Source organism: Spermophilus citellus (assembly GCF_964194105.1).
Source record: "Spermophilus citellus genome assembly, chromosome: 2".
In the NCBI taxonomy this organism is placed as follows: Eukaryota; Metazoa; Chordata; class Mammalia; order Rodentia; family Sciuridae; genus Spermophilus; species Spermophilus citellus.
The window spans coordinates 198,676,423-198,748,511 of NC_138183.1; the positions used below are offsets into that span (position 1 = coordinate 198,676,423).

The window sequence follows — 72,089 nt, forward strand, 5'->3', positions numbered from 1 at the left end:
TCTATCATAGCAAGATTTATTCCTAAATGAGAATCATGGCCATTATCATTCTTGTTATCAGTATCATTGTTATTAGAAGAAAGAGAAGAATTATTAAAACTATGATGCTATATAAACAATTGTTATTTACTTTACAAGAAAGCTTTAGACATATTTAATCACTTATTAGTCACATCAGCCACAGGAGGAAAACAGGACAGATTTTAACTTCTGTATCAATGTATTTTTTTAATGTCTGGATCACAGATGTATACTTCAATCCTTAAAATGAAAATGCTTTGTCACAGTCACCCAGCTTTCTGACCTCTTTAGCATTGCCAGGGCTCTTCTCAACTGCATTTATTCCTTGGATTTTGTTTAGGCTCAAGCATTTAGTCCTTTATTCAATTTTTTTGGACTATATTTATCACCATGATCAGCACCCTAGGGTCTCTTTCCAGTGTACTCTTTCTTCCTTATTGCTTATTTTACTTATGCAATTGGTCCAAATTCATATTTCTAAAAAAAGAAGGAGATAAGAGTGAGTGGGTTCTTCATAATATCCATAAGAAATAGGCCTTTGAAGGATCTGAGATACTGTTAATGATGGGAAACATGACGTCTTCCTAGGTAACAAGTCAGAATGTTACAGGAAGCATGTGAGCTTGAGATTTTAGGAAACTGAATAGATGACTTTAAGAATAAGAGAGCAAGGGCTTGTGAGAGAAAAGAGGAGGATAGAACTCTAACTATGGAACCGTGCCTGTGGGAGGGAGGCCAAGACAGGTGTGAGGAACAGACAAAGGGAGTCAGCATCCTGCCCCTGTCAGTCCTCCAGCTGCACCTTAGCTACTCATTCCCAGAAAAGCCTTCACCAAACTCAGTGCATTGGCTTGTAATGTTCTCTCTCCACCACCTTATTCTAGTATGTATCACTTCATGTGACTACCTGTTGAAGGTCTCAGTTCCCTTCTAATTGTAAACTTCATGCAAAAATCGAGAGGGAGGGGAAGGAGTGATTTTGTTCACCATTATTTCTCTTATCACAGCATCTAGAATACAGTTGTTCCTCCCCCCACCCAAAAAAAAGAGTTGTTAGTGAATATGAAATATGCAGATAATTATTAATTTTAGCACTTGATCAAGTCCTCATATAAGATGGACAGAATCACAAAAAAAAAAATTATCTGGCAGCTAAGGACAGAGAAAGGAGAAGGAACACTGTAATCTATCCTCATAAGTGGGTCCCTATGGGTATATGAGGTCAGTGAATCTAGCCGAGGCTTTTATGACAATAGGGCCATTAGTAGAGGGAGACTACCAGGCAGATATTCTAGGAAGATGTTAGTGATCATGAAACAGGTGATCATGACAATCAATCACAGAGGGAATGTAAAATATGATGGATGGACTCATTCATGCATACCTTAGTATCTTTATGTAAATTCTTGTGTGCTGTACTCTATGGCATCAAGGAAATGTCAGTTTTAAAAGTTTACTAGCAATGCCTTTTTGAAAATCTGAGATATTCACCTTTTACAATGTCAACTTGTTTTCAGCATATATCATTATCTCTCCACATTAAAGTGTTAAAGCAAATGTTTGTACAAGGGACAAAAGGATAAACCAGGGACTTTTGAAATCTATAATCAGAGAATTAGACTGGGGGGGGGCATTCAGGAGACTTATCCACAGCACAGAAATAAACTGGGAGAGGAAGGAGGGAAGAAATGCTGTAAAGCAGCCTCATCTATTGAGGAGAACTTCACTTTAGGTGGCAGATCCTTATCCCTACACAAAATGAACAACAAAAGCTCAGGAGCTGTGTTAAAGCCAGAATCATGTTACATCAAGTATCCTGCAGTGTACCTTTTTTTTTTTTTTTTCATCAAATACTATGCAGAATGTTACAGGCTTTCCTCTCTCTGAGACTAGACAGTTTTGAGTGCCTGTTCTATTTTGAAGCAACTGTTTACTTCTCAAGAATCTGCTGTGTTTGGGGAAAATTTAGAGACAACATCCAAGGTATACACTGCTCAAAAATGCTTTTGTTGTAAGAACTACATGCCAAATCTAAATCAATAAAGATAAGATACCCTCCTCCAACCCAGATAAAATAGATAGGAGGATAGTTAAATAACTACTGTTGAAAGGGTTGGGAATGTAGAGTGAAGCACTTACCTACCATGTGCAAAGCTTTGAATTTGATCCCCAGCACTATAACAACAACAACAACAACAGCACATTTTAATGATCTGGGACAGAGAAAGAGGATCCCAGATCAGGAGTAAGTGAATAAGTTTTGCCAGTTACCATCTTTATGGAAAAAGAAAGTTGAAGTTATAAACACTCTTTCCCCCCTACAGGTTATATATTTAATGTTAAAATGGCTTCATCATATGGGAGACAAAGAAGAAAGTTTGAATATTCATGTAAACAGGAAGCCATATACACACAGAGCAGAATGGAAGAAATTCAGCATATGCTTTGCAGATACTAAAACAACTATTTGGAATTTGAAGGTGTTAAGTTATTGCTTTTCTTTGCCATAGTGACAATGAATTAAAGATAGAAAATGTATTTATTTGGGAAATTTTTGAGAGCATCAATTTTTGGATATGAAACAAATAAATTCTGAAATTACCAGTACCATGATAAAGTTCAAAAAAAATTAGGCTAAAAGGAAGCACTAGCAAAAAGGAGGGGGGGGGCAATAAAAGGAAAGGGAAAGAGAGAGAGAAAAAGAACAAAACACAGAAGAGAGAAGATAGAATATTATAGGCTCTAAGCCTCCTCAGTCTATGTGATCAAACATGAATGGCAGTCAAGCTTGTAGCAACTCACCAACCTCAGATACAGTCAAGAAAAAGCCTCCAGCCAACTTAATAACTGCTCCAATGTGCTTCAGCTCCAAACTTAGGTTCAAGGAGAAAAAATCATAGTGGGATTGAAAATCCTCTCTCTGACCAGGAATAGATGCTCCTCCAGGGTTCCGTGGGACTAGAGCAGGAATAGATGCTCCTCTGGGGTTCCATGGGACAGCAACATGAAAGACAAACAATTCATAAATTCTCACCACTGGTTTATTGAGCATGAAAGGCACATGGGTATAGGAATCCCTTGAGACTTTCATGTTTCTCCCCTTAGGTTCTCAACTTGTAAAAATTTCTTCTTTTCCAACCTCTGTTTTCTAATTATTCTGTACCATCAGTCCAACAGAGAGAATATATACCGTGTCTAATCCACATAAGTGTAGAATCATGGTAGATAGGTTAAGCAGTTTAAACAACTGTCATCTGATATCAGGCCTGGCACTGTTAACTTGACAGTGATGTCATCCACTTAAAAATTTCAAAAAAACATCAGTTACTTCATGTCTATGATAATGGAGTGAAATAAAAACCATATACCCTTCCATACCATGTCTGAATATACACAAACACAATAATGCTTTAAAAAAAGGTATACTCCTAGCGAATACAAGTAATTATAGTCATCTTATCAAATAAAGCTTTGGCCCTACTCCTTTCCCCAATTCTTGTATAAAAATTATTAAGATACCTAATAATAGATTTAGCTTCTCTTCTTGAAACCATCTATTTCTGAAAGCCACCCCCAAAACAAGCTAAAATTCGATATCAAGCTCTTCCTCACACACTCTTACTAAGGCACCACCATTTCACCACAGTGTGTGGAGTCTCCCTTGTCCCAGCAAGTAATATAACCCCTCTTTTTAATTTTTTTTCATTATCAGTTCCTGGTGGTTGTTGACAGGACTGGTATTGCTCTGTGTGGGAATATCAGTTGCTCCACGTCATCACCAACACTTGGCACTCTGTCTCATTGTGTTTTTAGTTTGCATTTTCCTGAACTTTAGAGGTGGCTATGCATGGTTTCAAGTGTTTATTTGCCTTATGGATCATTTACATATAATTTGTTCTAGTGAAATGCCTATTTAAATATTTTGCTTGTTTTCATTGGGTTATTTGTTTCCATATTGAGTTATGAGAATTCTCTTTTTTTATTTTATTTTACTGTTAATTGACAAAGAGTAATTGAAAATATGTTCTGGAAAAATGTCTTCAGTCACATATGTACTTCATAACTACTGTCTCACAGGTTATGATTTGTCTTTTCCTTCCCTGAACAGTGTCTTTTAAATAGCATAAATTCTTATTTTTGTAATGAAGTTTAATTTTTTTCTATCTAGAAGAGTGCCTTTGGTGACATGTCTAAGAAAACTTTAAGTTAGCCAAAGTCACAAAGATTTTTTTCTTATGCAGTTTTCTAAAAAATTTGATGTTACATTTAAATTTTAAATTAATTATTTCTTTCTAAAATTTTTACTAGTACTTACAATTATACAGAATGGTGAAATGCATTGTGGCATATTCTTACATGCATATATAAAATTTGGTCAATTCATACCACAGAACCTCCTTTCACCCACCCTTTTTCCTTTTCCCCCATCTCCTTCCTCTGCCTCTAATGGTCTCCCTTCTACTTTCATGAAATCCCCCCATTTTTTCCTTTTTTCCTCTCTGGCTTCTACAGATGAAGGAAAAGATAAGGCATTATCTTTTTGAGTCTGTCTTATTTTGCATAACATAATGCTTTCCATTTCTATACATTTTCAAACAAATGAAATAATTTCATTCTTCTTTATTTACGAATAAATCTCCCTCATGTATATATGAAACATTTTCTTTTTTTCTTCTGCTGACAGATACTTAGGCTGGTTCCATACAATCCAGCTAGACTATCCTTTACTATCTACCAAAAAAATAAAAAAAAAATAAAGACAGCATACTTAAGATATACATACATTCCTCTGCTAATAGCAGCCCAATTCACAATAACCTAGTTATGGAACCAGCCTATGGAAATGCATGAAATGTTAAGTGTAGGGGCGTAGTTTTCTCTCAGTGGTAGAGCACTTGCCTAGTACATGTGAGGCACTGGAATCCAACTCAGCACCAGGTAAAAATAAATAAATACAATAAAGGTATTATATCCATCTATAATTAAATTTTTTTAAATATTAAGTGTAGGGTTGATGAATTTTCACAAAGCATTAGCATCAAACAGATCAAGAAATGAAATTCATTTGCAATTCGGAAGCCACCATACTAGCCCCCAGTTACTACTGCTCCCCCACAATAGTCACAAACCTGACTTTTAACACCACACTATGTTTGCTTACAAGGAAACAAAGAACCACAGCAGTCAGGAAACCATTTTTTTTTTCTGCTTAGAAGACCCAGAAATAGCAACTACCCCAGTTAATCATCTTGTAAACTAGTAACCAGTCATCCTAATGAGCTCACTAACTCTACTTACCAGTAGAAAGGTAATATAAATATTATAATAATAGTATTTATGGTTCAGACAAGTAACTTATCATAAAAATTTAGATTTGATGGATTTATGAGAGCTGAGCTTGATGGAGAATTGCTATTATAAGTAATGAGATATAAGATGGAGATAGACCATAAACAAAACAGCTCACCTTGTGTAATCAATTTCTACACATTCATGCCTGAAAACCTGCCTCATGTTAAATAAAAACCATAAGCCTTGGGTTAGTTATCTATGTGCAAAAGAATAAAACTACTCTTTTATCTTACACCATAAAATTAAATTAAAGATGGATCAGAAACCTAAATGTAAAATTTGAAACTAAAAACTTCTAGAAGAAAACTTAGGGTAAAACTTCATGGCATAGATCCTGGGAATGATATTTTTTGACATAACAATGAAAGCACAAACCACCAAAATAAAAAACACTCAAGTGGGATTACAGCAAACTAAAAAAGCTTTTGATTTTAACAATGAAATGAAAGGTGACCTCTGAGATAGAAAAATATATTTATTAAATATATATCTGATAAAGAATTAGTCTGCAAAATATATAAAACTCCCACATCTCTATACCAAAAAACAACCTGATTTTAAAATGGGTTAAAGACTTAAATAAATATTTCTTCATGAAAAAGTGTGAACAGATTTAAGAAAAGGTACTTAATATCACTAATCTTCAGAGAAAAGTATATCAAAAGTATAGTGAGATATCACTTAAAACTATCAGGAAAGCTATTATTTAAAACAAACAAAAAAAGATGTGCAGGTGAGAATGAGGGAATGCAAAATGGTACATCCTCTGGAAAATAGTATGGAAGATGGACTTCTAAGAATTAAAAATAGAAATAGCATATGGTCTAGTTATTCCACTTCTGAGTATTTATCCAAAAGACTTAAAATTAGATCTCAAGGAAATATTCACACTCCCATGTTCATCACAACACCATTCACAACAGCCAAGATATGGAAACAACTTAAATGTCCACCAAAAGAAATACGAATAAGGAAAATTTGGGTTACACACACAATAGAACACTATTCAGTCTTTAAAGGGAGGGAAATTAGCTCGGTGTGGTGGCAAGGCCTATAATCCCAGCTACTTAGGAGGCTGAGGCAGGATCACAAGTTCAAAGCCAGCTGGGCAACTTAGTGAGAGCCCATCTCAAAATAAAATTAAAAGGTCTAGGAATGTAGCTAAGTGATAAAGTCCTCCTGAGTTCAATCCTCAGTAACAAAAAAAAAAAAAAAAAAAAAAGAGGGAAATTATGCAACATATGACAGTAAGAATGAACTTTGAGGATATTGTGCCAAATGAAATAAGCCAGTCACAGATACTATGTGATTGGATTTATGGGCAGTATCTAGAATAGTCAAATTAGTAGAATCAAAGGGGGAAATAAGGCTTACCCGGGGCTGGGGTTTGAGAGACATGGGGAATTACTCTTCCAGGTGAAGTTTCACTTTTGGAAGATATGTAAGCTCTAGAAGTCAGTTGTACAACACTGTGCCTGTAATTGACAACATCTTGTACACTAAAATTTTGGTACAATAACATCTCATATGAAAGATTTTTACCACAATAGTATAAATTTTAAAAAATGAAAAATATATGTTACATAAATATCAAATTTTTTATTACAATGCATCTGGAGAAGGAGGTAGAATTGGACAGAGGTCACAGGAAAAGAGAAATTTTCATTTATTATCTACTTCTATGTTGTTTGAAGGTTTTTGCAATAATATTTTATTATTAAAAAGAAAACATTATGATTTTCCTTATTTGTTAAACCACTGAAAACTTTTGTACTAGTCTGTATGAAGCTGATTTGACAATTAAGCCCTTTTGTTATCATCCTGTTCTTGAACTTTAAACAAATGTGGTAGCATACATTATATAACAACATTTATGTAATATACATAACAAAACTTATTCTATCTGACCCATTTCATTCAATGTGTTTATTGTTGTTACAGTTTGCTCATTCTCTTTGGTACTTAGTATTTATATATTCTATTCAATATATATTTGAGCAGTATTGATTCATATCATGCATCTGTGATAATTGATGCACACATTTCCAGGAAAAAATGTAAAAAACTCCCAATGGATATATTCCTAGGAAAGAAATTTGGAGGTCCTAGGGTGTGTATATGATTAGCTTTTGAAAATACTGCTAATTTTCAAAAAATGATTCTACCAATTTACTTTCTCATATCAATATGTAAGCATTCCAGTTACTTCACATTCTTTCTTACCATTCAATATTTTTTCATTTTAGCCATCCTGGCCAGTAGATAATGAAGCTGCTCAGTGTTTTTAAATGTACTTCCCTTATGACTAAGGAAGTAGAGCTTTACTTCCTATTCACTAGAAATTTGGATGTCCTCCTTGGAGAAATCCCCATACATGTTCTTCACTCATTTTTCTATGTGGTTGTGATCCTTTTATTTGCTGATTTTTAGGAGTACTCTTCATATTCCATATGCAAGCCTTTTGTCTTGCCTGTTTTCTTTGTAATTGTTTGCTGAGAGTTTTTACTTTTAATATGCACTGGCTAATTGATATGTCTCCAATATTGTTAGCAAATATGCAGCATGTATATGCTCATGTATTTGTGTTCTGTTTTAGAATCTATCCTTATTCCAAGGTCATGGGGATACTTTTTTCCCAGAAGCTGTATTGTTTTTGCTTTCAACTATATACCCACAATCCTACAATTGGAAACATATTTTGCATGGCACAAGGTAACCATTTAGATTCATTTTTTTTTCATATGGGTCTCCATTTGACTCAGTATCTTTCATTGAAAATAACATCTTTTCTCATTGTGCTGCAATATTATCAAAGCCTTAATTCAGGGAAAAACATATCTTTGGATCTGCTTCTAGACTCTATTTAGTTTGATTTGACTGATGTTCTATATTTACACTAAAACTATAATGTCCTAATTACTACAGCTTTATAATATATCTCTACTATAGCTCAAGAATAGATCTTGTCTACAAATCAAGATAGGCTATATTGTGCTGAGCTCACACCACTCCCTTCCCAAATTTCAGTTGTTAAATAATAATCTATGATCTTATTTATATGTGGAACTTAAAAAAGTTGAATGATAGAAACAAAGAGTAGAACAGTGTTACCAGGAGCTGAGAGAAGGGGCAATGGGAAGACATTGGTCAAAGGGCTAAAACTTCAAGTCATAAAGTGAACAAGTTCTGAATCAGTGCACAAAACGGGCATTGATAGCTATGTTAATTTTTTTATGGTAATCAGAACACAATGCATATATATCTCAAGTCATGACATTGCCCACATTGAATATATGATTTTATTTTACAATTAAATATCTTAAAACATAAAATAAATAAATAAATAATGATTGATTAACTAAAAAGCAAGACAACTAATTTCAATGTGGTATTTTTAGGAATCTGTCTTATCATTTCCTTAAAAAGATGTCTATGTGGTTTGCTGTTGAATTTTGTCTTCAGTGGGTGCATGGCAGACAAGGCAGGAAAAAGGGCACACATTCAAAGCTTCTTCCTAAATTCTTCTTTCTCCCAAACCTTTCTGAGTCCTTTATGAATGAATTTACTGGTAATCACATGCCCTCCAAATCCTCAGAAATATTTGTTTATCTCCACTATTGTAGAACTAGCTTACTATTTCTTCTTTCCCAAAGTGCTTAGACAAAAGTATGTGACTATATATATTTCTATTGATTAAAAACTGAGAATGTAGAACATGTTAAATGTTTGTGTGTGGGCTGGGGATGTGGCTCAAGCGGTAGCGTACTCGCCTGGCATGCGTGCGGCCCGGGTTCGATCCTCAGCACCACATACCAACAAAGATGTTGTGTCCGCCGAGAACTAAAAAATAAATATTAAAAATTCTCTCTCTCTCTCTCTCTCTCTCTCTCTCTCTCCTCACTCTCTCTTTAAAAAAATGTTTGTGTGTGTATAGATATATGGATATATAGTGATACTGTCATTCATATATATATATATATATATATATATATATATATATATATATATATACAGTATATGTGAATATTATTTAAGTAAACTATTTATAAATGAATATTTCATGAAATGCTGAGACTCCATTTTTCCCTTTAATTTCTAATTTCTTTTCTAATTTTATTAATATATATGCTTCTTTCTATGCTTGGGGAAATTAAACACAATATGGGTAATGGGTATATGTGTGTATAGTAGCCATATCAATCTCTATGAGATGTATGTATATGTGTGTGTGTGTGTGTGTGTGTATAAAATATATACATATATATTACATTATAGACTTATAGTAGATTGATATGACATGTTAGGGTAAGCTACTATTATTTTAAGAATTCTGGAAGCTACTTAATCTTTTCATGATTGCTCTGAAATTAATACTTTCATTCTGTATTGTCTTAAATTATGAGACTCCCTGGAATGAATAAAACAAATTATTACAATTTGGAGAAACTTACTTGGGTTAAGTTACTACTTCTTACTAAACACAAAATTTGAATAAATTACTTGGCTTTCTAAAACAATAATATATTCATTGAAAAAGTGTAGAAAATAGTATATGATTTATAGGAGTGTCTTGAGGATGCAACAATATTAATGAAAGTACTTGTAAAAGTAGATTTTTTTATAAATTCCAATGTTCTCACTATTACTCTCAAAATAAAAAGCTTCAATTCACAGACAAATAACATGGTCGATTACAACATTCTCCTCCCTCTTCTTCCTTTCTACTGGGTCATATATAAAATAACTCTACTTTGAATAATAGAGGAAACAAATTCTAAAACAAACCCGCCAACCTCCAATTGGCTAGTGATCTGTCTTGAGAAAAACCCTCATCACTCGTTCCCGAATCTGCTTGGTCCTGACCCCATAGATTACAGGATTGAGGGCAGGTGGAACAACCACGTATAGGTTGGCCAAGAAAATGTGAATATACTGGGGGAAATTATGGCCAAAACTATGTGTCAAGAAAGAGAAAAATGCTGGTGTAATAAAGGATAAGATAACACCAATGTGGGAGCCACAGGTACTGAGAGCTTTGAACCGGGCCTCCCAGGAAGGCAGGCAGAAGACAGCACGGAGGATCCTAGCATAGGAGAGAATAATAAGAAACACGTCCAATAATAAGAGACAGATGTTGCTAAGACCAAACATAATGTTGACTTTGATGCTGGCACAAGCCAGACGGGCAATACCCATGTGCTCACAGTAGGTATGAGGGATGATATGGTGCCCACAGAAGGGCAGCCTCAGGAGGAGAAATAACAGTGGAACCACCATGTACAGGCTTCTCAAGATAGCAATGCCTGCAATGAGGCTGATGATTTTGGTGGTGAGGATCATGGTGTATCGAAGGGGTTTGCAAATGGCAATGTAACGGTCAAAGGCCATGGCCACCAACACGATGCTCTCCATGACAGTGAAAAAGTGGATGAAGAACATCTGAGAAAGGCGGCCTCCAAAAGATATTTCCCCAAGATTGAACCAGAAGATGCCCAGCATTTTAGGGATAGTGGATTTAGACAAGCCCAAGTCAACAGAATCCAACATGGTCAAGAAGTAGTACATGGGCTCATGAAGACTGTGCTCAGTCTGGATCACAAATAAGACAGCAGCATTCCCCAGGAATGCAACAAGATACACAAAGAAAAAGGGTAGTCCAATACAGATGTGCACATCTTCTAGTCCTGGGATGCCCACCAGTAGGAATGAAGAAGGATGGAATTGGGTGTCATTATGCATAGACATTTTTTCTGTCTTAAATAGCCTTTTGTGTATGCCAGAGATAATTACTGATTTTCTGTTAGTGATTCTTGCTCCACTTCTTGCTTTGTCTAGATACCTAGTCAAATGCAAAAGGACATTTTAATCTTACTTTATTCATATTTATAAATAAAATAATTCTCAGTCTCTGCTTATGTCTCATGAAAATTATATGGGACAAGTAATTGAATTTTCCTTACTCCACTGCTGCTCTATCTGATGACAAAGACCAATTAAAGAAGAGAGGGCAGAGGGATGCCTGCTGAACACTCTGGAGTGTAATCAGAATTAACGAGGAATATTAAGTGTCAGGTCTGTGCACCTCACAGTATTATATAGGTATATATATTTTTTAATGTGCTTGCTGATTCTCTTGTTATTTCTTATCTCACATGGAAGTTCTCACTTAAGATTTTCAGAAACATACAAATTGATTAAAAAGAGACAGAACTTCAGGTAATTTCAATGTTATGTTTCAGAAAATAAATAATTCCTTTCTCATCATAACTTGCTTTTGAAAAAATATTACTCATCAGATTTAGAAAATAGACAAAGACAAGGAGAGAGAAATGTGCGGCAAAGAGTATCTTGCAACTAGTATGAAATATGAATTAAGAGGTTATTTTAATAAAGAAAAATCTACCATTTGGTCAGTGTATGAAATACATCATAAATAGACAGACCAAATAAAGGCCAGCTGTTGGAAGGGAGACTAAATATTTTTGCTATACCATTTCCAAATATATCTTAGCCTTCTATTAATGAGGAAGAAGCAGCTCTGTACAAACCTACAGGTTGTTTTCTGCATAGATTCTATCACAGCTCTTGTGTCATTATAGATATCTGTATTGTAATAAATTCTGCACATACAGTAAATTAAAAAATTGAAGCAAGAAAGGAATATGTTCTTTCCTGTGAACTTATTTGAGGAAAGCTAGTTGTCCTAATAATGTGCAAATGATTGAATGTGATGTGTACAATTGCACAGAAAGATTTGATTCAATTTAAGAATACACAAATGTTAGGGGAAGTCAAAACACCCATCAAAAATATGAATTTCAGTACATCCAACTTTAAATCTATTACAGAACAAATCCTTGCTGAAAGTGCCCATTTGAAGTTTATGTAGAGTAACCAAAATGATACATAACCTGAAATTTTGGAAATTCTGTTAGGAATAGTGGTGTGTGTGTGTGTGTGTGTGTGTGTGTGTGTGTGTGTGTGTGTAAGACAGAGAGCGTGCACATGAGTAGGGTGGTGTGGAAGGACTTGGGCTACTAGTGCTGGGAGGGGGAAGATAAGTCCTCAATTTTATAATTTGAAGCTGCAAGAGATAAGATTATAATTATTGTGTTTTCATTAATTGAGAATACACAAGGTAGATGGAGAAGTATCTTTCATAATTTATTCCATCAAATATGTCAGAAGCTCTCTGAGTATCAGCATTGATCCAGCAATTTGAATAAAATTGGTCACATACCCTCAAGGAGCACCACTGTGTAGTAGTATAAATTTTTAAAAATATGCTGAAAGATCTACAGTAGAAAAATGCACAGAGGTTATTAAGTTTATAGGTGGGACAAAGTGGACAAAAAAGAAGCACAGTGTCCCATCAGGTCATAAAACGGAATCTGTCAGCCTCCCAATGTCTTATCCAGAGATTTCTTAGACTGATGACCAGAATCAACTCTCTGGTGTCTTGGTCACTCACAGGGGCTCCCTAGAGCTGAAACTGAGAAAATAAAATGTGACTAAATCCCATGAAAACTAACTTGTCATACTTATCTATGAGGATTTTCCAGGAGAGTTTAAAAATTGGTCCTTCTATCTTCCCTGGAACAACATCCTTTCCAAGTCTATAAACATTTATCAAAGCAGCTGATCATTTAATTTTACTATAAATGTATACTGACTTTTCCCCTTGTTTTGTTGGAATATTATAGTTGTACATAATCATGAAATTTATCGTTACATATTCATATGTGCACACAATATAACAAAGTAATTTGACCAATATAGTCCCCAGTATTTTCCCTTTTCACCTCCTCCTCTCTACTCCAGGTTCCTTTCTTCTACTGTATAGATCTTCTTTGGATTTTTCTGAAATCCCCACCACCTTTCTTTCCCATTTTCTTCTCTTATCCTCCACGTAAGAGAAAATATGTGACACTTGACCTTCTAAGTTTGAATTATTTTGAATTATTGAAATTAATTATTTTGAATTATTCAAATTACATTCATTTTCCTGCAAATGACATAATTTCATTTTTACAGTTGAATAAAAACTCCATTGTGTGTGTATATCACATCTTCTTTATCCACTCATCTAATGATGTCTGGTTCCATAGTTTGGCTATTGTGGATTATGCTGCTATAAACATGGGTATGTATGTGTCACTGTAGTATGGACAACTTTAATTCTTTAAGAGAAACACCCAGGAGTGGAATAACTGATCTATTATTTCAACATATATTCATATATTCTCCTATCTATCCTGAGTTCAAATATAACATGGCCCACGCCTGTTATTTGACCCACTCACGCTAGAGTGCCATGTGGGATTCTATCCAGTAGTCTATCAACATTTTGTGAATGCATCACCTTATGAGGCCACTGTATTCCCCTGGCTTTCAGAAATCCACATAGCCACATGTTCTAGAACTGTTAGCATAAAGAGCAGAGCTAATGCCACCTTGTTTCTCACCTTCACTCACCTTACAGACTCATGGCCACCTTGCAATCAAATTCTCCCTCTTTCTTAGTCTAACCCTGGGTCCTATTTCACAACAGTCTATTCCTCAGAGCTAAATATTTGTTTTCATTGCCTTAAAAACATGACTTGGATCATCTTTGTTATACCTGCTACAGTTCTTGGAACAGTCCTTGACTATTTTGTTTGTGCATTGTAATTTCACATAATAGTGGGATCCATTTTGCCATATTGACACATGCAGATAATTTGACCAATCTCATTCCCCAGTACCTTTCCTTTCCCTCCCGTCTTTCCTTCCCAAATCTGCTTGTTCTGCTTCACTGGTTTCCCTTCTATTGTTATTTCACTTAGTGCATTAAAATAATAGATATTATGCATGTGATTCATTGCAGTATATTCACACAGCTTAGATGACTGTCAGTAGATGAATAGAAAAATAAAATGTGATATATACACACAATGGGGTTTATTCAACCATAAAGAAGAATAAAATTATGACTTTAGCTAGGAAGTGAATGGAACTGGACATTATGCTAAGTTAAATAAGCCAGACTTAGAAAGTCAAGGGTCAAATGTTTCTTTTTCCTATGCAGAAAGTAAGAAGAGAGAGAAAAAAAATGGGGGAGAGGAATCTCATGAAAAAAAGAAGGGAAACTAATAGAGTAGAGGAAGGGGGTAGAGAGAGAAGAAGGAGAGAGGGCATGTGGAGGTACCGGGAAAAGAAATCTTGTCCTTGGCTCTTGTTTATTCTCTGTGTGCATATGTTTACAGAGTCAGAAGCAATAGTTAAACTGATGTGATATATATTGGCCCAAGTCCTTCTTCATCAGGTTTCTTCCTTTAGTTTTACATGTAGACTTTACATGGTCATACATATCAGTATGGTTAGATGCCTAGGTATAAGTGTGAGTGTGGATTTTCATTCCCTCTTCATCTTGTTTTTATACTTTCACCTTTCCTCTTCTCTCCCTAGTAGCTTAGCTGAAGCTTTCTCCATCTCTTTTGCCATTTTTCACAGTCTAACCATGATATAACTTACCTTGATCTCCAAATTGCTAAGAAACAACCCTCGGCATATTCTTGGGGAACACCACTTAATATGCTGAATAGGAGGTATTTATGTTTTTCTTCTAGCCCTGTTTCCCCTGAAATGGGAGGCATAGTACCTTTGGAACCTTGATAGAGTTCAGTTAATAAACTCTGGAGAATTATGCTCAATCTCTTTCTACTTATACTGAAACAAAAAGGCAAGAGTTTATTACTGTTCTTTTGCTTCAATTCCTCTATCAACATGGATAGGGTATGTCTGATTTCTCATTTCCATATCAAATAGCTAAGCTCCTGGGAAACAGTCGGATATTTGTCCTCATCTTCCTATCCAAACCTTGGCTTTCTCTCTCTCACACTTTCTCTCTCCCATACCCTAACCCCCATCTATATGTGCCCGCCTTGGCCCAGGTCCTAATAGAATATTTAATTTTCCATTTAAAAACTTCTTTGATATGGTTTTTTTGTGGATTTGGTCTCTGGTCATCTATTCATTCCTTTCCCTTCATTCCCCGCCCCCTATATTTTCTGAATTATTCAATCTAAACCCCTTAAGATGACCCACATATTCTTTGATGTTGTTTACGTAGACATCACCTAGGACTCATTCTGTCCTCTCCACTGTAGGCACATGAAACTTCATGCTCTTCCTCAGATACTCTAAGTGCATTCTTTGATCAGGGATTCTGTGTGACCCTGAAGCACTCTTTTCTAAGGTGCTCAGGGGCATTGCTTCATGCAGTCTCTACTCAGGGGTCTCCTCTCAGTCTTTCCTGAGCACTCAACAAAACTCACCTTCCTCCCAACTGTGTGTGTCTGTTTACCTTGCTTGCTTTAGTTTACTCAAAACATTTTCACTATCTAAAATTATGTATTCTTAATTTTTTTCCATATTCCAACTAAAACATTAGCTTTATGAAAAAGATACAATATTTATGCTTCCCATGAGTTTATCCTCAGTTACTATGAATGTCTGAAATAAAGTGGTCATTTAATTAATTCTTTAAAAGTTATAAATTAATCCAGAGAAATTTAAAAAAGAGGTATCTACATTCACTGGAGTACATATTTTAGTCTTTGAATTTCCAAAGTGACATCTACTAGGCCACCTTCTCTCACTCAATGTACACTGTCCATTCAAAGAACTGTTTTTACTCTCTTGTGATTTCTCTTGCATAGATAACCACTTACCTCTTCCTGACATGGTGATCAGATTTCTATAATAATAAAGCCTGGTATTTCTCCCTCTATTTCACTGACAGCAGACATTTACCCATTAGATATTGAAAAAGTATCTGTTCCATAAAAACCAGTGTGATGTGCATGGAGTGATGTGCACAGTGCACAAAGAGTAAAGAGTGTCCTTTAAATGCATACAAGTGGCAAGAAGAAATGCTGAAATTAAGTTATGTAAGTATCCATTGTAAGTAAACAAAAATGGCAATATCAAACACAACAAAAGGAGAAGGGATTGAACAACAAAGAATAAACTCTTGAAGTACAATACAAAATAGCTCAAAAAAGAAAGAAAGAGTGGTTTTTCTGAAAGAGTATTGATATTAAAAAGCTTTAGCAACAGCGATTTTTTTTAAAAAAATGAGACCAAAAATAGCAACATCGAACATTATAAAGGATAATAAGAAGTTGCTATGAAAAATTTTGATTAAACTAATTTATTTTGTTTTACTTTTATCAGTTTAAAATTTGAGTATGTCAAATAGAAGTAGTGTCCCAGGGATGCTTTGATGTATGTATACATTGCAAAATAATTAAATCAAGCTAATTAACCTGTCACCTGTAAGACCTACTCTCAAGGATTTTCACATATGCCACATTAGTAACCATGCTGTAAAACAGATCTCCAGAACTTTTTTATACTGTCTAACTGAAACTTCATGATCTTTGAACATTATTTCCTCATCATCACCCTACAGCTTCTAGCAACTGTTGTTCTACTTTTTGCTTCTATGAAAAAGACATTTTTATGCATACAAGATCATGCATGCCTTTCTGTGATTGACTTATTTTACTTGGAATGATTTTCTCCATGCTCATCTATGTTGTCATGAATGATTTTATTCTCTTGTAAGATAGAGTAATATTATATTGCATATAAAGAACACATCTTTACCAATTCGTCCATCCATGGACAGTCAAGATAGGTTGATTCCATGTCTTGGCTAATGTGACTTTGCAGTGAGCATGAGTGAACAGAGATCTTTGTCTTATTCTAAAATAAGATTGCTAGATTAATTATATGTGGTACTTCAATTTTAATTTTTGAGGACCCCAACACTGCTTTTCATAACAGCTGTATAAATTTGTATTCCTACCAACAGTGTAGAAGAGTTTGTTTTTCCCCACATGCTACCCAACACTCATATTTTTTTTCTTTTTGATAATAGCCACTCCACCAAGTGTGAGGTACTATATCAATTTTGTTTTAATCTGCATTACCCTGATGATTAATGATGGTAGTTTTTTTTTTCACTTACTCATTGTTAACCTACATTTTCCTTTGAGAAATGTTTATTCAGGTCCTTGTCTATTTTTAAGCAAGTTGTCTGATTTCTTGGTACAGAGTTGTTTGAATTACTTATATATTTTGTACCTTAACCCCTTATAAGATGTTTGGTTTACAAATACTTTCTCCCATGGCAAAGGTTGTCTCTTCATTCTGTTGATTTTTTCCTTTGATGCACAGAAGTTTTCTTTTCTTTGATGCAATCCCTTGTTTCTGTTTTTGCTTTTGTTGCCAGGATTTTGAGATCTATCAAAAAAATGCAAAATTAATGTCAAGAAACATCTTCTCTGTTTTCTTTTGGGATTTTTACAGTTTCAAGTCTTTTGTTAAAGTCTTTGAGTTGAATATTTTTAAAAGACATTAGGCGCAGCTCCAATTTTGATATTCTGCATGTGAATATTCAGTTTTCCCAACACCATAAATTAGATTGTCCTCTCTCCACTACGTGTTCTTGGAAACTTCCCTGAAGATAAATTGACTGTACATACATACATTTCTCTGCAGGCTCTCCATTCTATTTCTGTGGTCTATATGTCTCTGTTTATACTGGTAACATGCTGTTTTATTTTTTTCAATTTGTAACATATTTTGAAATCAGGTAGCAAGTTGCCCACAGCTTTGTTTGTTTGTTTTGTTTTGTTTACAGGTGTTGTCTTGTTTTGTTTTGTTTCATTTGGTTTGGTTTGATTTTGCTCAAGATTATTTTGGTTATTCGGGATCTTTATTCAATTCATGCAAATTTTTTGAATATTTTTTCCTATTTCTGTGACAAATAACATTGAAATTTTGAAAGGGTGTGCATTGATTCTGTAGATAATTTGGGGAAATGTGGACATTTTTAAAATATTAAGGCTTCCAATTAATATACACAGTATCACACAGTATATCTTTTCATTTAGTTGTCTTCTTCAAATTCATTCTCTCTCTTTCTCAAACACACACACACACACACACACACACACACACATGCACACACAGAGATATAGATACAAACTTAGTGGATTTTATTATTACATCTCAGAATGTCCATATTCTTTTAATAACAAAAATGAACAATACTTCTTATGAATATTGATGCAAACTCCTCAAGAAAAAACTAGCTACTAGCAAAACAAACCAATTGCATATTTTAGGATTATACAAATACAAGAGGCATTCAACATAGAAAAATCAATCAACACTATACACTATGTTGATAGAACAAAGGAAAAATTATTATCTCGGTGGATGCAGAAAAAGCATTTGACAAAATTCAACAACTTTTCATGATAAAAATACTCAACAAAATCAGAATCTAAGAAAAGTTCCTCATATAAAGGTTATGAAAAACTCAAAGCTCATGTTATAGTAAATGGATAATACTCAGGAAGAATACAAATATATTTGCTTTCTCCACTGCTATTTAACATTGTACTAGATTTTTTTTCTTTCTTTCTTTTAACCAGGGATTTCACCCAGGGGTATTTAACCACTGAGCCATATCTCCAGCCTTTTTAATATTTTATTTTGAGACAGGGTCTTGCTAAGTTGCTGATTGCCTCATTAAATTGCTGAAGCTAATTTTGAACTGGCAATCCTCCTGCCTCAGCCTCCCAAGCATTAGGATTACAGGCATGGACCAACTGCACCCAGCTGTACTGAATTTTCTAGCCAGACAAATTCGACAAGAAAAAGAAATGAGTCATTCAAATTGTAAAGAAAGGAGTAAAATGTCTCTATTTGCAGGTGGCATAATCTTAGAAAATTAGAGCCAGGCTCTGTGGCACACACCTGTAATCCCAACAGCTCAAGAGACTGAGACAGGATGATCCCGAGTTCAAAGCAAGCCTCAGCAAAAGCAAGGTGCTAAGCAACTTAGTGAAATCTTGTCTCTAATAAAATACAAAATTGGGCTGAGTATGTGGTTCGTGGTTGAGAGACCCTTAGTTCTATCCCTGATATGCCCCTCCCCCCAAAAAAAGAAAATTATAAAAATATATTCAAGTTAATTAATTTAAAAATTCAAGAAAGTTATACAATACAATATTAACATGCAGAAATCAGTTGTATTTCTATGCATTAGTAATGAAAATTTCAAAATTGAAATTAAGAAAACATTTCCAAGTACAATGACATCAAACATTGTAAAACAATTAAAAACAAGTTTAACCAAGAAAGTGTAAAACTTGTTCACTGAAAACTACAAAACATCACTGGAAAGACATTTTGTATTCATACATCAGGTGATAATACTGTTAATATGGCAATTCTCCCCAAAGGGATTCTATATAAAATGTACAATCATTCCCCAAATATCAAAGTTGTTTCATTTTTATTTTTGCAGAAATGGGAAAGCTGATCCTAAAATTTACATTAAACAGCAAAGACTTTTAACAGCTAAAATAATCTGAAAACTAAAACAATTTTATAGGAATCACAGTTTTGAAACATCCTCCAAAGCTACAGCACTCAAAAAAGTGTGGTGTTGGCAATAAATAATAGCCAAGCTATGGGAACAACCAGGGTGCCCTTCAACAGATGAGTGGATAAAGAGAATGCAGTATGTATATATACACAATGGAGAATTACTCAGCCATAAAGAAGAATGAAATTATGATATTTACTGGTAAATGTATGGAACTGGAGATTTTGATTCTAGGTGAAATAAGCCTGTCCCAAAAAATCAAAAGTAGAATATTTTCTATGGCATGCAGAGCCTAGTCTAAAATAAGAAAAGAGAAGAGATAGAGAGAGGAAAAGAGAGAGAAAGGGAAAAAAGGGGCATCTAATCAAGATAGAAAAGAGATCAGTGGAGTAGAAAAAGGAGATTGAGGGGGAGGTAGGAGGGATGTGATAAGGGAAGAACAGTGGAATGAATCTGACCTAAATTTCTATGTACATACACAAATATACTACAATGAATCTCACCATCAAGTATATCCACAAGGCACCAATTAAAAAAATATATAAGTAAATAGCAGAAAGATCAGTAGAGGGAAGAGAACAGGGGAAAGAGAAAGGGAGGAAAAAGGAAAAGTACTGGGGAATGAATTAGCGCAAATTATATTCCAGGCTTTTATAATTATGTCAAAATGAATCCTAATATTTTCTATAACAAAAAAATAAGAAAACTGAAATTAAGTTAAAAATTGTGGTGTCAGTATAGAAACAGATACATAAATCAATGGAATAAAATTGTGAACGTTGAAATGAACTCATATATTTATGACAATGCTTCCATAATCATTCCCTGGAAGAAATAATAATCTCTTCAATAAATGATACAAACACAACTGGATATCCCACACTATATACAAAAATTAAGTTAAACTAGATCAAAACCTAAACATAATATAATAATAAAACTCTTAGGACAAATTATAGGAATAAATCTTCTTGACTTCAGATTTGGCTTCTTAAGCAGGACTACAGAAATGAAGCAATTAAATAAATAAGTTGCATTTCACCAGGATCAAACAGATAATGCTATCAAAAGAGTGAAAATAAAATCTATAGAATAAGCTAAATTATTGAAAAGTCATATATATTATAAAATCTAACAGCTAGAATATATAAAGACTTCTTTCAATTCAGGAATGTAAAATAAAAAACTTAAGCAATGCTAAAATAAACAATAAAATATGAGCAAATGTCTTCCATACACATTTCTTTAAAGAAGATATAAAAATGTTCAAGTGCCTTTTAAAAGATGCCCAATATCGTTAGTCATTAGGGAAATGCACATCTGAAACACGGTGAGATAGCACTAGGAAACCATTAGGATTGCTGCGATTTTAAAAGTTGAAAAATAACAAATCTTAGGGAGGATATGAAAAGTGGAAACCCTCACACATTGTGAGAATGTAAATTTTGCAGTCATTATGGAAAACAATGTGGTGTTTCCTCAGAAAGCCAAGTAGAATTATAAGTCCCCAAATTTCATTTTTGTGTATATATGCAAAAGATTTAGAAACAGATATTCAAATAAAAACTTGTGTAAAACATGTTTACAGAAACATTATTTATTATAGCCAAAATTTGGAAACAACGCAAATATACATCCACTGATGAATGTATAAATAGAATATGATATATCCACACAATGAATACTACCTAGTCATTAAAAGGGAAAAGATATTGCTTCATGCTGTAATATGTATGCAATCTGAAACTATTAGGTGAAGTGAAAGAAGACACACACAAAAGGCTACATATTGCATGACTCCATTTATAAACCATCCACAACAAGCTAAACCAGAAAATTCATAGAAGCAGAATTCAGAAGTAGTAGTTCTCAGAAGATGAAAGGAAGGAAGAAAGGTAGTGACTGCTTAGTGGATATAGCATTTACTCTTAGAGTAATGAAAGCTTTCTCAAACTAAATAGCAGTGATAATTGTAAAACACACAAAAATTCACTAAATTGCAAATTTTTAAATAGTAAATTGTATATCATATGCCTTTTGTGAAAATAAACAGAAAACAGTTACTGATTATATAAAGGTCCAATAGTTCCCAAAGGATTATTCGAAGTAGTTCATAGAATAACAGAGGTTCAGAAAGGAGAGCAAAAGATAAAATGGGTCTTGTCATAAATATCATGTGCAATAACAAGAACTGACAACTGACTGAGTCAGAGTCAGAATCTTCAGAGATTTCCCTAAAGGTTCTCTTTAGCTGATGTACTAACAAGGGGGAATTACTATTCACTTGAACAGGAGATTCTCTGGCACATAGAGACTTCATTACTAACCCCCTACCCCAATTTTACTAACACTTTGAAGGTAACTGATGATTTTTTTCCAACCATATATATACACGAACTGAAGGCACAGTGGTTACATGACTCCCTGAGACAGAGGAGGAAATTTTGGCAAGTGTTTGCAGTGTATGTTTAGACTTGTAATTTGGACTCAAAAAAATTGAGTCGAGCATACTGGGTTAGGGAGTGAAATGTCACATATTTGTGATCTAGGAAGAGAGAGGGAAGAATAAGTTGGGAAGAAGTAAGGGGAAAACATCCTTTCTGGGCACCTATAATATTTAAGACATGTATGACCTCATTTACCCCACCCAATAATATGGTGGATAGTACTTATATATGAATCCAAAATTCAGAAGATGATATAACTTACCTAAAGTCAGAAAACTAAGAACGGAGTCAAGACTCTATCCCATGCCTTGGTGCCACACATAAATAGCCTGTGTTTTGCTCATTCTTTCTGCACATATTGCCTTTATGGACATAGAGTGAATAATACACAAATTGATTTTTGAAAACCATAGTAAGCAAAGGCTAAAGTGATGAACTTGAAGTCTTTGCAGTTAGATGGCTACCATACACCCTGCTAAAGAAAAGGGTGCAACCTGGTGATCAGCGGCTAGAGTCTCTTCACACTTCATGCTTCAAAGAGATTAGACTGAACCCAAAATTGATTATTGGGAGATCTAAATTTATGACTGAGTCCAGGACCCCACATAAGGCATGAGGTAAAATTATTAGATACAGCAGTGAAAAATGATAGCTTTGTAACCAAATATGCAAATGTATAGTAAAGAATGTGGCTTTGCCCCCAAGAGAGTTCTGACCTTTGCTCTTGGTTCCTGGGCTGTAATCTACACCACACCTGGTAGGAGTGTCTTTTTTTTAAGTGGGGATTGGAAATACCAAGTCTTAGGATAGGGGCTGGCCATGCCAGAAAGACCAAGAGTAGGATTTTGGGTGGAGGCTTTTGATCATGTGATATCAGGTAACCTCGATATATGCAACAACATGCATAATATAATGCCCTCCTCCACTCACCCTCCTCCCCTACCATGTATCTCTATTTCTCAACAGTACTGGGGATTGAACCCAGGATTGTTCTAACACTGAGATACATCCAGCCTTTCTTATTTTTGATTCTGAAACAGGGCTTCACTAAGTTGTTCAGGTTGGCCTTGAACTTGTAATCCTCCTGCCTCAGCCTCTTAAATTTTGTGGATTACCAGCATGAGCCACCACACTCAGAAATATTTAGTTAATACTTGAGTGCTAATGTGTGATTTTTTTGTTCCACTTTCTTTTCTACTTTTTTTTTTTTTTTTGGAAGTAGGTACATTAACACAGCTTCATAGAAAGTCTCAAAACCCAGTAGTGTAAATCTTACAGACTTACTCTCCTGTGAGGAAGTTTTGTCTATTTTAGATCATTTTACTCTCCTCAGGCCTTATCTTTCTATCACTACTTCCATTAGCAAGTATTGCACAGACAGATGCAAATCAATGGCACATAGCCTAGTTTCAAACTCTTTCAAAATCTTGGACTCTTCTGCTTATTAACTTCCAAACAAATGGGAATTTAATGAATTTATTGAAAGCTTTCTTTTCCATAAAATCAGATACTAGTAGTATTTTGTGTCAGGGAATCGTGGGGGAGAACTAAACAAGATGATACATGTAAATGACATCAGACACAATGAAAAATAGCATATGTCAAATTAATCATAGCTGATATATTGTGGTAGTGATCATTATCATCAATTTTCTTATCCTTAGTTCTTTTCTTGAATAGGAGAAGAGTACATTTTCTACTCTGAACCCATAATTTCACAAGAGGTATGGTGTTAACTTCTAATCAGCTGCTCATCCTTTCCCACTTCCAGTACAAATAAAAAGTGTCACTAGGATTATTTATGGAGAGTCAAAGAAAAGAAAAATAATCAAAGGCCTTTAGAGAAACATATTCCAATTATCAATCCTCTGTTCATGGCCTTTTATTGTTTTGAATTTTGTAGAGTTGAATGAAATCTGCAGGCACTGCCCAATGGGAACTGGTAGCAATCTTTAAAGCCATGACTGCCCTCAGCCTGCAGGAGAATGTCTCTGCCAATGCCTCTGAGTCCCACCCTTCCTCATTCCTGCTCTTGGGAATTCCAGGATTGGAGGCTGCACAGATCTGGCTTGGTTTTCCTTTCTGTGTCGTGTACCTGACTGCTCTTGTGGGAAACCTTGTCATTCTGTTTGTGATATGGAATGATCCTAGACTCCACCAACCCATGTTCTACTTCCTGGCCATGCTGTCCGTGATCCACGTGAGTCTCTCTACCTCTACCATCCCCAAGATGCTGGACATCTTCTGGTTCAACATTCAGGAGCTGTGTTTTGGGTGCTGTGTTGCTCAAGTGTTTTTTGTGCACTTTTTCCCAGTCATGGAGAGCATTGTACTTCTGGCTGTGGGCTTCAATCGTTATGTGGCTATTTGTAACCCTCTCAGGTACACCACAATCCTCACCAACAGAATCATTGGGGTGATTGCTGTGGCTGTGGTTCTGCGAAGCTTGTGCATGATTGCACCTATCATTTTTCTCCTCCTGAGGCTGCCTTACTGTGGGCATAGAATCATCCCTCATACCTACTGTGAGCACATGGAAGTGGCACGTCTGGCTTGTGCCAGCATCCATGCCAATGTCTATTATGGTCTAGGGAATATTTCTATCTTGTTCCTGGATGTGCTTCTAATCATCATCTCCTATGCTAAAATTTTATGCACTATCTTCCACCTCCCTTCCCAAGATGCGTGCTTGAAGGCTCTCAACACCTGCAGTTCCCATATCTGTGTCATCTTAGCCTTCTTTGGCCCAGCTTTTTTCTCCTTCCTCACTCATTGTTTTGGTCATCACATCCCCCAGTATATCCATATCCTCCTGGCTAATCTCTAGGTAGTCATCCCCCCTGCCCTCAACCCAGTCATTTATGGGATAAGAACCAAGCAGATCCAGGAGCAGGTGAAAAATCTCTTTGCTACAAAAGATTGAATGAGAGTAACTTATTTAGGTTATGGAAGCCTAAGACCTAAAAGACTGAAATTTATGATAAAAAAATTAATAAAGAAATTTCTTTTGTCAAATTGACCTTCAATTGTAATACATATTAGGTATACATAAATACATATACATCTGAAATATTGACCACAGTTATTGGAGACGTGTGTTTGTGTGTGAGTGCATATTCTCTATTGAATTCTTACTCAGAATATGCCATGTAAGTGTAAGTTTCAAGGAGGAGAACTTGAATTCATTGAGGGAAGAACTTAGTATTAGAACTGTCTGGCTATCGACCTCTTTTAGGTAGTAACAAAATTTCCTTCACAGAGATATTAAATTGGAGGTTAAGTTAAGAGTTAAATTAATAAGGATGGAATTTGTGAATATTTAGTAAAACTTTGATACCATGCTGACTTACAATGTAATTCTAGGAATATAATGTAAATTGTACTCACTGACAGGAGAACTGGAATTTGGGTAGTGAAAATTCACATACGGATGAGGTACCAGGTATGAGATATGGGGGAGTTTAATCACACATTGCAGAGAGAGAAAGAATGTATATTTATTTATTTGTGTACTGGTTTTTAACTGGATGACTTTGAACATCAAAGTGTGTAAGAAAAAAGAAAACTATTCACTAACTTCAAGAAATGCGGGAAAGTGGAGAGTAACATAAATCAAATTGTAAAGAATCTTAAAAATTTTGCAGTATGGAAATTTTAATACAATAAGATGTATAAAATGAACAAAGTAAATAAATAATAAGTTCATGGCTTTCAAAAATGGCAACAGAAAAGATAATGTTAATTTACAATAACGAGCATTTTAAAGGAGTGAATAATGTAAGTAGAATAGTGCTCAAGAAACCAAAAGATCAAATTGGACTTTGGAAGTCACTATTAACAGCATTTCACTCACTTCTATGACAATCATAGTGATTTCTATTAACTTAACATAAGACAAATATTTTTTTAAATGTTATTAATGAGAATCATCCAATTTCAGTGAGAAGAGTTAATATTGAGGTAATTGTTAAAAATACTGTGTCCAAAAGATTTTATAATCACCAAGGACAATAATTACCAACCAAAAATCAAATAAAAATACAACATTAAAATTTTCAAAAAGAAAATCAGTGGGGGGGCTGGGGATGTGGCTCAAGCGGTAGCGCGCTTGCCTGGCATGCGTGCGGCCCGGTTCGATCCCCAGCACCACATACAAACAAAGATGTTGTATCTGCCAAAAACTGAAAAATAAATATCAAAAGTTCTCTCTCTATCTCTCTCTCTCAAAAAAAAAAATCAGTGGGATTATAAAAGAACTAATATCATTATACACAATAAATTGGATGGTAAGATGAAATTTTTCAGCCATTAACTGGAAATTAATAATAAGAAGTTAGGAATTCTATTTTTTGAAATTGAATTAATTTAAAATACATATTCAATAGATGAGCTAATAGCATATCATACCTAGTTGAAGAGATAATGAACTGAGAGTTATCAAAATAACATCTATAATAATTCCTAGAAAAATAAGTTGGTAGAAAATATGAAAAACAATATAGGTTTAGAAAATATCAACTTATATATACATATACTTGAGTCATAAAAGGGTTAAAATATAGGTTAGAAGCGATATTTTAAAATGAAGATTATAAAATTTATTAAAGAAATCAAGCCAAAAATTTAAAACATGATTTATTAAAAAAAAACTCACCTAAGAGGGTCAAAGTAAAACCATTGGGAAATAGAAATAAAGAGAAAAATTTCAAAACAGTCAAAGGGGGTAGGGGGAATATCTTCAATGAGCAATAAGAAAACTAACAGCAAATATCTTTTTAAAAAACTATGAAATCAAGAAAATGGTAAAATAATATTTCCAAAACTATACTGGAAAAATGAACTGCCAACCTAAATTTCTATGCCCAAGAAAATATCTTCTTTAAGGTATGGAAATCCACATTGGCAGTTTATTTTTCTAATATATTTTTCAATAGCACTATGAAACATCATAAATCCAACAAATGATGTTTTGGACATTTCGACTCAAAGTATAAATTTAAGATAAACCAGGTAAATAATGTGGGACAATCAATATTTTTTAAATCCTCTTGAATTATGTATTTAATATAATAAATATTTCTGAGAGTTTATTTGCCCACTTGTTTTTATTTACAAATTATAACATAGATTCAAAAGATAAGAGCCAGACCATCTTAAAGAACATTTTAGGGTTTATACTATTACAGTCCAAAATCCATCCAATAGCTTCACTAACCAGAGTTGTGGGATATGTGTACAAGAACAGGCAAACTGGTGGAACAGTTTAGTACAGAACAAACACAACCACATACAGACATGATTTAGGACAGACAGCACCGCAGAACACCCAAGAATGCATAGTGTTTTTATAGATGGGGCAGAGCCAAATGAGAAACCAACTTAGATCCATGGGATAGTGACTTGCCCCTGCCTCACTGCCCTTTCAACATGATGTTTACCATTTTCCCATCAAGAGATCAGCTTATTTCCTTACTCCTGAGTTTGGGCAGGAATATAACTTCTTTTGAAATCAGTAAATGTGATGCAAATAAACAAAGACTTTAAAAGAGCTTGTGAATTGGAGTTTCTTGCTGTAGACTTGAAACCCCAAAATTGTCATGAGTGAGTCCTAGTTGACTTGCTGACCTGTAAAGGGCAATGAGGAAGAGCCCAGCATTCAGCTCTCTAATCTCTGGGGAAATTACAATGAAACTGTTTTCCACCATCCAGCCAGACTATGATTTGACTTATAGAAAATGCTGGAAGAGATAGAGTGAGAGAGTCTACACTGAAATAATTTCTCATCCAACCCTAAGAATCTTGAACCAAGATTTTTTCTCATACGTGGAAGACTGAAGAAAAGAAAGGAGGTCTCATGAAAATGGAAGGAGATGAAGGGTATCAGGAGAAAGAAGATAAAGGGAAAGGAATGTTCTCGAAAATAAAATTGATTAAATTATATTATGTGTATTATGAATATGTCACAATGAATCCCACTATTATGTATAATTATGATACACCAATAAAAAATAAAAATAGTTTTTTTAAAAAACAAAAGAAGAAAATATGTCTGGAAAAAAAGAATTACTCTTTTGAAGCAACTAACTTTACAGAAGTTTTTTGTTTTGTTTTGTTTGGTTTTTCTGTTTTTGTTTTTTTATATAACTAAAGTTAAATGATGTAACAGAATGCAAAATGCAAACACCATGAGGCAAAAGGTTGGTTCATTGATCACATTACATAATCATCCCTGATGGTACCCAACCAAGGAGATATGAAGGTTTCCTATACAGGACACCAGTAAGATGGAGATGGTGATGAAAACAGTTATCATCCTTGTGTAAACCATAGTAAGCCTGCATAGCTGCCTAAAAGATGGGGTACAGCAAGAGTTTAATTAACCAGGATGTAATTTGTCAATACTTAGTAAAAATGTGGTACCATGCTGACTTATAATGTAATTCTAGGAATACAATATAAATTTTACTCATGTATATAAGAAGTCCTAACAAACACAAAATTTTCATTATAGTTTAAAGTAAAACTAACAAGAGTTATATTGGTAAAATATTCAACAAAGCAGCAGTGCTTTGTACTTCAAAATCTTCAAGGCAGTAGGAGTATTGACTGTATTATGTCATGAGTATCAAAGTAGATTTGATTTTTAGAGATGAGGAGTGGATATGATTCCAGTGGTATCCATGAGAATAAATGAAGAGAAGCCTTCCTCCAGGCTTTTCAGTGTGAGGAGTTATAGTGTAAAAACATCCAATCACTAAAAAGTTTTCAGAGAAGCAATGTCCTCAGGGAATACCCGGCTTTATGTCTCACAAGTAAAATCAATAGAACATCAAAATGATTTAAGGCAAAAATAATACTGCTATTCATGAAAATTTGATCCCATAAGACATAGTGGAATAATTTTTGGCATAGGACCAAATTACAATATATACAATTATATGGTGTTATGACCCTCAGATCTGGAATTTTCATATTCTAAGAATAATGTAATTCAATAATGCCTGAGACTTCTAACATTTAAGGTACTATGCTAGATAAGTCGAGTTAAACAGCACTGTAATAAAAGTCCATTAAAAGAATGAGAAAGATAGAAAACTCAATAGGGGAAAACAAATGGGGATACATTAGGGAAGATGGACTCAATGAGGGGAGGTCAGGAAAATAGAACATAATCTCATTAATTAAAATAAAGGAAATGAACAAGAGAATATAGGTTAAACCAGAATCTCTTCTGGACCACAGATATTTCCTTCTCTGTGGTAACAACTCAAAAAAGACTAAACTTACAAGAAAAAAAAAAAAACACCCAGCTGAATAATTCCATTGTCCATCAGTCCCTTTCATGCTCTAGTTGGGAAAATCAGAATCTGTGGCCTGCCCTGGTGGCACCATCAGGACCACTTCACCACGTCTAGGAAGGGAGACCCTCAGGACACACTTCTGTGCTCTGGCTTGAAAAGACAATATCATGGTTTTCTTAGGAAAATGCAGATTTTTTTTTCCACCATCAACCGAAAGAGCTAAACATACATTTTCCCAGAGACTTCATGTTCACCATAGTTATAATCTGGGAAGGAGACTCGCTGGCTTGAAAGAAGCTGAAGCCATTATCTGAAGGCATGCCCTCTGCCAATAAACAGAGCTATCCCCACTGGGTCTCTGTGCTGCCACAGAGTCTACGGGGTCTGTTTCAGAGTTCTACTCCTTCTTCATCCTTTGAATCCTCAATTGTGACAGTAGCCAAACTAAATCTGAATATATAAATTTTCATTAAACAAAACAGAAGAGTTGCCAAGGACAGTTTCCTAAGATGTCACACTTTGAAGACATTATAGTATGAATTTAATATTTTCAGGGTTCCTGAGAGAGGCTGACTCAACATCATACCCCAAACAGACTCCCCCATTCAGAATATTTCCATTCCTGACATTCCATGCACATCTCCTGCCCTGCACTTAGGGGTTATATGTGGTACAGTGTTTCTCCGCAGATACAGTAGTGTGGGGACAAAGAGTTAGAGAGACTTAATGACCCTTGTCCATGTTTATACCCAGAGGAGTCTGAAGACTAAGCTCAGGGATTCTGGGACATGCTTAGATTCACTATAAATTTTTCCTCTCTGTGACCAGGTAGGCTGGGGGCCCAGAGGCTTGAAGAGGCTCCCAAGCACCATCTTTAAGAACCTGGGTCATGTTGCAAATATGCTCCAAGTGAGAGCTGAGAAAAGGAATGTGAGAGGTAAGAATGCTTGAACAGGGCAGGCGAGATGCTACAGAGAGGAGAAGGAAAGGACAAAATAAAGAAAAGGACAGGAGCCTCCCTTTTGGCAAACAGTTATCCCAATTGCCATTATCATCACAGACAAATGCATTAGAGCATGGAGGATTGTACAGTGTCCACAGCTGAGGACTGTGGCATACCAATGAGTAATACGCATATGCAGAATTTCTTTTATTCTTTTTTGTCTCTTTGCCCTTTATCTCCATTTCTATCTCTTTCCCTCTCTTTCTTTCTATTATACACCACCCACTGGCCAACATACACACAAATACTCAGGTACCCAGCACACTTGCTGTAGACCAAATGCCACAAATATAATCATATTGACACCAACTGTCAAAAAAAATGAAAATTGCTCAGACTAGCAAATTTACATATTATAGGAGGAAAGGCCAGCAGCTAAACTCACTCTGGTTTATATAAGACAGAAAGACACCCCTATAGGACACTGTCATATATTTGAGTTGGGGGTGGAATGGTGATTAATGTCAATTTCCAAATGGAATGACAAATATTTGGTCTGCACTGTGTTCTTCATGTTTTATCAACTTTATGAAACCAATTCAAAGCCTTTATCTGTATAAATCGATACCACTGCTACAGCAGCCAAACTGAGCCTGCCTCCCTAACCTATTTCCTGACTCAGTCTTGAGAGTGCAGAAATAAACCATGCACTATACACCTGTAATCCCAGTAGCTCAGGAGGCTGAGGCAGGAGGATCATGAGTTAAAAGCCATCCACAGCAACTTAGTGAAGCTCTAAGCAACTTATCAAGACCTTGTCTCAAAATAAAATATAAAATGATCTGGGGATGTGGCTCAGTGTTTAAGCACCCCTGGATTCAATCCCCAGTACCAAAAAATGAAAAAATGCTTAAATAGAGATTATTACCCACTCTCCTCAACTGCCTTGGTCCCACAGAGTTTGGGAGATTAAAGAAAGAACACAGTTCCCCTCAAAGTGAGCACAGTTGGGTTATATTAGTATTAATAGAGATTTAAAGATAAGTATAAATGCCTGGCCCAACCACACTCTCTCTTTGGTCTCATCTGTGACAATCATCATTCCCATCTCCTTCATACATACCATCTGAGAGTCAAAGATGACTTAATTATGAATAAAGGCCTTTTAAAAAGAAGCCTGTTATTTTTGCTACCACATGATTTACTGTGTTAATATTGGGGCTAAAAGAAAATACAATATTGGCAGGCATTGATAATATGAATCCTATTTTGGAATACTCTGTGAGCTAGTTCCTTGATTTACATTGATCTTATCAGCCAATAAAAAAATGAACAATGTTAAGTAGATTTATTGTTTCCAATGTTATGGGAGCAGAAATGAATCTAGAAGGTGAAAGGAATTTGCCTAAAACTTCCCAGAAAGCAAGTGGTACAGCAAGATTTAAGCCATTTTAAGTTTGAATGGGTTCAAAGTATCAATACTCTTGATAGCATACTAGAGTCAGAGAAATAGACTAGTCAGCAGAGAAAAAGACACCACGGGCTCAGTGATCTTAGCATTGGTGGACAGTAGAAGGGAGAGTTCTTCAACTATTATAAATCTGGATTTTGAAATGGACTGTAGGGCTTGGATCTTTGTACCCACCTAAAGCAGGATGTGATAGACTCAACCTGATCTTTTATTAAAATTGGGAGCCATCTTGCCACAAAGCCATGAAAAGATAATTTCGGCTTTACTATAAATTACTGCAGATTCTGAACCTGCTTGGAATGCCTGCCTGTGCCTTGAACTCACCCATGCCTGGCTGTCTGGCCAGATCGCAGCCCTCTCTGAAACTTTAGTGACACCTCACAAATCTTGGCCTTCCCTGGCCAGACAACAACCCTCTCTGAGGCTCTAATAGTCCTCATAAATTCTGATGTTGGGGCCAGCAAAAAAATGTAAACTACCATTAGTGTGATGCTTGTCAGAGTTCTGTTAATTTGTGTAACTTTCTGGGCTATAAAGCTGGGCTGTAGGAAAGGTGGGGGTGCTGTCTTGTTCCCACGGTTTTGGGAGGGAGAGGCAGCCTGGCCGGTCAAAATAATAAGCTTGCTTTAATTTGCTTTTAATTGGAGTCAGTGGTCTTTTCTTGCGTCCTGGTCTAACAGATGAATGTGTCACTTTGACTTCCAGAAATAATCTTCTGGATCACATTGTCTGCCATTGTTTGTGGCTCACAGCTGCATCAGGAAGGAGGCAAGCACCCTGGTCTAAACTGCCACAGGGTAAGTGTCCGGATATGCGGTGAAAGTTTGGTCTCCTATGCCACACCCCTGGAAACTTCTTCCTCTGCTAGTGAAGGGTCATACTGAAAATCTCCACCCTGAAGATAGGACTGACTCTGAACTTAAATTCCATGACCTATCACCCTAGCTATTTCCTCAGACTATTCCAAGTTTCACAAGCAGCTTCTCTCTGATTTCTCAGCCTGGCATTTTCCCCTCAACACTGGAAAATATTGTGCCCTCCCTCAAACATGTACAATACTCTCCAGTTTCTCTGGGGTTAAAAAACACTCGTTTCCTTCTCATATAGAACAGGGGATTATTAACTCCCTTGCCTAGACATTTCTAACTACCTGGCAAAGTTACAGGACAACTGTTGTATGCAACATGCAGGATATAATATATTCCTCCACTCACCCAGCTCAATCTCTCTCTCTCTCTCTCTCTCTCTCTCTCTCTCTCTCTCTCTCTCTCTCTGTGTGTGTGTTTGTGTGTGTGTGTCTCTCTCTCTCACTGTATCTATCTCTCATACACACACACACACACACACATACACACACACACACATGTACTGATTTAAACTAGGAGCCAAATTCTTTTATTTAAATGTTAGATATATTAAAATGAATATTTCCTTGTTCCTTTACCTGAGTAGTAGCTATTTAGTAGGCAAAGAATCATGGAATCAGGTTTGTTAGGTGCTTCAGAGTTACACAGTATCCTGGGGCTACAAAGGATTAAAAGAAGATACTTTCCTTTGTTATATTTAAGGGACCAAGGAAGATTCCTTAACAATGGTTTAATTTTAGTATCAACAAAACTTGTTAGATATTTGATATGTTTATATCTAAAAGAAGGCATGATTTTAGGACATATCATAATGTTAGATATTATACATTGATGTATATGTTATAAGGATGTCTGATAGGTTACTGTAGAAAAAATGAGACCAGGGATATGGAATTGAAAACTAAGCAATCCAATAAGATGAGGAAAAATTTTGAAAAAGAAAAAAAAGCAGTGCTCTCATAGAATAAACAGACTAGTCAGGGAAGCACAATTTAAATGAAGAAAATTGTAAGACAGACATCTGATTCATCTTCCTTTTGTCATGTGATTACATTAGATACTTGAGGCAAATCCTTAGATTTATATCAAATCAAAACACTGATGATGGTATACAGCAGCAATTCTTACTGTAATTTAGGACTTTTATTTTATTTTTCACCTGTTGTAGACTTTTAAAAAATTTTACTTGTTTTCCTTATACTGGTACATTATAAATTTAGTAACAGTGGGATTCTTTGTTACATATTTGTATGTGTACCCAATATAACTGTATAATTTAGTCCATTTTATTCCCAAGTACCACCCCTCTCTCTTCATGGCTCATTCTTTCCCCTGGTCCCTTTCTCTACCCTACTGATTGGACTTTTTAATTCTAGACAATTCAAGAAACATTGGATATGGTGATTTCCTCAAGGTAATGGGTGGAAGGGAATGCCATAAAATGTGAACATACACTACATTGTAAAATATTTCCTCAAAGAACTCATGAATTAGGAAAAAATAAAACCATGGACAATATTACCTGGGATAGATCTCAGAACAATATCCATATTGAGTGACGTTCAATTACCTTTGAAAGGAACAAATCCCAGATGTGTGTAAATTAACACATCTGTAAATTAACACATATTATTCCATCCAGCACACTGATTGATGTTTTCCTGTCTCTCCAGGACCTTGAAAAGAGAAGATTCTAATGAAAGCAAGGATGCTTTTACTTGATAGGAATTCGTTGACAGTTGCTATGATAAAGCCATCCATCAATAATACCCAGTTCCATCCTCCTTTTTTTATCCTGCTAGGAATACCAGGACTGGAAACTATACACATCTGGATTGCTTTCCCCTTCTGCATTGTGTACCTGACCTCCCTTGTGGGGAACATCACCATTCTCTTTGTGATCAAGACTGAGCACAGTTTTCATCAGCCTATGTTCTACTTCCTGGCCATGTTGTCCATGATTGATCTGGGTCTGTCTACATCCACCATCCCCAAAATGCTGGGCATCTTCTGGTTCAGTCTCCAAGAGATCAGTTTTGGGGGTTGCCTTGCTCAGATGTTCTTCATCCACATGTTCACTGGCATGGAGACTGTTTTGCTGGTGGTCATGGCTTATGACCGCTTTGTTGCCATCTGCAATCCTCTCCACTACACGGCGATCCTCACCAATAAAACCATCATCATTCTAGCCTCTGTTGTGATTGGAAGAAATTTAATTCTTGTAACCCCATTTGTATTTCTCATTCTGCGACTGCCCTTCTGTGGGAATCACATCATGCCTCATACATACTGTGAGCACATGGGTCTTGCCCGACTGGCCTGTGCCCCCATCAAGGTCAACATAATCTATGGGCTTATGGTGATTTCTAATATTATTGTGGATGTGATCCTGATTGCCTCTTCCTATGTGCTTATCCTCCGAGCTGTCTTCCGACTTCCCTCTCAAGATGCACGACTAAAGGCTCTCAATACTTGTGGTTCCCATGTCTGTGTCATGCTGTGCTTTTACACACCAGCCTTTTTTTCTTTTATGACTCATCGCTTTGGCCATAACATTCCCCAGTACATCCATATTCTTTTGGCTAATCTATATGTGGTCATCCCGCCTGCCCTTAACCCTGTCATTTATGGTGTTAGGACCAAGCATATCCGAGAGCATGTTGTAAAGATATTTGTACAAAAAGAATAATTCTATATAGAATTTGGGTAAACATATCTATATGCAATTCAAGTTATACTAATATAGCTCCATTTTAAATATTTTATACCACCCGCTTTTACATCTTTCATTCTGATTGGAAGGGGTTTAGTATTGACAGCAAAACTTCTTTTGCTGCCCGTTCTCATCTCCTTCCTATATCTGGACAAAAGTAAAAAAGACTAATAGAGAAGATGCTGGAGGTGTCAGTAGCCTTGAAGTAGGACTCTCTCCATCTCTCCAAATATTTTCTCATGCGGTAAACTTGGATCCTAGAGGAGAACAGATCTAATATATTTTAGATGAAGAAATAAGGTTCAGTCCATGGGATAATGGCAATATCTGGATGAAAATTAATGCTCCAAATTTCTACCCTTTACAGAGATACCAAATTTTATCCTCATCTCTAAAGTCTTTGATTTATTTTTATTTTAGTATTCTGTCTTATTCTTACTCTGATTTCCAATATTCAGTCCTTTTTCCATACTCTAGAATTAAGGATGGTGTCTTTGCTTTAAAATAAGTCAAAGGAGCGCTGAACTGAAATTTGTGACTGACTACAGAACTCTCACTTAAAACTCAGAAGTGTCCTTCATGTCTGGTACTTTGGAAACATTTTCTATGGCTGCATGACAATATGTAAAATACCCCAAAACTTACCAGAAAAGATTATTAGGAAATAGGGCAGGTATAACCAGAAGATAGAAGAGGAACACTATTCAGTTCCCGTGGACTTGGGCAACTCTTGGCATTAAATTTGACCCCAGCTAATACAATTCCTGTAGCCCTTAGCCCTTGTGAGATTTCCGTCTCTGTGCATGGGTTATAATTTGGTTTGACGGGTTTTTTTTTGTTTTTGTTTTTTTGTTTTGTTTTCCATATGTTATCATAGATTTACTACCTCCACTTCAAATTTCTAAAATTTTAAAAGGAACATCAATTTTTAAAGATGGAAATACATTTAACCTTATCCATCCCCATTATCTTATGAGTAAAAAGGCTGAGGTCCAAAGAAACGCAAGCGCTAATGTACATAAACTAGATAATATCACACTCATTTTTAATATCATTTTCACATACAAGAGAAGGAATATCATTCAGATAAATTCTTTAGTCAAGAAATTCTTAACTCTTATAGAAGATTTGAGTAAAAAATATTCTATGTAACTATGTGAGATCACACCATGGGCCTCAGGTGGAGATATCTAGAAAAATGGGAAACAGAAAGTAGCCTAGAGTTAGTGTTGATAATGAAGAGCAAGACTCCAGAATTTCTGTGTGGGAGCAACAGATCACAAATAAACAGTGACTGAACTTGATCTTGTCTTTCTCACTGTGGTCCACAATACTGAGTGGTAAGTATCCTCATCGATATCTGTAACACACACAAACATGCTAAATAAAAGGGTTTCTTCTTTCAATGATATTAAGAAGTCTGTAGCATGTGTAAGGCAATTTTCCAGTTAAATGTATTCATGGAAATGGGAAAAGCTTAAACATAATAGTACATACAGTGTGGATTGAAGCACATAGTAATTCTGGCTCTGAAGTGGTTCACAGTCAAACTGCAATACCAAATTTACACCTGAGGATATAGCAGAGGATAGAGAATCTGTCTAGCATAAGCAAAGCATTGAAGTTAATTCATACTATACCAGGGGGGAAAGAAAGAAAATGCTTAGACCAGGCTAAGCAGAGTCCCTGATCTGAGTTTCCTTATCAGGAAAACTTTTTGTGCTTTGGAGTAGTTTCCTCAAAATTTTAGAAGTCCACATCTGGTGCATGATAACAACAAGGCTCTCTGGGTTGTATTTCCTGACCCTGAATCAAACATAGAAGTCCAATTCTCCTCTGCAGAGAACTCTGTTACTATCTTCTTCCTAAAACCACCAGCTTGTGGAGTTACCCATTTTCCCCAAGAAGCACTGTGATTTGTACCTATTGGGCTGTCCTGGGGCCTCATGGCTGGGACTTGGTTTCAAGAGAGTGGTTTGGTCAACAGATGAGATTCCCTCTAAATAGTATAGTTTTCATTCATGAAATCACACAAGATTAGGCCACCATAAGGATGTTGATGCGCTAATATGGTGTGGATGGTGGAATGTGATTCTTCGATCAGACCTAAGATGTAGTCAGGATTCTGGTTTACCAAAGTTTCATGGTTGAAATTTGGGCTCAAGCTATATGTTAGGGCTGTATGTTGTATCTCACCCATCTGTTGTCCAAAAGCAAACACTGCCTTCTATCTTTATTGCTCAGGGTGTCAGAGAGAACAGAAGACATTACCATCCCACAACCCTGGCACCAGGACTCAGAGTGGTCATTCCAAACCCACAGCAGTTTCCACATAACCTGTCAGACATTGGCACAGAAGTGACTGCATTAGCCTTTTCTTTTCTTTTCTTTTCTTTTCTTTTCTTTTTTTTTTTTTTTGAATGTACCAAGGATTGAACCCAGGGATGCCATGCTACTGCAAAGTCTTTGAGATCATTACTCTGCAATGCCATCATGTACTTTCAATCTATGTCCTGATTGACTCTCTGTGTATGGATGAGGATGTTAATCCCACCCTGCCCCACAGCACATCTCCCCCTACTCCAGCTGGTGGCACGATTTGAACAGAAGCATTATTGTCAACCTTAAAAGAGATCACCTAGAAATGAAAAAAACAGGGTCTAAATAGTTCAAGTGGTTGAAAGATGTTTTTCTACAGTTATGCTATAAAGTTCCTAACAAAAAATTAACATGAACAGTAAAAATTATCATTCAATTTGACAGGGAGCATGGGAGGAATAGACAAACTCTAGATGGGGCAGAGAGGTGAGAGGAGAAGGGAGGGGGCAGGGGTTAGAAATGATGGTGGAACGTGATGATCATTATTATCCACAGTACAGGTATGAAGACACAAATTGGTGTGAATATACTATGTATACAACCAGAGATATGAAAAATTGTGCTCTATATGTGTACTAAGAATTGTAATGCATTCTGCTGTCATATATAAATAATTAAAAAAAAAGAATGCTATGGTTAAGCCTGGTATTTGTGGCCAACACCAATGAAGCACTAAAAGAAACTTTGAGCCAGGCATGATGGCATGTGCCTGTAACCCTAGTGGCTTGTGAAACTCAGGCAGGACTATCCCAAGTTCAAAGCCAGCCTCAGCAACTTAGTGAGACGAAACCAAATTATTGAGACCCTGTATCATAATAAAAAATAAAAAGGGACTAGAGATATGGCGCAATGGCTAAGCATCACTTTAATTAGCACCAAAATTTAATTAATTGATTGATTGATTAAGTTTAAATATAGGAATCTACAGGAAAAGGTTAATATTATTATTATTATTATTATTTTATTTAACATCTAATTATTATTTGTCAGTATTAATCAAGTCTCCTGGAAAGAAAAAGTTGACAAATTCAAGTTGAGCCCTTTAAACTTGCCCAAGTATGTGAGCATTTTAGGGAAACCACAAGAGACATTAGGGACAGTAATTGTAGGATAATAACAGCTCCTCACTGGAAGAGGGGCAGGGGTTCCTGGAATCTAGAGCCCAAGAGCACATTATGGAAAAACCTAAATGTCAGGAATCGAGATTGATTGTGAGGCCCGTGGGGACACTAAGGACATCATCAGTGAGGGAGCAGGCAGAACCAGAACAAATATCTTAACCACAGTCTCTCACTGCCCTCCTGTTGGCATGTTCCCTTTTCTGAATCCAACCTGATGCCGTCAATCAAAGGAAACTATCACTGAAGTACGTAGTCCTGAGTCCTCAGCAGAGTACAGTGTATACCTGGAGAGACAAAGGAGGTCACAGACAGCACACTGGCCCAAATACATGAAGAGCTGAAGGAAAACAGACTTGAAGGCCAGAGTTTTTACAGATTCCCTTTTCAATTATTTATTTGCTCTTTATTTCAGGATTTTTATCTCTAATACTAGATACTGTGTCCCTTTTTGTTCTGAGTTATTAGAATAGTTTTGCATTATTTTAGATAATCCAAGAGTTAACTAAAGTGATGTTGATTTAAAAAAATCATTTACACTAATACACTTTGAAATCAAATCTAGTATGTTTGCACTGAGGTTGACATGGGAAAAACGAAACAAACCTTGTAATCACCACACATATTACCTGCTTATACTCCTAGATTTTTCACACAATTTTGTAGAATTAATTATACAAGGTCCAAAGTGGCATGAAGAAACAATTGACATGTTAAGAGTATCCTTTCCTGTTAGAATATTCACAGATATTGAAGGAAACATTGCACTTTCTCAGCTTTGATGAATGTTGTAATTTAAACAAATGAACATAATAATGTATTGTGATATTATCAAACTTTATAAATAATATCTAAATTATCAGGAAAAGTTACCTATGTCTTTTATATTTGTTTGTTCATCATAGTTATTCAAAGTAGTGGTGTTCATTTTGACAGATTCATAAAAGCATATAACATAGTTTAATCCATTGCAATTCCCGGTACTTCCTCTTTCCTGCTTTATGTTACTGTATTGCAAAAGAAATAAGTGCTTCCTCAGGATAAGATTGTTTTAACCTTGGAGATATTCAAGCAAAGATATGCCTAAAATACCTTCAAAGTTCGCAGGAGCTCATAGAAAATTTCACATTATTTGTTTAAAAACTATAGTTGATTTGATGATTACATATCCATATTCCTCAAAAGACAAAAAAGATTTTGTTAATTTAGCTTTAATTTATTGTCTATTTATTATTATTATTATTAATTTTATTTAACATCTAATTATTATATTGTCTAAGCATAAATTCAACAAATGTAGACTCAATTAATTAAGGAACTTCAGTTTGACATATGAGAATTACTGACATCTAGTGGTCTAACTAAATACATTTCTTGAACAAATAAATGAGGGTCCTTTACATGAGCAATCTAGTGAACTTAAAAGGTAACTGCTATTGGTCCATCTGATATTTAATCTGGTTTTGAACACCAATAAATTCTATTTCAATTAAGTAATGAGAATGATGCTCATTTCAATAAAAGTATGGATCTGTTTTCAAACACACTGCTACTCTAGCCACATGTATTCTTTCACTTTGTTAGAAAAATTATATAAAATGTATATTTTATGACTCCTGGGTGTTTCATAGAGAAGCATGAGTTGCAGAGACGTTAAGAAATGTTTTATCAACTATCAAATTACAGAAAATAGGTCTAAAGTTAAAGTAACCATAAACTGTCTCTGACTTCCAAGTGTTAACTTCAAAGATAAGATTGTTAAAAATTATAAAAATTGCCAGTGTTTGTTTATCAATAAGTGCCTAGTAGTTTCTGAGAACTTTGTAAGAATTACATTATTATATCATTACATAAATCCTACAAGTTGACATAATATTTTATCATTTTCCATATGAGAAAACCAAAAGTAGGACTTAGAATGTCACATGAAGTAGATCAAAATCGTAGAACAAATTAAGTGGATCAGAAGTCATGTTTTTAATCTGTACACTAAAATTATTCCCTTTGTATAAATATGTATTTATTTTAGTGTTTCTTTAAATTAATAACAGAGAGTTAGAGTCACTAAATGCTCACGGAAATCATGTAAGATAATTCTTACAGTTATAATCCTATATATATATATATATATATATATATATATATATATATTCAAGGTGTGGAAACAAGTTAGAATCATATCTCTGCCACTTATGCATGTTTCTGAGTTGACTTTGAGGAGCTTCTGGGTTTTCCTACAGTGCTCTGTTTTTGCCTGTGCTGCCTCTCTGCCAAAAGTAACTGTTCATTGAGTGACACATTGGGATTTAAGGTGTTGGTGTGAGGCCACTATTCCACCATTTCTGACTAGACTTATGGGACCTGTTCAGGAGAGAATACTCACTAGAGGTTGCACAGATAGCAAGTGACTGGGAACCAGAAGTCTCTGACTAGAAAACAGAGCTCTGTCCTCGGGGATATGAAAACCCTCTATCCTAGGTCCAGAGACACCACCTCTTTCTGAAGGCTTTTCCCAGGGGACTAGAGTGGCTGTCAAATTTCTTGGCCCTGGTTTGTGAGAACTCAGTCACGTTTAGTTTGCAGTCTGTGGCATCCAGTCCTTGAGGAATGACTTCTCAGATGCTGGGCAGAGGTAGGTGAGTCAGCTCCCCTGGTTTTGTTGAAAGGGGGCTCCAGTGACAATAACCAAAGTGATCCCAGGGGTGGTAGAGCTCCAGTGAATCAGCCAGTGCTTCTGTAGAGGGCCATTTCCAAGGTCTGCAGGAAGAGAGAGAGGAGTCATGTTGAGGATAATCTGGATCAATTGCCACAAAGCAGACACTACACAGAAGCACACAGCAAAACATGCATAGTGACAAACAAGCAATCCAGTTTTAGCAAATGCAGGAGCATATGCGTAGACACAAACATATGAACAAATGTTATTATATGAGAACACTCATGGTAACCTACCAGTTGGCCTGATTGAAGTTTTTTCTCTCTAAATCCTTTCATTTTGTCACTCAGAAGAGAAGTTCTTAATAGTCAGTCATTCCAGGAGGAGAAGGTTTATCGACTATCCAAAAATGGAGAACAGATGGGTTGTGGGATGGGAAGCCTGTGAGCCTGGGTAGAGAGGTTATTAAATATTCTGCCTCTGAGGATGGAAGGCAGTCACTAGGAAGAGTTCAACATAGCTGAAGTGGGGAATTGAGTATCTGAAAGGGGAAGAGAGGTTCAGAAAGGGAAAGGAAGAGAGAGCCTCAGAAAGTTATGGTGGAGAAAACCTTAGACAACATGCATGAAAGTGCGTATTAAACAGAAAAAAGTACAAAGTATATAAAAGGTGAAAATTATTGCATTAGTAGAGGTCACAATGATGGCAGCAGTTTTCAGAGAAGTAGTGACATAGTAGAACTTTGTTTTATTTTATTTTATTCTGCTGTTGCTAAGCTTATTAAACATTCTGAATTTGTCATTTATTTAGAATTTCAAAGGAACTTTTAGAAAGAATATTAATAAATAAGTGGATTCTAATAACAGCAGAAATCTTGTTTGAGACCAGGAAGCAAAATACTGCAATGCTAGGATTTAAGCCCCATGAATTTGAGGACTTTGACTAAATGGCTGGTGTACACCTGCATTTGGAACAGCACCTGCCACAGCATGCTATAAACATTTCTCATATGGGAACTTCTGTAATATATCTGATGGGGTCAGAAAATGGTAGTAGTGGTTAAGTTTGCAGATAATTCTGAATATAGAATGTGGGAGACTTAAGTGACTAGAAGCAGGTAGAACATGTCACAATCTATAAGGTATTAGGATGTTGACACAAGAGCTATATTGTATATTAAAAATAATATAATAAATAAATCCATGTGAAATTAACATCTACCCCCACCCACTCATTCTAAGTGCTGTCACAAGGAGTCAATGGGATTTCTAAAATATATATACATATAAATATATATAATATATATATATATATACATATGTAAATTTTTGAGGATGTATCTATACGTATCCTCAAACCCTTTCCCTTAGCCCCACACAGAGTCCTTCTCCCTGCTCCCTTCTCATAGCATGTGAACCACTGCTTCACAATCTCATTAATTAATCTCATTAATAATTAAGGTGAATATATTGATCCTTCAGATGTTTTTCAAAACAAAAAAATATGAAGGACTTTTGGTGAAAAGAAATGAATTAGGGGGGAGTTATGGTAAAAGATATCTTGTTAACTCAGTATCAGTGAGAGGAAAGAAAAACTGATTGAACAGCAGTTTCTGAAGATTAAGCCTACTAAATTATTTTTAAATTGACCTGCTCCAGACAAACCCCATCACTAGCAGCAGGGTACAATATAATGTCATCTTCAATCCGATGTCAGTGATAAACTTGTAACTGATTTGGCTACATGTATGCATGCTGACTTTAATACACTTTTGACAGTGCAAGCAGATTATGGTTTTTGAATTGCAGTTGAATCATGTTACACTGAAACTTAAAGCTTACATTCTTTTCCATTGTTCCTAACAAGATAAAACTTCTTGGATAACCACAAGAGCCTACATTCTGGTTTTCTACCCCCTCTCATCTCATATATTCTGTGCCTTCTTTCTCAGCCAGGTTCACGCTGACCTTCCATTCCTTCATCTTTGCCTTGTCATTCCTCACCACTCAAATCTTTTCCCATTCTTTTCCATAAACTAGAATATTTTTTCTCCCTGACTTACCCTTCCATGTATCCATTCTCATCCTTCTGCTGTCAATTTAGCCAAAGCTCTTCAAGAAATCATTCCCCAAAAGTAATGACCAGTTTAGTTAAGCCTCTAGTGTACAGCAACTCCTCTTTGTAATCCAGTTGCCACTTTACTTAAATGATCTGATCAGTGTTGGTCCTCCTCACTAACCTATTTGACCCACAAGAGCAAGACCAGTCTGTCTAGCACCTTGAGCATTGATCCTGTGTACCCAGTGATTATCTAGTATTTAAGTGGACTCGAATGAAGAGATGAGTGTTTAGAACTGAAGAGTGAGGGAATGTAGAGAAGAGGAAAGTACTGAGGATGTCTCCAGGGTTTCTTTCATGGGACAATGTGTGTATCACACCATTAAATAGGGTTGAGGAAAATGGAAGAGGAATGGTTTCAAAGTGGAGATGATCAACTTGAAATGACGTTTATTAAATAAGATGTTACATATGTGGAAGTTATTTTGTAAGCAGCTGATGAAGCTCAGGGCCATAGTTTGCAACCCCAGAAGATGAAGATTTCACTTGCTTCTGTAATGAATTTGATTTAAAAAGAAAAAAAAACTATTTCAACATCCAACAAAGGAGAAAGGCTACCTTAGACATTAAACCTAGAAATATTTTTTTTCATTGATAAGAGAATTACTAGAAATTTTTCATTTGCCGAATTTAACTATGAAAGGTTACTGAGGTTATTGGGAGTTAATTCACTGTGACGGTGTTAGTGAGCAAATTGAAATTCTAACACCAAAACCAGTTTAACAACTTACGGAAACAATGCAATTTTCCAATGCGATTTTTTTTTTTTTAGGTTTTTAAGAGGTTCCTACTGAATAACATTAGGATTTATTTTGACAGAATTATAAATGCATGGTGTACAGTTTGCTCCAATTCAGTGGCCAGTACTTACCTTTGCCCTCTGCCTCCTGTTCCCTACTGATCTTTCCATTTATCTACATTCTTTTTATTAGTATCTTGTGGCATAATGGTAAAAATTCACTGTAATATATTCATATGGGTATATTGGAAAGTTAGGTCAGATTCATTCCATTCTTTTCCCCTTACCCCTACTATCCATTCTCCATCTCAATTTCCTTTTTCCAAAGCTAATATTTTTAGTAAATATAGTTCTTGTAATAAGTATAACCTAAAAGTTAAAAAAAAGCCATTTGATTTAATGTAGCATATTTCAGAAGAGGACATAAATTTAAAGTCATGAAGAGCTGTGAAAGTATAAAATGAAATTTAAACCTTGCTGCTTTTGCTATTTTAGCCCATTGTGTTCTAATCCAGACAAATTTAGGTATTCTTTGTACATTCTTCTTTTGCTGATAAGAAAAAATTATTTAGCTCTAGATTTTAAGTTTTTTTCTGCTAAGTTCTTTCTGCAGCTTCTTCATTGATAAAACTAATATTATTGGGATGTATAATCTCTATTTTTATTTAATCTTTATAATTAGCAGAGAAAAATTAAACATGTGGTTGATCTTTCTAGAAGGTTAGATTGGAGGAAGTATGAAGACTGAAAAATCACCTAGGACCATGTGGAAATAGCTCAGAAGAACACAGGTGGTCAGCTGTTTCATATCAGTAAAAATAAAAATAGGTAGAAAAATAAAAAGTTGAACATGAATATAAATAGAACTTTCAAAAATTGAGCCAATGGGACATAGTAACTATACATGGAACTTCTCAAGATATGTCACTGCCTCAATACAGCTAGCCCGGTCTCTATCTGAATCCCACCTACAACCCTATCACAGAACATACTATGTCAAGTTTCTAATAATGTCCTACCTAGAATCATGCGCACCTAAGCACCACATCATTTTACAGCTTGCCTTCATGACACAAAGGAAATTACAACATAAATAGAGCACAAGGCACCAGACATCTTCAATTATGATAGTAAATTATCCTGCAGCCAACTTAGACATATTATTTCCCATCCCTATATCAGAAACTAGCTACAGAATTAATACAAACTAGACTGTTCTCAGGTTGAGGCAAGTATTTAGCCTTGGTCTTGCTCTAACTTTTAAAAAGACAGAGACATTGCCACTGTCACTTCCCTGGTAGTATGAAGGGATTGTCCATTTACATAACATGACATGAAAAAGAATAAAGTATAAAGGCTCTGAAAACTATCTGGGTGAATCCAGCGTTTTTTTGTGCAGCTAAGGAATGTAATGTGGTGAAGGACACAATTTTTTTTAGTTCTAGGAAGGAGCATTGTTTTCTTGAAATTATATAATAACCCCCAGTTGCATCTAAATGTTGTAATTCCATCCCAAGTTCAGATCTAAGTATCACTTATCCAATCCTCCACTTTTTCTGGATTTTCTCCCAGATAGCATCTTCTTAATTTCTCAGGAATACTTTGCCAGAAAATATCATTGCTCAAACCACCAGACAGGTTGGGTTATCATCTCCCCCTAAATCACAGTATCACAATCTGATAATATTTTACACACACATACACACACACAATATCAATTATTCTTTACATCCTCATTAGTAATTATAATCAACAGTGAGTATTTGCTTATTTAATGTAATTATAATCAACAGTGAGTATTTGCTTATTTAATATCATATGCAGTGTCTTCCTTAGGGACTGAAGGGACAAAAGAGATGGAAAGTTCAGGATTGTTGTTATATTTACAAAATTTACACATGGATTCTCTACAGATGAGGTGAATATTTCAAAGCAAATGTGTCTGTTAACTGTCCCTGATATTCCCTCTCTAGGTCTCCTCTGCTGTGTTATGGAATTAAAGAATGGACGTCCCATTTCTCCAAGAAATAGGCAACATGCTATGACAGATGTCAGGGTCTGTCACTGGAAGCAAGAAATCTTCTGTCAGAAATGTGCCTATAACCAATTCCCACCAACATGCTCCAGATCAACAGCACACAGTTCCACCCATACTCCTTTCTTCTGATAGGTATCCCAGGGTTGGAAGATGTGCACATGTGGATCGGCTTTCCTTTCTTTGCAGTATATCTGATAGCCCTGCTGGGGAACATCATTATCTTGTTTGTGATTCAGACTGAACGCAGCCTCCATCAACCAATGTTTTACTTTCTGGCCATGTTGGCCTGCACTGATCTGGGCTTGTCCACAGCCACCATCCCCAAGATGCTAGGCATTTTCTGGTTCAATCTCAGAGAGATTGTGTTTGGTGCCTGCATCACACAGATGTACACCATTCATATATGCACTGGCCTGGAATCTGTGGTGCTGACAGTCATGGCCATAGATCGCTATATTGCCATCTGCAACCCCCTAAGATACACCATGATCCTTACCAACAAGGTGATAGCCATTCTGGGCATAGTCATCATAGTTAGGACTCTGGTGTTTGTGACTCCTTTCATATTTCTTATCCTGAGATTGCCTTTCTGTGGTGTCCGGATTATCCCCCATACCTACTGTGAACACATGGGTTTGGCAAAATTGGCTTGTGCCAGTATTAGAATCAATGTTATTTATGGCTTCATTGCTTTCTCAGTGGGATTCATTGACCTTTCAGTGATTGGATTTTCTTATATTCAAATTCTCCAAGCAGTCTTCCATCTCCCATCCTGGGATACCCGGATGAAGGCACTCAGCACCTGTGGCTCCCATGTCTGTGTCATGTTGGCCTTCTACCTGCCAGCCCTCTTTTCTTTCATGACACATCGCTTTGGCCACAATGTCCCTCACTATATCCACATACTTTTGGCAAATCTGTATGTGGTTGTTCCCCCTGCCCTTAACCCTGTTATCTATGGGGTCAGGACAAAACAGATAAGAGAGCGAGTACTAATGATGCTTCATCCTAAAAGCCATTGACATTTAGTCCCAGGAGTATCTTCCACAGTAGTCCAATAAGGAAATAATGAGATCACACCAGAAGTAGACACTGGAAATATTTGTGTTAAACTTCCCCAGTAAGTCAATAATGAGATCATAAATAGCAGGAACATTTTTGTTTAATTCCTCTGACATTCCCACACAAGCCAATCACATTATGTGTCCCTCCATTGCCCATAACTCCAGTACACCCATTGAAAGGCATAGCATAGAGATTCCACAACAATCTCTCTACTATGATCCATGAAGAGACCAAAATAATGTTCATGTTTAAACCTACTGGTATCTCAAAATTCCTGAAGGGAGTAAGAGGTTTTGCAAAAACTTGTTGCAGCAACAAGTACCTTGAACAACTTCCTCCTACCTGGAGATTCTCTCCATTCACATTCACAAGGTCAAGATTATGAGTAGGAAAACAATATGGGATTTCTTGTAAACCCACTAGAATCCAGTGGCCAGAGAAATTAACTGACAGTCTTAAATTTTACATGTACATTCGAGTCCTGGACTTATCTAGAAGTTTGACCAGAGAATTACAGTGAAAACTCTTTGAACATCAATATTCCTGTCCATAAAATGTTATAAAATAATATCAATTCATTTCTAGGAACTTGAAAATGGTGTAGTTAAAATCTTCCAGCTTGTAAAACATTAAAAGATTTGGAAAAAAGAGTACATGCTAAAGTAGTGTTGTTGTGCCTTCTAGCATTGCTTCTAGATTTAGCTTACTAAATCCAGTTCCAGTGTATAGTCCCTAGCCCCGCAATTGGTCCTCTTTGTGGTCCTCTCAACCCTTACCTTCAGAGACACTCTCAGTCAGGAGGACTAAAAGCCTGATTAGTTTAACAGCCTCTATCTGGGCTTGAGGGATCAGAGAAAACCTTTGCCTCACAGTCCTCCTTGAGATGAGCTTTGAGAGAGACTGCAATGGTGGCTTCTGCAAGAGCATAAAGTTATTCTCACTAGGGTGTGGAAGCTAAATAAGAGCATTGATTCTTTGGGTATTCTAGGAGCTGCAAAAACATGAAACTGACTTCTTATTGGAAATAAGACCCTGGTTGAAACTCAGGGTGCATTGAGCAGAAATACACAGAGAATGGGGCTAAGGTGACAATAATGTAAACTGAAAGAGGATAAAGTAAAATTTGAAGAAATGAAACAAAGATACAAAGAAAAAAACGATCAGGAAATTTTTATTTCCCCCAGTGCTGGGGATCCAACCCAGGACTTCCCATACTTCAGGCAAGCACTCATCCTTAGCCCTTAATTTTCTAAATAGAAAGTTTGAAATACCAGAAAGAAGAGCTCAAAAGTCTAAAATGATAACATAACAAAAAATGAAGATGACAAAAGAGTTATTTCAGATTGTCTTCCAAATAAATATAGCTTTTTTAAATTTTTTTTATTGTTACATATGAATTACTCTGAATAGTGGGTTTCATCATGGCATATTCATACATGTACATATCATAAATTGAGTTTCCTATACTATATTAACTGTTCCACAGAACTAAAAATTTCAAAAACTTGCAAACTCAGTTTCAAAAATTGAATTATCCTTGTGTCAAAATCAGAAAATAAACAAGAAAAAAACCAGAAGAACTTAAATAGAGAAAAATTTTTCAAGAGAAAATGATACATAGGTTAACCCCACATATGAATATAGATAAAATTATAAATTGGACATCAATTTGCTTGTATATATTTTAATTAACTTTTAAATTAATTACCACCTTATAATTATAGATATTTTTGGAGTACAGTATGATATCTAATACATGTGAAGATTTTCTAATGATCAGATCAGAATGATACATCCATAATCCTATTTATCATTTATTTGTGTTGGGAACATTCAATACCCTCTCTACTAGCTATTTTGAAATATACAATTAAATTCTGTCAGCCATAGTTACTTACTGTGCTAGAGATCATTAGACATTATACCTTCTGCAAAATTGAACACCTGTACCTTTTAATTATCCTCTATCTCCCCCTATCCTCCACCCTTCCCAGACTCTGCTAACCATCATTCTACTCTCTATATCTATTAGGTCAACATTTTTATCTTCACATTTAAGGAGGAGTATATGGTATTTGTCTTTCTGCACCTGGTTTATTTCATTTAATGGGTGTCCTCAAATTGCTGCCAATGACAGGATGTCATGATTTCAATGGCTGAATAACATTCCTTTGTGTATTTATACCACCTTTGCTCTGTCCATCCATTCACCAATGAACACTTCGGTTTATTCATACCTTGGATATTGTGAATACTACTGCAATAAACACATGAGTGCAAATATGTCTTCAACATACACATTTCCTCACCTTTGGATATGTACCCAGTGGTGGAATTACTGTATCCAGTGGTAATTTTCTGAGGGATTTCCATACTGTTTTCTATAATGGCTCTACTAATGTATGTTCCCATCAAATGAGTTATCAGATTTTCCTTCTCTGCATTCTTGACTGGCTTTTTTACTTTTTTATTTTTTATAAGTGATTCCAATTGGAGTGAGATAATATTTCATGGTGGTTTTGATTTGTATATAAATTGTTTAAAATTAAGTTTATCCCTATTACAAAACCAAATGAAAACAGCTGGACAGACTGTGGAATGTCTGACTTTAAAAGTTAGCTACCCAATATGTGCAGAGTTGACTTTGAGGGGAATTAGGGGATAATTTCAAGAAGCTAGCCAATAGTCCACAGGAAATGAGCCTAGGTTATAGAGGCCCATAGGCAACACTTTTTTAAGATTCTCTGAGCCAAGGAAATTATGTTTTTATAAAATTAACACAAAACCAGCAATTATATGTACATGTGTTCCAAAGACTGGGCACTGATTTGAGATTAAGATCCATGGGCAGTTTTGTATAATAGGTTCCAAGTTGAGTAGCAGCAAACATTTAGTTATTGCTCATTAGCATTTTCCCCCAAAACATACTGAGAAGCCTATTTTTAGGAATTAGTAATAATAATAATAATAATAATAATAATAATAACACTGAACCACCACAAGAACCTCTAAGTGCTTTACAAAAATGCTCACATTTATTTCTTCCAGTAAATAAACAAATTAGAAATATAATATTTTAATAATTTATGCAATTTTTCAAGTGGCAGACATGGAAGCAAAATCCTGTCCTACCCAAATTCTATCCTTGGATCCTTGGTTACAAGGAAGGGGACAAGTCAGAAAAAAGAAATCATTACCACAATTTCAGCCATATATTTTACCTGCAGGTACCAATGGAGTAAATTATGATAAAGTTAAGAATAAGCAATCTTTCTGAATGCACACACAAGTGGTGATCCAATAAAATGACTTAAGATACACATGTGAATATGAGGGATAATGAGGGGAGTGGGAAGAGGGAAGGGTTTAAAAAGGGAGGAAAACCCAAGGTCCATAAAAAGAACAAGTTTACAACTTCCTACTAAAATTCTGTTACTTTGTTACTTTTGCTCTTGCAATAAATTTTTTAGTTTACTTTAAAAAAAAGAATGTGTCAAAAGAACAAGAATAGGACTCCCTGAAACTTTCACTGAAGTGGTTTTTTTCCTAGATACAGAAAAATTAAGAAGCTTCTTGGAGTGTATTATAACTACTATGAGCTATCAGTGTAAGAGGACACATGGTTGCATTTGTATGCAGTGTGCCTACTCTTTATCAGTACCTTTCTGGAAAATTGGAACTTGGTGCCCACAGGCATTTGCACTAGAACCTTATTGACTTCAGGTTTTCCTTGTGTGTAAACAATCACATACTTTTATTTCCTAAGTATCACGTCTTCCTCATTCAACTGGTGCAAGGTGATCAGCTCAGACTCTCCCTAACACCTTCAGTGGCAATAGTAACTCTACCTTGTGAAGGATAAGACATCAAGAGCTAAGAGCATAGAGGTGAGATTTCTCCCCTGAGAATAATAAAATGCTGGACTCCTGATTCTTCAGCCTCTTCAGGGCCAGCAAGGCTACCTTTCTCTGGAGAAACAGAAGCAGCTGAATTTAAACATCAGTTCTCCTCTCTGAGAAGCAGAGTATAGAATATTGAATCATATTCAGGAACATTTTTTTCAGTTGCAATCTTTTTAAATTTGTTTTAATTAGTTACACATGACAGTACAATGATCTTGACATATCATACATTTGAATCAAATGGGATATAATTTCTCATTTTTCTGAGTGTACAGGTTGCAGAATTACATTGGTCATGCAGTCATGTATATACCCACGGCAATAATAATGTCTATTTTATTCTACTGTCCTTCCATTCCCCCCTTCCCCTCCCTACATTCAGGAACATTTTTGCCTGACAGAGTTTGGCAACATGGGGATACGAAGGCATCAAGTCACCACTATGATGTTAGACACCTGCCTAGAACAGGGGTTGTAGTGTAATGAGACCTGGGCTTGCAACTGGGAAAGCTTTGTGGTTGAAGGCTGAGTATCAGGGTTGAAAACAAGTAGAGAAGAGCCCTTGACCAGAAAATTGTCTAACTACCCTGAGGCAGCTCTGCTATGAGGAAGCCCAAGTTAGTCATATGGAGAAGGCTCAGAGAAAGGCCTGTGCCTAGCAATTCTGCTGTGTTTGAGCCATTTCAACCCAGGAGCCAGACCTATAAGTTAAGAAGCCATATTGGGCACTCCATCTACAGTAGATGCCCTTGGGTCCTAGAATGTAACTCAGGGTTACATGGTGCAAGGTGATCAACTCAGACTCTTCCTAACACCTTGTTTTAAAAAATGTGGAAAAACTGAAGAAACAGAAGAAGGTGATAGAATGTGACTGGGAGAAAGTAAGCAACTAGGATAAAGAGTATTATAAAGGCAAAAGATGGAGAGGAAAGGACATGAGGATGAAATGGGGTAGAAGTTCACCATAAGCTCCTGGTCCCCACCTCACCACAGAAACAGCAGAAGCTGAAAGAAGGAGGAGCTTTGGATGCCCAAACCATAGTCCTTGTTTCTCTGGAGGAGGCTCAATGGTATAGAACCAGATTGTCTTGGGAGAATATGTACAGAGCAGAAGGCTGGTGTCAGAGCAGGGATTCCACTCACTGAACCAGTTACAATAAACCCATTTCTAGATTCAAGATAATGAAATCACACAAGATATGGCATCCTGACTGGCTTGCTACTATGGGAGATCATCTTTTTAGATCAGCCACAACAAGTGGTGATAAAAGGTAAAGTTTAAAATTCCCATAGACTTCAGCTTCTAGCCAAGATGGAGTAAAAGGAACTGAATTCACATTAATAAGTAGAAAAAAAGAGCTATCAAAACTGAGTGAGATATATTAAGTAATGGTTCTAATACAGCAGACATCATGCAAGTGAGAACAGGGACCCCTGCAATATGGGAAACAAGTGAGGCAGTTGCTGCAGTTTGCTGCCTTGACCCAGTTCTCAGGCTACCATGAGGGAGGACAGATGGACCCCAGGTAGAATTCAGTGGAGTCCCTGAATGAAGAGATCTAGTTGGAAGTATTTAAAGAAGAATAAAGCTAAAGTTAACAGGACAGAGTTCTGTGGAAGAAAGAGCTGCACACATAGAGAATGGTCACAATCTTCAAAGAATCCTCAAGTAATGAGTGTAACAAATGAGGAAGCTACATGAGGTAGGGGGAGAAACTACTGTACCCTAAGATTAAAAAAGAGAGTATCCAGCTCTCACATGGACCTAAAGAATAGCCATTCTACCAGTCAGAAAAAAAAAACATAATTCATGAGGCTTCAATCAGAATACTCAAAGGAATATTTCTTCAGTTGTGAATCAAAACTAGTTCTAGACCAAAATTTGTTCTGGTTTGTGCTAACAGAATCCCAAAATGTCAAATTGTTTCCAAGTAACTTACATGCATTCAGAGAAAAGATTAAGAATATTTGCAGAATTAAAACTAAATTAAATATAGTATCAAGCAAAATCCAAAATGTGTGATATACAATACAAATTTTCTAGAAATGAATATAAGTAGAAAATATAACCACAAGTAGGATGAGAAAGGAAATTAATTGGTCAAAATTAGCAAATTAGAAAACAAAAACATTCAGTCATTAAAACTGAATCCCATATATTCAAAAACTCTAAGAAGAGTCATAGAAGACATTCAGAAGACAAGGTAAATTGCCAAAGATGAAAAAGTAGATTCATGGCATCAAGGGTAGATTATTACTGCATAAAGAAAAAAAGTTGGATTTGCTTCATTACATTGAAAGTTTCCTGCTGAATAAATTGTAGCATACACTATAATTTTTATGGCATTTTTAAAGTTCCATGATAAATAACATGAAGATTTAACTTTGATTCATTCAATTTAATAGGCTCTACGTATCTAATAAGCATGTGCCAGAAGCCCACAGAACTTCTGAATGAGTTTTTGGAATATGCAAAAGGTGTTGAATATGCACATGTAAATGAGCATGAACATACATAGATGAGTAAGTAAACTTTGTACCCAGGAGATCACCTGTTGCACAGTATTGTGCTAAATTACCAGGAGAGCATTCAGAAAGAAAGAAAATCACTTTATTTTTTCGTCTGACCTGAGCATCTAGAGTTTAATTATATGCAGATACCTCTGGAACCAACCAGAGCCTCAATTCCTGTGAACCTGACCCCATGCTTCATCTCTTCTGTAAGTGAATATTGGTACAGGATGCTGTACTGAGTTTAACCAGACGACAAGACACCTATCTCAATCTGTTTTTCTTTCCTGAGTCAGTACTGCTGAAGTAGTCTGAAAAGGGAGAAATACAGACCATCTCCTCATCAGGTAAAGAGGCACAAATGGGGGTTTGTGCTCTGGGACCTTCTCTATTTGTACTCCTCTGGGTCGCAAACTAATTGTTTAAAATGGCAGAAGACTTTCTTACTAGCTTTCTGTATGTTAAACAGGCTCAAAATGAACTACATTTAAATCCAGGAAAATGTACATTGTAATTACATTTATCAATTAATAATAAAAATAGCATTATAATAAGCATTAATTGTTTAAGTTAGGAATTAAGGGAATAATTTCATCCTAAATTTTATGTCTTAAGTTAAATCTTGCCAACAACAGATTTTCACAATTCTATTCATCAATATCAGAAGACATAAGATATATGGAATACTTTATAACCTAGCATTCAGTAAGGAACAGGTATAGAAAATCTCATCCTTTGAACAATGGAACACATAGAGAATGTTAAAATGAAGGATTTGTCAGTAACTTTTTAATGTACATTTATTTTATTTATTTATTTTTATATGGTGCTGAGGATCAAACCCAGTGCCTCCTCACACATGCAAGACAAGTGCTCTATTGCTGAGCCCCAGCCCCAGCCCAGATTTGTCAGTAACTTTAACATTGCCAGGAATTAGCCACTCTTCTCCCATCACCACTATGTGCATCTGACAGATATATAAGGAAATATTTCACTAAAGAGTGATCAAGGAAATATTGATCAATATTGCAAAGTGTTCACAGCACAGCAGTAGCCCTGCAGGCCAAATTTGGGGACCAGCTATTTCTTTGTCCAATACATATTCAATACCTGATAAGTGTCACACATTCTATGTGCTGACTACAGGGGCACGAACAAGACAAGATATATGTATATTCTGAAGGGAAATTTAAGACATTAAGTAAGGAAACAAATTTTAAAATTACCTCAGAACATAGTACATACTATAAGAAAAAAAAAAAGATGTTATAATCTCTCTTTCCATCAGAAAAGCCAGAAGAAGGACACTTTGAGGGAATTTCATTCTTCTTCATAACTGAGTAAAACTCCATTGTGTAGATATGCCACATTTTCTTTATTCATTCATCTGGTGACTTGCATCTTGCCAGTAAATGCAAGGAACTGGAGAACATCACACTAAGAGAAATAAGCCAAACTCAGAAAGTCAAGGTTTGAATATTTTCTCTCATTTGTGTAAGGCCAAGAAAATAAGGAGGGCATGTGTCAAGGAAGACACAAGAAAATGGAAGGGAAATTCAGTGGTGTACACAAGGGAAGGGGTGGAAAATGGGAGGAAATGTGGAATTAAATTGTCCAATTTATTTTTTTTTTACATGTGTGAATGTACCATGGTGAATTCCACCTTTATTTACACCTATAAGTATTAAATTATAAAAACAATAAATTTGTGCCAGGGAGAGGCTATGGGAATAAGAAGTGGAGATGAGGAGGGAGAAGGAAAAAGATCGAAGAGGTATTGTGCACCTAAATGGGACAAATTATAATCTATGCATGTCTCCCTTGCAAGTACTAACCAGGCCCGACCCTGCTTAGCTTCCGAGATCAGACGAGATCGGGCGCATTCAGGGTGGTATGGCCGTAGACCAAGTACAGCATCCTTTTATGCTCAAAACACTAGAAAAACTGGGGATAACAGGAACTTACCTCAACATTGTAAAAGCTATATATGCTAAGCCTTAGGCTAGCATCATTCTAAATGGAGAAAAACTGAAGGCATTCCCGCTAAAATCTGGAACAAGACAGGGATGCCCTCTCTCACCACTTCTATTTAATTTAGTCCTTGAAATACTAGCCAGAGCAATTAGACAAGACAAAAGAAATTAAAGGCATAAAAATAGGAAAAGAAGAACTTAAAATATCACTATTTGCGGACGATATAATCCTATACCTAGAAGACCCAAAAGGGTCTACAAAGAAACTACTAGAAATAATAAATGAATTCAGCAAAGTGGCAGGATATAAAATCAACACGCATAAATCAAAGGCATTCCTGTATATCAGCAACAAAACTTCTGAAATGGAAATGAGGAAAACCACCCCATTCACAACATCCTCAAAAAAATAAAATAAAATACTTGGGAATCAACCTAAAAAAAAGAGGTGAAAGATTTATACAATGAAAACTACAGAACCCTAAAGAGAGAGATAGAAGAAGATCTTAGAAGATGGAAAAATGTACCCTGTTCATGGATAGGCAGAACCAACATCATCAAAATGACAACATTACCCAAAGTTCTCTACAGGTTCAACGCAATGCCAATCAAAATCCCAACGGAATTTCTTGTAGAAATAGATAAAGCTATCATGAAATTTATATGGAAAAACAAAAGAACCAGAATAGCAAAAGCAATTCTAAGCAGGAAGTGTGAATCGGGAGGTATAGCGATACCAGATTTCAAACTGTACTACAGAGCAATAGTAACAAAAACAGCATGGTACTGGTACCAAAACAGGCAGGTGGACCAATGGTACAGAATAGAGGACACAGAGACTAATCCACAAAGTTACAACTATCTTATATTTGATAAAGGAGCTAAAAACATGCAATGGAGAAAGGATAGCATCTTCAAGAAATGGTGCTGGGAAAACTGGAAATCCATATGCAACAAAATGAAGCTGAACCCCTTTCCTTCGCCATGCACAACAGTTAATTCAAAATGGATCAAGGAGCTAGATATCAAATCAGAGACTCTGCACCTGATAGAAGAGAAAGTAGGCTCCGATCTACATATTGTGGGGTCGGGCTCCAAATTCCTTAATAGGACGCCCATAGCCCAAGAGTTAAATACAAGAATAAACAAATGGGACTTACTTAAACTCAAATTTTTTTTTATCAGCAAGAGAAACAATAAGAGAGGTAAATAGGGAGCCTACATCCTGGGAACAAATTTTTACTCCTCACACTTCAGATAGATCCCTAATATCCAGAATATACAAAGAACTCAAAAAATTAAAAATAAGATAACAAACAACCCTATCAACAAATGGGCCAAGGACCTGGACAGACACTTCTCAGAGGAGGACATACAATCAATCAATAAGTATATGAAAAAATGCTCACCATCTCTAGCAGTCAGAGAAATTCAAATCAAAGCCACCCTAAGATACCATCTCACTCCAGTAAGATTGGCAGCCATTATGAAGTCAAGTAACAATAAGTGCTGGCGAGGATGTGGGGAAAAGGGTACACTTGTACATTGCTGCTGGGACTGCAAATTGGTGCAGCCAATATGGAAAGCAGTATGGAGATTCCTAGGAAAGCTGGGAATGGAACCACCATTTGACCCAGTTATCGCACTTCTCGGTCTATTCCCTGAGGACCTTAAAAGAGCATACTATAGGGATACTGCCACATCAATGATCATAGCAGCACAATTCACAATAGCTAGACTTTGGAATCAACCTAGATGCCCTTCAATAGATGAATGGATTAAAAACTGTGGCATTTATACACAATGGAGTATTACGCAGCACTAAAAAACAACAAAATCATGGATTTTGCAGGGAAATGGATGGCATTAGAGCAGATAATGCTAAGTGAAGCTAGCCAATCCTTAAAAAACAAATGCCAAATGTCTTCTTTGATTTAGAGAGCAACTAAGATCAGAACAGGGAAGAAGAGCATGAGGAAAAGATTAACATTAAACAGAGATGAGTGGGGTGGGAGAAAGGGAGAGAGAAAGGAAACTGTATGGAAATGGAAGGAGACCCTCATTGTTATACAAAATTACATACAAGAGTTTGTGAGGAAGGGAAAAAAAAAACAAGGGAGAGAATTAAACAACAGCAGTTGGGGTAGAGAGGGAAGATGAGAGGGAAGGGCAGGGGGGATAGTAGGGGATAGGAAAGGTAGCAGAATACAACAGTCATTAATATGGTATGTAAAAATGTGGATGTGTAACCGATGTGATTCTGCAACTTTTATTTGGGGTAAAAAATGGGAGTTCATAACCCACTTGAATCAAATGTATGGAAGATGATATGTCATGAGCTTTGTAATGTTTTTAACAACCAATAAAGAAAATCTATGCATGTCTGATTATATCAAAATGAACCCCACAATTATGTACAGCTAATTTTTAAAAGGCCACTTTTCATGTGATTATTAAGAATGTGATCTTTGTCTAGTATAAGATAATTATTTATATGGGTTTGTCTCTGTGTCTTCTATTCTGCACCACCCATCTACATTTCTGATTTGGTGCCAATACCAGGGGCATTTTTGTTACTATATCTCTGTAGTATAATTTAATGTCTGGTATTGTAATGCTTCCTACTTCATTTTTCTCACTAAGAATTGCTTCAGCTATTCTGGGTCTCTTAATTTTCCAAATGAATTTCATGAGTGCTTTGTCTATTTCTGTGAAGAACATTATTGGAATTTTAATAGGAATTGCATTAAATCTGTATAGTTCTTTTGGTATTGTGGCCATTTAGACAATATTAATTCTGCCTATCCAAGAGCATGGGATATCTTTTCATCTTCGAAGGTCTTTGCCTAATTTCTCCTTCAGTTGATTGATAACTGATGCATAGGAAAGCATTTGATTTATAAATGTTAATTTTATACACTGCTACTTTTCTGAATTCTGGTCTAGTTTTTTGGGTCTTCTAAATATAGAATCATGTCATTGGCAAATAGTGATAGTTTGAGTTCTTCTTTTCACATTCATATCCCTTTAATTTCTTTTTCGTGTCTAATTGCTCTGACTAGTTTCAAGGATGAGGTTGAATGGAAGGGGTGAGAGAGGGCATTCTTGTCTTGTTCCAGTTTTTAGAGGCAATGCTTTCAATTTTTCTTTATTTAGAATGATAATGTCCTTGGGTCTAGCATTAACAGCATTTACAATGTTGAGGTATGTTCCTACTATCCCTAGTTTTTCTAGTGTTTTGAACATGAATAGGTGCTATATTTTCTTAAATGCTTTTTCTGAATCTATTGAGATAATCATTAGACTGTTGTCTATAAATCTATTGACGTGATGAATGCTTATAGCAGCTCAATTTACAATAGCTAAACTATAAAACCAACCTAGATGCAATTCAACATAAGAATGGATAAAGAAAATTGTTGTGTATATACACAATGGAATATTACTCAGCCATAAAGAGAAATGAAATTATGGCATTTTCCAGTAAATGGATGGAACTAAGACTATCATATTAAAGAGTAAGCCAATTCCCAAAAACCAAAGGCCAAAAGTTGTCTCTAACATGCAGATGCTAACACACAATTGGGGGGTGGAGAATAGAAGTACTTTGGATTAGACAAAAGGAAATGAAGGAAAGAAAGGAAAATTGAGAGTTGGAAAGTTAGTAGAATCAATCAGTCATTACTTTCCTATGCTCATATATGTTTATATATGAATACACAATCAATGTAATTCTACATAATGTACAACCAGAAGAATGAGAAGTTGTACTCCATATATATATATTCAAAATATATTCTACTGTCATGTCTAGATAAAACAAAAAACCTTAAAAAGAATGTAATTTCTGTGAAAATTATTTTTGAACCAAAATTATGCATATTGGATGTTGATCATTTGCACATAAAGAGTAAATCTGTGCCAGTCATATAGGACAGTAAATACAAAGTCTAAGCCTAGAATAAGTGGAATTCCAAGGAGTAGTGAGCATCCCAGCAGGATGATAGGACAGTCATGGGAAGCGAAAGGCAGAAGACAGGTCAGTGGAACCTAAGGAATTCTGACTACAAGTAGAAGGACCTCTTTCTCTAAACAAAGTGGCCCTGATCATGAGAAGGTGACTTTCAAAGCCCAGACCTGGCAGATGACTGAAAGTCAATGCAGAATGTTAGAATGGTAACATGAGCCAGAAGCAGAGAGCCCTTCCTATGAACCAGAGCCCATAAAAAGAAAGAGACGAGGCCTTAAAATCTGATTCTTCTTGTTATATTGGTACTAGAGAAGAAATACTATAATCCAGACACATTATATCTTGGATAAGTTTAATTATTATGGTGCTCCACTCTAAAGCATACACTTCAATTATTCCACCCTTATTACTCCTTGACTGGATGCATCTAAAGGCAGATATCAAGCAAATGGTAGAAAATTATTACAGCTGGCTGATGGTTATAACTAAAGGGGACCTAAAACAATCACCCATCCAAGCATATTTTAAGAGGAATTATTGGATGGAAAGCAGGGGCTATGATGGGGTACACATTCAGGGAGTCTTCTTAATTTCATTCTGTGGAATAAGTATGTAATATTACATTGTTGTTGGTGTCTCTTTAAAGCTCGCTTTAAAAGTATATCTTCCATTTTGAATATAGAAAGTCCATTTCTCTGCTACATTACACTAATGAATACTTTTAATATTATAAAATAACATGTTTTAATATGTTTCCTAAAACAACTTTATGAAATGTCATTGATAAGCAGTACTGTCTTTTGGAATGAGACTATGATTGAGAAACACCTTGGTGGGAACAAATGTCTTGACAGAGGCAAAAATCACTTATTATATAGCATTATATCTAATTCTAGATGTTACAGATACAAAGAAGAATGAGTTCACAATGTATTGGTAGTAGCAAGAAGTTATGAATTCATGTTATTCAACAGTTGAAAACGTTTCTTGAATGAAGGGATGGAAATTAGTGATCCTAAAATCAAACTTCTAAGTGAGATTAAAATACCATCCTGATGAAAAGATATAACTTGCTCTTGGATAGGCAGAATTAATATTGTCAAAATGACCATACTACCAAAAGCACGATAGAGATTTAATGCAACTCCAATCAAAATCCCAATGACATTACTCATAGAAATAGAAAAAGCAATCAAGAAATTCATCTGGAAAAATAAGAGACCCAGAATAGCTGAAGCATCCTTAACAAGAAGAGTGAAGCAGGTGGCATCACTATACCAGACTTTAAAATATACTACATTTTGGGAACAATTTTTACCACACGCACATCAGATGGAGCACTAATCTCTAGGATATATAAACAATTCAAAAATTGTATCACCAAAAAAAAAAAAAAACAAATAACCCAATCAATAAGTGGGTCAAGGAACTCAACAGACACTTCTCAAAAGATGATAGATAATCAATCAAAAATTTATGAAAAAATGCTCAACATCTCTAGCAATAGAGAAATGCCAAACAAAATTGCTCTCAGATTTCATCTCACTCCAGTCAGAATGGCAGCTATTAAGAACACAAACCACAATAAGTGTTGGTGAGGATGTACGGATAAGGGCACACTCATACATTGCCAGTGGGACTACAAATTGGTGAAACCAACCTGGAAAGTAGTATGGGGATTCCTTGGAAAATGGGGAATGGAACCACATTTGACCCAGCTGTCCCACTCCCCAGTTTATACTTAAAGGACTTAATAACAGTATACTATAGGAACACAGCCACATCAATGTTTACAGCAGCACAATTCGCAATAGTTAAATTGTGGATCCAACTCAGTTGCCCTTCAGTAAATGAATGGATAAAGAAAATATGGTATATGTATACAATGGAATATTACACAGCATTAAAAGAGAATAAAATCATGGCATTTGCAGGAAAATGGATAGAAAGAATACAAATGCCAATGTCTTCTCTGATAGAAGGATGCTGATTCATAATGGGGATGGGAGGAGGGAAACATGGGAGGAATAAATGAACTTCAGATAGGGGAGGGAGGGCAAGGAAGAGAGGATGGGGGTAGGTAAGATGATGGAATGAGATCTACATCATTATCCCACATGTATAAAAACACAAATGGTGTGAATCTACTTTTTGTTCAACCAGAAACATGAAAAATTGGTTTGACTTGTATAATATGAATTGAATTGCATTCTTCTGTTGTATATAACAAATTAAAATAAATAAAATTTAAAGTTTTTTAAAAATACCATTCTGATGACTCAAACTTCTATTCTAAGCTTTTAGCTTACCCTGATAAACATTAGTTGCTTACTTTTACTTCTTCACTCAGATACTTTAGTCATTTCTAATATACAGTCATGAAAAGAATTGGTACAGAAATGAAGTTCATCAAAAGCTCATCTTCTGATATTATGGACCAAGGTAGCTTCTGAGTAAATGGCAATTTCAGTATTTCAATTGCTCTTGCTAAAAGCTGGGGTGTTCTCCTTAAATCCTTTCCAGCTTTTACACTTTTCATATAGACTTTCTGTAAATATGGTGGACCCATAACTTCAATATTCACTCACCACCTTAACCTTAGTCATTATCATTTTTAACCCAAATTATTGAAAGACAGGCTATATTGTTTTCCCTAATCCTGTTCATACCCACCATGTTCCGTTGAAAGGGCTTCCTTATTTTTGCCTATAAATTAAATGAGACTCAGAATTTAAATACTGAAAAGAACATAGAAAATATTAAAAACTTATTTAATGACTAATTGAGAGATTTTGGTGGTACACAGTAAAATGAAGAATGTAATGGATACCTAAATGTTGGTTTAGCACATATTTGTAAAGAGAGAATGAGCATGAGTATTTTGAAAGTAGTTTAGAAAGTTTGGGATGAAGATGAAGATAGACCCATGGATGCCATATGATATCCCTTGAGATATTCAGATGAAATCAAGACATGTCCAGATTTCTACAGTTCCTGATCTTGGATTCATATCTCTCAAGTCCAAGATTTGAATAATTTGATGATCCCCTGCTTAATTTCCTGGTTACCAACTCCATTAACAATGGGGTTGAGGGCTGGTGGGATGAGGTGATGCAGGACATTGAGAAGAATAGGTACCTCTGAGGGTATCTTCTTTCCTGCCTTGTTTGTAAACATGAAGACTAGCAGCAGTGTATAGAAGAAAAGTATAAGAATGAGATGTGAACCACAAGTACTCAAAGCCTTGGTGGTTGCACCTCCCGACTGCAAGCTTGTAACAGCCCTAAAAATGAAGCAGTAAGACAGCAAGATGAGCACCCTGTCATAACCTAGAAGGCACCAAACACTCACGAATTGATAGAGCTTATTGAGGTGAATATCCCCACAGGAGAGCTTGGCTACAGAAATGTTGGCACATATACAGTTCTCAACCATGTTGCCTGCACAGTAATTGAGCCTAGCATCCAGACTGGAGTAGGCAGTGTGCATAGCAGATTATGGAAGACAATGAAGATGGCTTCATTGATGATAAACAGCTCTGTGATGATGGAGGAGTAGCACAGTGGGTGGCAGATGGACACATAGCAATAATAGGCCATGACCGGAAAGGTGGAAGATTCCATGGGGAAGAAGGTATTCATGATGAACATCTGCAGGAAGCAACCTGAAAAGCTGATGGTCTTCATGTTGAACCAGAAGATGAGCAGGACCTGCCAGAATCATTGTTCTCAAAAAACACTGTATATTCATTATCATCTTAGAGCACCTAACTCTTATGAAAAAGCTCAGAAGGTTTTTTAAAAGCAACCCACCCTGAAACCACAGCCCAACAACCCCCCGGGACAGTATCCTCATTTCAAATCCTTTCTAAGGCAATCTCAATCTCCAGAGTCTAACTTATACCCTTTCCTAATTCTAGAGACCAACCTTAGGTTTTAAAAAAATGCTTATTTGTAGCCCTGTCCTCTCCTGATCTCTATGATTCTTACCCGAACTCCAGTAGGCTTATCTGACCATCAGAGGAATTTTCAAGAAGTTCCTCCATACACATAAGAAACCTCTTACAACAAAGTTTCCTATCAAAGTACATGATACAAATGTACATCCAATTACATTTAGAAAGAAAATTCTAGAGCCCTGGAGTGTGGGAGTAGTATAATTCAGATGTTATGATCGGTAAGAAGAAAATTTAAATTTTAAATATCTCTTAGATATTGAGAGATGATCTGTTCACTGGAAATAATGAAAACTTAAAAAGACATGTGCATAAAGAATAAGAGGGCATATCTGTTTGGGATCTGGTGTAGTGGTTTTCCTTTAGGGATGGGAGGATTTATAGAAGCAAAACAGCATACTGTGTAAAGAAAGAAGGTTGAAATCTGGAAAACAGTATGTCGATTCCTTAGAAAATTTGGAATGGAACCACCATTTGACCCAGCCATCCACTCCTTGGTTTATATCCAAATGACTTAAAAACAGCATACTACAGTCATGCAGCCACATCAATGTTTATAGCAGCTTAGTTCACAATAGCCAAACTGTGGAACTGACCTAGGTGCCCTTCAATAGGTGAATGGATAAATAAACTGCGAGATATATATATATATATATATATATATATATATATATATATATATATATATATATATATCTCAATGGAATACTATTAATCAGCAATAAAAGAGAATAAAATCATGACATTTGCAGGTAAATGGATGGAGTTGTAGAATATCATGCTAAGTGAAGTAAGCCAATCCCAAAAAATCAAAGGCCAAATGTGATAAGTGGATGCTAATCCATAATGAGACGAGAACATGGGAGGAATGGAAGAACTTTGAATAGGGTAAAGAGGAGGAAGGGAAATGTAGAGGGCTTGAGGGTAGGAACGTTGTTGGAATGAGATGGACATCATTACCCTAGGTACACATATAAAGACACGAATGGTGTGAATCTACTTTGTATACAACAAAAGAAAATATTGTGCTCCATTTATCTACTATGAATCAAAATGCATTTGCTATCATGTATAACAAATTAGAACAATTAAAGAAGGAACTTATTTAATTGGTTGACTGCCTGGAAGAAAGTCTAGGGAGGGTCTGACCTTGGGGATGACTGTGAGGCAGAGGATGGCATCCAGCACAGAGAGGATGGCCAGCAGGTAGTACATGGGCTCATGCAGAGATGCTTCCTGCCAGATGGTCATTAATAAAACAAAGTTGGCCCCCAGGGCCAAAACCAGGAGAGGAGTCAATATGATAGAGAGCCAGTGCTGTGTATCTTGCATGCCTGGAAAGCAGATCATCAGGAATTCAATCACCTGTTCTTGTGTTGTTGGAGGATAATACCATGACCCCGTCAGGTAGGACTAGAAATGGCTGAGAGGAAAGAGTCAGCAATTATTAATAAACTCCTAACTGATCTGTCTACCTCTATTCTAGGCTTTCAGGTTTATCCACAATTCTATTGAATAATACTCTCCATTAAGTTTAAATTAGACTATATTGTTTAAATTGTTTTCCCATAGTACTCAATACTTTATGGGTAAATAATAACTCCCCTCACATGACTATGTCCCAGACAGATTCCACAATTCATTGATGCATATTTAGATTAGCCACACCAATAGGACATGGTTTACATTTTGTAAACACTGTTGTTTTGTGTATTTCATGTCCCTCTGGAATCCAATATTTTGCCCTCAAAAAAGTAACATCTGCTTGTCCTATTCTTATCTTCACGAAGATTGTACTTCCTAGAATGTTTTTCTTATTGCTCACCTTTAATGCTTTTCCTTTTCAATGTTCCCCTTTGTATGATCCTCAAATACTCCAAGAATGTAGCTAGTAAAGCGCTAAAAAACCTTGAATACACTCATGGATGTTTCCTGCTTTCCAAAAAGCCCATAAATGGAATTTTATCTTTTAATCATAGCATAGAAACATACTAGGCATTTAGTAACATAATAGTATTCAATAAGGATATTTCAGACATATGAGACTGGTTATTGGAAGCACCATAATGCCTTAAAAATGATCCTTAATTATTTAGAACCTCTGTAACTTGCTTGCCTAGCACCATTGCTTAGCACTCAGAAAAAGTTTGAATGATGCAGGAAAGAAACAATTTAGCAGTGATAAAAAAAATCAAAGCAAAGCTGGGAAGGATGGCACATGCTTATAATCCTGGTGGCTGGGTTGGCTGAGACAGGAGGAGCAAGTTCAAAGCCAGCCTCAGCAACACCGAGAAGCTAAGCAACTCAGTGAGACCCTGTCTCTAAATAAAATACAAAATAGGCTGGGAATGTGGCTCATTGGTCAAGTGTCCCTGAGTTTAATCCCTAGTATCCACCCTCCACCCCCCAAAAAAGACAGTTGGCTTGGTCTTGGAATATGGCTCAGTGGTAGAGTCTTATCAGACTCCACTTTGATCTCAGGCACACAGCACCTGAGAATAAAGGAACTCTCTTGTGAGACAACCACAATGTTTCACTGAGCCTAAACCTGATCACATAACAGTAACTTCATACAATGGACTTTCTTCAGAGCTACACAAATCTCCTAACATTGCACTTTGCAATTTAGTATGTAACTAAGAAATAAGCTGCATAATGTTGCTAGTCTGTAACCTGCCTAGTAATACAATGAACAATAATGTATTACTGATGCCAATGACCTAAAAGTAACTTACTGACATAAATAAAGCTGGCAGCTTGGACATTCTGCCACTCTGCCATCTTCCGTGCCCCTGCATCTTGTCTTTGTGTCTCTTATTATTTTCCTTACATTCAATCCCAAGTACCCTCTCCCCACAAAGACTCCAAGCAAGTTAAAGGTGAGAAAAATAAATACTAAAGGCACTTGTGCCATAGTTTTTGAGCGTGAATTTGGTAAGTATAAAAAAAAAAATCTTTGTTTTCAGGGAAAGAAGGAAATTAGGAAATGAAGTTTATCAGACAAAGAGAAACTGAAGGAATACCTAACAATACCTGTTGAGAGCCACAGCCCAAGGGGCCCCAGCAAACTTCCAGCTGATTGGCTCACTGTGGCCCCAGCAAACTTCCAGCTGCCAGCTGATTGGCTCCTCTGCAGTGATGCTCATTGGGCTGTTTCCCCACCCTTTCAGACCACGGGCTCATTAGGGGGGCTCTTTTGGCTCCGCCCATGTGACCCAGCCAATTGTCCTCAAGAGCTGGAGGACTGGGGGTTGAAAGGATCCCTGGAAGCTGGTGGTGGCAGTTGGGCTCTGAGGGAATTCCTGAAGAGTTCATGTGGTGCAGCATGTGTTCTAAAAATAAAGTTCATTTCTGCTTGACAAGTGGCTCGTGAATTGTGCCCAGCCAGACTGTGGCACATACCCTAGACATGATGCTCCACAAACTGGAGCCCTTTTCTCTATAAATCTTAACTAGCCAGGGACTGACTGGTGAAGTAGTTGTCAAGTTCTTCTGTGTTCTCCTCAGAAGCAGAGGGAGCATCTTTGCTTATAGTTGGATCTGGAGGGTACGTTGTTATGGGCACCTAGGATGTAAGATGCAAAATATTTCCCAAAGTTTGAAGCTTTTATATTTTTCTCAATATATAGTGTGGGCATCTCTTCAGAATTTTCTTTTCATCTAGACCATTGGTTCTCAAAGGAGACTATGCATCACCAAAGAACTTGTTAAAAACACAGATTTCTGGGCACAGCCCAATTCTGTAGACGTAGGATGATATGGCTTTCTAACAAATTTCCTAGGTAAAGCAGATACTGCTTTTCAGGGATAGGACTTCAGGAATGACCTAACTTCTCATTTAGGTTAACCTTAATCCAAGCCGTCTGTCTCAGTTCATAGAGCCTCAGCCACAGCTCTGCTCAGCTTCAGATATCAAATTGGCCGCCTCCCATGACCTTCTGTTCTTACAGTACAATTCTGGCTTTCTGATTTGAAATCTGTCTTCCTCCCATGGATTCTCTGAGAATACTATAAATTCCTTTTTTATCGTTTTGTCCCTCTGACTGGTTTCATCACTTAGCCATCTCTCCTAGGAGGATCAAAGCTCATTAAGGTCAAGGACAAGGCTTCCTTCCTTTTCCCTTCTGACAGTTGGCACAAATTAAGACGCTTGCATTATGCCTCTAATAATCAAAGAAGGAAACCTTCTGTGCCATCATCCTCCCTATCAGTGATAGAGCATGAGCTAAGCTGACCTACATCCTCACATGCTCATGTTTCTCTAATATCAGTGATCTCTATAGAGTACAATAACATTCTCTGAAATAAATAATGAAGAAAGTCAAAGAACAAACTCAAAGTGTCACTCATGCTTTGTTTGGAATACATCCAATGTACTGTTCCCAAAAAAATACTTAACAGAGAAAGTCTTCTCTACACAGCACTTTTGACCATCCAATGCTTTTCAGGCAAAGTGTGGCTCCTTGGCTTCTTGCTAACCCTATGCTTGTGGCTTTAGCCTCTGGATTCATTTATGAAAATGTTATCTGGATAAAGCCATTCTCCTGTGACCAGAAAGACAAATCATTGATCTTTGGGCTCCCGTGGGCTCTTGTGTCCCTGTAGATACACAGACATTTCCAAGATGAAAAGGGAGATTTCTGCATTTATATTCAAGTGGAGTAAGAAAAGTAATCAACTTATAGTCTCCCTGGAGGTGACTGAGAGTTACATAAATTCGTGTTTTCATACCTGTACTTTGGATGATAATGTCCATCACAATGCACCATCATTTCTAACCCTATGCTCCCTCCTTTCCCCTCCCACCCCTCTGCCCTATCTAGAGTTTGTCTATTTCTCCCATGCTGCCCTTACCCAACCCCTATATGAATCAGCCTCCTTATATCACATTTGGCATTTGGTTTTTTGGGATTGGCTGACTTCACTTAGAATTATCTTCTATAACTCTGTTCACTTCCCTGCAAATGTCATGATTTTATTCTCTTTTATTGCTGAGTAATATTTCATTGTGTATATATGCCAGGTTTTTTAAAGTCCATTCATCTATTGAAGGGCATCTATGTTGGTTCCCACAGTTTATCTATTGTGAATTGTGCTGCTATAAATATTGATGTGGCTGTGTCCTTGTAGTATGCCATTTTTAAGTCCTTTCGGTATAGACCAAGGAGAGGAATAGGTGGGTCAAGTGGTTGCTCCATTCCAAGTTTTCCAAGGATTCTCCACACTGCATTCCATATTGGCTGCACCAACTTGCAGTCCCACCAGCAATGCATGAATGTGCCTTTTTCCTCACATCCTTACCAACACTTATTGTTGTTTGTATTCTTAATAGTTGCCATTCTGACTGGAGTGAGATGAAATCTCTAATTCCTAGAGAAGTTGAATATTTTTAATATATTTGCTGATTGATTATATATCATCCTCTGAGAAGTGTCTGTTCAGTTCCTTGGCTCATTTATTGATTGGGTTATTTGTTTTCTTGGGAGTGGGGGTTTAGATTTTTGAGATTTTTATACATCCTAGAGATTAATGTTCTATCTGATGTGCATGTGGTAAAAATTTGTTCCCAAATTGAAGATTCTCTATTCACCTCACTGATTGTTTCTTTTGCTGAGAAGAAGCTTTTTTAGCTTGAATCCATCCCATTTATTGATTATTGGTTTTAATTCTAGCACTATAGGAGCCTTATTAAGAAAGTTGGGGCCTAATCTGACATAATGGAGAGTTGGGCCTACTTTTTCTTCTAGTGGGTGCAATGTCTGTGGTTTAATTCCTAGGACTTGATCCACTTTGAGATGAGTTTTGTGCATAGTGAGAGACAAGGGTTTAATTTCATTTTTTTGCATATGGCTTTCCAGTTTTCCCAGCACCATTTGTTGAAGAGTCTACCTTTACTCCAATGTCATGTTTGGTGGCTTTCTAATATAAGATAACTGTAATTATGTGGTTTAGTCTCTGTCTTCTCTATTATGTACCTTTGGTCTACAAGTCTATTTTGGTGCTAATACCATGCTGTTTTTTGTTACTATTGTCCTTTAGTATAGTTTTAGGTCTGGTATAGTGATGCCACCTACTTCACTTTCTTGCTAATGATTGCTTTAGCTGTTCTGAGTCTCTCCTTTATGCAGATGAATTTCATGACTGCATTTTCTATTTCTATGAGGAATGTCATTGGGATTTTGATTGGGTTGCATTAAGTCTGTATAGTGCTTTTGGTAGTATGGTCATTTTGACAATATTAATTCAGCCTATCCAAGAACAAGGGAGATCTTTCCATCTTCTAAAGTCCTCTTTAATTTCTTTCTTTAGCATTCTGTAGTTTTGTTGTAGAGGTCTTTCACCTATTTCATTAAATTGATTTCCCCCATTTTTTGAGGCTATTATAAATGGGGTAGTTTTCCCCATTTCCCTTTCAGTGGATTTTTCACTGATATACAGAAATGCCTTTGATCTATGGTGTTGATTTTCTATTCTCCTAGTTTGCGGAATTTGTTTACTAGTTTTTTCAGTTTTCTGGTGGAATTTTTGGGTCTTTAAGGTATATACTCATATTGTCTGCAAATAGTTATAATTTGAGTTCTTCTTTTTATATTTATTTTATTTTTTTTAGTGTTAATATTTTAGATGGTTTTATTTTTTTATTTATTTTTTTTTACTTTTTTTTTTATTGGTTGTTCACAACATTACAAAGCTCTTGACATAACATACTTCATACATTGGACTGAAGTGGGTTATGAACCCCCAATTTTACCCCAAATGCAGATTGCAGAGTCACATCGGTTACACTTCCACATTTTTACATAATGTCCTATTGGTAATTGTTGTATTCTGCTACCTTTCCTATCCCCTACTATCCCCCCTCCCCTCCCCTCCCAACTTCTCTCTCTACCCCATCTACTGTAATTCATTTCTCTCCTTGTTTATTTTCCCATTCCCTCACAACCTCTTGTATATAATTTTGTATAGCAATGAGGGTCTCCCTTCATTTCCATGCAATTTCCCTTTTCTCACCCTTTCCCTCCCATCTCATGTCTCTGTTTAATGTTAATCATTTCTTCCTACTCTTCCTCCCTGCTCTGTTCATAGTTGCTCTCTTTATATCAAAGAAGACATTTGGTATTTGTTTTTTAGGGATTGGCTAGCTTCACTAAGCATGATCTGCTCTAGTGCCATCCATTTCCCTGCAAATTCTATGATTTTGTCATTTTTTATTGCTGCATAGTACTCCATTGTGTATAGATGCCACATTTTTTTTATCCATTCATCTACTGAGGGGCATCTGGGTTGGTTCCACAGTCTAGCAATTGTGAATTGTGCTGCTATGAACATCGATGTGGCAGTATCCCTGTAGCATGCTCTTTTAAGGTCTTCAGGGAATAGTCCAAGAAGGGCAATAGCAGGGTCAAATGGTGGTTCCATTCCCATCTTTCCCAGGAATCTCCAAACTGCTTTCCAAATTGGCCGCACCAATTTGCAGTCCCACCAGCAATGTACAAGTGTACCCTTTTCTCCACAACCTCTCCAGCACTTATTGTTGTTTGACTTCATAGTGGCTGCCAATCTTACTGGAGTGAAATGGTATCTTAGGGTGGTTTTGATTTGCATTTCTCTGACTGCTAGAGATGGTGAGCATTTTTTCATGTACTTATTGATTGATTGTATATCCTCCTCTGAGAAGTGTCTGTTCAGGTCCTTGGCCCATTTGTTGATTGGGTTATTTGTTATCTTATTGTCTAATTTTTTGAGTTCTTTGTATACTCTGGATATTAGGGCTCTATCTGAAATGTGAGGAGTAAAAATTTGTTCCCAGGATGTAGGCTCCCTATTTACCTCTCTTATTGTTTCTCTTGCTGAGAAAAAACTTTTCAGTTTAATTAAGTCCCATTTGTTGATTCTTGTTGTTAACTCTTGTGCTATGGGTGTCCTATTAAGGAATTTGGAGCCCGACCCCACAATTTGTAGATCGGATCCAACTTTGTCTTCTATCAGACGCAGAGTCTCTGATTTGATATCAAGTTCCTTGATCCATTTTGAGTTAACTTTTGTGCATGGCGAGAGAAAGGGGTTCAGTTTCATTTTGTTGCATATGGATTTCCAGTTTT

General features: G+C 36.1%; 3 protein-coding genes and 1 pseudogene across 4 annotated transcripts in view; 2 read left to right on the forward strand and 2 right to left on the reverse strand.

The window, feature by feature from the left end:
• Window positions 1–10,176: 10,176 nt before the first annotated feature.
• Window positions 10,177–11,118, reverse strand: LOC308642103 (olfactory receptor 52E8-like; the record flags this gene model as incomplete). Its single annotated transcript, XM_081280702.1, has 1 exon — window positions 10,177–11,118. The coding sequence occupies one exon, from the start codon at window positions 11,116–11,118 to the stop codon at window positions 10,177–10,179; it is 942 nt and encodes a 313-aa protein (XP_081136828.1).
• Window positions 11,119–24,254: 13,136 nt separating this feature from the next.
• Window positions 24,255–35,539, forward strand: LOC308634714 (uncharacterized protein; the record flags this gene model as incomplete). The annotated part of the gene is given in 7 exon segments (XM_081268778.1): window positions 24,255–24,279; window positions 24,282–25,093; window positions 25,097–25,177; window positions 30,399–30,507; window positions 32,690–32,781; window positions 34,227–34,264; window positions 34,576–35,539. Coding segments are annotated over 7 exon segments (2,121 nt in total).
• An 11,152-nt stretch (window positions 35,540–46,691) lies between these two features.
• Window positions 46,692–47,633, forward strand: LOC308642110 (olfactory receptor 52E5; the record flags this gene model as incomplete). Its single annotated transcript, XM_081280708.1, has 1 exon — window positions 46,692–47,633. The coding sequence occupies one exon, from the start codon at window positions 46,692–46,694 to the stop codon at window positions 47,631–47,633; it is 942 nt and encodes a 313-aa protein (XP_081136834.1).
• A 15,414-nt stretch (window positions 47,634–63,047) lies between these two features.
• Window positions 63,048–72,089, reverse strand: part of LOC308634725 (olfactory receptor 56A4-like) — a 16,048-nt pseudogene continuing 7,006 nt past the window's right edge. The window contains exons 2-4 of the transcript in view: window positions 67,445–67,552; window positions 65,137–65,400; window positions 63,048–63,742 (exon numbers count right to left, since the gene is read on the reverse strand). The product of the transcript in view is annotated as an olfactory receptor 56A4-like (transcript). The remainder of the gene's footprint in view (window positions 63,743–65,136; window positions 65,401–67,444; window positions 67,553–72,089) is intronic.